The sequence below is a fragment of the Heterodontus francisci genome, chromosome 32, assembly GCF_036365525.1.
Source record: "Heterodontus francisci isolate sHetFra1 chromosome 32, sHetFra1.hap1, whole genome shotgun sequence".
In the NCBI taxonomy this organism is placed as follows: Eukaryota; Metazoa; Chordata; class Chondrichthyes; order Heterodontiformes; family Heterodontidae; genus Heterodontus; species Heterodontus francisci.
This window is the reverse complement of record NC_090402.1, coordinates 27,827,597-27,899,685: the sequence shown is the minus strand read 5'-3', so window position 1 is coordinate 27,899,685 and position 72,089 is coordinate 27,827,597. Positions and strand designations below refer to the sequence as shown.

Below are 72,089 nucleotides of genomic sequence, written 5' to 3'. Positions count from 1 at the left end.
CAATCTGTTTGTAACCTTGACCCCACATTCCCACCTACTCCGATAACCTTTCACCGCCCTACTTAATAAGAATCTATCTACCTCTGCCTTGAAAATATTTAAAGACTCTGCTTCCACTGCCTTTGGAGGAAGAGAGTTCCAAAGACTCAAAGGTTCAAAGACTCACGACCTTCAGAAAAAAAAAAATTCTCCTCATCTCTGTCTTAAATGGGCAACCCCTTATTTTTAAACGGTGACCCCTAGTTCTAGATTCTCCCACAAGGAGAAGCATCCTTTCCACATCCACCCTGTCAAGACCCCTCAGGATCTTATATCTTTCAAATTTGCATTGTATAATTCATTATAACCTAAATATCAGCAAAGGCATTATGTCCACTGTAAATTATTTCAGAAATAATAGAAATTTGATGGAGAACGGCCTTCCTAGATGAATGGCATTTTGTAGTTCTACAGTCAAATTGATGCGGGGTAACAACACATTTTAAGATCTACACTTGTTAATCATTTGAGGTTTACATCAACAGAAATAATCCATGAATCCTCTGCTGGTGGTAAAGGTTGCAGCAGGGACAGTCGATGAAAAGTGAGGTATCACCAGTCACTCCCTATCCCACATTTCCTGAATTCTCATGGTAATGTGCCATTGCTAGTTCAGAGAATGAGGAAGTAAACCCTTGTGTTGACTTTAAAATTAATTAAAATTTCATGGAAAACCCTAATAATGAACCTTTTGATGTAATAAAACACAGAAATAAGTGGGAAAAGCTTTTCTGTTTCTTTAGTATGCAGATTACAATTTAGAAATTTCTAGCAGTCATTTTGAGACTAAAACTGAACACCTAGCAACTACATATGAATCTGTCCATCCGTTTTAGTTTTTCCCTGTGGTTCCTCAGCTTCGGTTTGATAATCCTCTCCATAGACGCATGTTCCAGATTCTAGATTATAATTATAAAGGTTATCAATTTCCATGATAAACTATAATGCAGTGGATTCCTATACTCAGTGGGTCAGGACTCCAGTGTTGTTTGCTGACCTGTTTTACAAAAGAAAGCAAGTGGGAAAAAATAGCTGTTAACCTATTTATTTTAAAATGGCGCTAATAGAAATTTGACAGGAATACATTAACCGGTGCCTTAAAAACAATGCACAAAGAAAATGAAGCTCGGCGGCACAGTGGCGCAGTGGTTAGCACTGCAGCCTCACAGCTCCAGGGACCCGAGTTCAATTCTGGGTATTGCCTGTGCGGAGTTTGCAAGTTCTCCCTGTGACCGCGTGGGTTTTCGCCGGGTGCTCCAGTTTCCTCCCACAGCCAAAGACTTGCAGGTGATAGGTAAATTGGCCATTGTAAATTGCCCCTAGTGTAGGTAGGCAGTAGGGAATATGGGATTACTGTAGGGTTAGTATGAATGGGTGGTTGTTGGTCGGCACAGACTCGGTGGGCCGAAGGGCTGGTTTCAGTGCTGTATCTCTAAATAAATAAATAAATGTTTGGTCAAAAATGGACTTAATGCATCTCTTCAGGGATATTAACAAGCTCACATATCAAATATGTAATGGCTTCCTAACACCTGCTTAACTAGAGAAAGGAAAATTTTATTTTTTTCTATGCTTTGCATTTTATGTCAGTTTATTAAAAGGGACAGACTGATATGTTCAATTTGTTTAAAGCTAATTAAGGTATGTTGAATGAGCTGCAAACAATGGAAAAAATGTCATTATTAAAATGAGAGGCTAAATTAAAATACAAACTTGTCATACAGTAAGCATGCTGGTGTTGGCAGATAAGGCATACATCATTTGTGCATAATTTACATTTACTATATGTGAAATTGTTTCCATTTAACCCCAATACTGCTGGCATATCTTTCATAAGATGTGCTAACAATAGCAATGATATTAAACTAATCTACATCATAATTCACGCATTATTCTTCCTGAAGGCAATAGAAACAGCGGAAGTGGAAAAGATGACCTTTGCAAATTTCATTGTTTCCAGATATTCCCTGTTACTTATAAAGGATAGCCTGATTATTTGGACATCAGGTCCACTTACTTACAACCTCAATTTTTATTTATTTATTGATACAGCACTGAAACAGGCCCTTCAGCCCACTGAGTCTGTGCTGACCATCAACCACCCATTTATACTAATCCTACACTAATCCCATATTCCTACCACATCCCCACCTTCCCTATATTCCCCTGCCATCTACCTACACTAGGGGCAATTTACAATGGCCAATTTACCTATCAACCTGCAAGTCTTTGGCTGTGGGAGGAAACCGGAGCAGCCGGCGAAAACCCGCGCAGTCACAGGGAGAACTTGCAAACTCTGCACAGGCAGTACCCAGAATTGAACCCGGGTCACTGGAGCTGTGAGGCTGCGGTGCTAACCACTGTGCTGCCCTAATTTCTTTGATGAATTCCTCTCCTTTGCCAAACACCACTAGTATATTAGAGAAAATTGCTTTGCATCCCTTATCTTTGATTTTAAGGCAATTCTTACATAAGTGGCTATATTCTTTCTCTTTCTTGTTTGCCCTTGCATCAACAATTTTCCTTTTGGCTGTAATCCACTGTACAACAGAGGAATCTCCTTTACTGTGACTGTATATTAATCAGTTGTTGGTGAAAATCTTATAATGCAATTGGGATGTATTAAGGTACAAAGCTACTGATGAGAAAGTCATGAAAAAGACCAATACCACAAGATGTTTAATAACCTTACGAGGGCAGGTAAGGTAACAAACGCAATGATGGTTTCCCATCTCTCCCAACAGCAATTAATTACATGCCCAACCTTTAATTTAACAATATGATACTCCCACATCTCACTCAGACCACATGGTACACATGCTTAACTGCTAACCTTCCCCTCATTCATCCAATCTTATTGCTGCAATGCCCAGAAGAGTCAGGCGTCCTCACCTTTAAACTCCTCATGCAGAAAAAATCATCTTGCTCATGGGAAGGCACTCAGCTCTTGGTGTGGGAGATGGTGAAGACAGGAGCATATTGCTGGCACCAGATTAGTGACAGAACAAACTATAGTTACAGCACAGATGCTTCCAGACATGCTGAGCATTTCAGAATTTTCTGTTTTTATTTCAGACTTCCAGCAGTATTTTGCTCTTGTAATCATCTGATCCTGTTCTTTTGACACTTCAAAACATGAGAGGGAAATCTTTTTTTTTAAATTGCTTACTATTTAAAATGGCTCTCCAGGGTCAAAGTGGGGATAGCGCTAGTAAAGGATGCTTCCTAAACTCTTGCAAAAAAAAAAGCATTGTTGATGGAATGTAAAGCAGGACATAATGATCTGTATTATCAAAAACTGATGTAACTTTGTGCCTTTTAGTTATTCTGGACACCGACTGGTTATGGTGGAGCCTCACAATCCCACCCCGGCAAGTTGTGAGGATGAATGTCGGCTGGCACTAGAAAATGACCATTTAAACTGCCAGATTAGCGGAAAAACCCAACTGGTTAACTAATGCCTCAAGGAAGGGAGCCTGCCTACTTTACCCAGTCTGGTTTACCTGTGACCCCAGTCTCATACAGCGTGTTTGATTCATAAAAGCCTCAGGATAACTAGGGGTAAGCAATTAATACTGCCATGCCAATCTCAAGAATGAATGTGAAAAACAATTTTTTTTTTCCTGATCAGAGTTGTGTATGGTTGCTGATCACTGAGTAGCTAGCCATACAAGGTAACTCTCATTATCTTGAATAGAGGAACAATAGATCTAAAGGTACAGATACTTCTTCTTTGGCCTCCTTGTCTCGAGAGACAATGGGTAAACGCCTAGAGGTGGTCAGTGGTTTGTGGAGCAGTGCCTGGAGGGCTATAAAGGCCAGTTCTAAAGTGACAGACTCTTACACAGGCGCTGCAGATAAAAATTGGTTGTCAGGGCTGTTACACAGTTAGCTCTCTCCTTACACTTCTGTCTCTTTTCCTGCCGACTGCTAAGTCTCTTTGACTCGCCTCTCTTCAGCCCCGCCTTTATAGCTGTCCACCAACTCTGGCGATTGCTGGCAACTGACTCCCACGACCTGTGGTCAATGTCACAGGACTTCATGTCGCGTTTGCAGACGTCTTTAAAGTGGAGACATGGACGGCTGGTGGGTCTGATACCAGTGACGAGCTCGCTGTACAATGTGTCCTTGGGGATCCTACCATCTTCCATGCGGCTCACAAGGCCAAGCCATCTCAAGCACCGCTGGCTCAGTAGGGATGTATATGCTGGGGATGTTGGCCGCCTCGAGGACTTCTGCATTGGAGATATGGTTCTGCCACCTGATGCCAAGGATTCTGCAGAGACAGCGAAGATGGAAAGCGTTGAGACGTCGCTGTTGGCTGATATACATTGTTCAGGCCTCGCTGCCATAAAGTAAGGTACTGAGGACACAGGCCTGATACACTCGGACTTTTGTGTTCCGTGTCAGTGCGCAATTTTCCCACACTCTCTTGGCCAGTCTGGACATAGCAGTGGAAGCCTTTCCCATGCGCTTGTTGATTTCTGCATCTAGAGACAGGTTACTGATGATAGTTGAGCCTAGGTAGGTGAACTCTTGAACCATTTCCAGAGCGTGGTCACCGATATTGATGGATGGAGCATTTCTGACGTCCTGTCCCATGATGTTCATTTTCTTGAGGCTGATGGTTAGGCCAAATTCATTGCAGGCAGCCGCAATCCTGTCGATGAGTCTCTGCAGACACTGTTCCGTGTGGGATGTTAATGCAGCATCGTCAGCAAAGAGGAGTTCCCTGATGAGTATGGCTCTAAGGGAGGGTGCAAGGCCAGCCTCCAGTAAAAATATTGGTGGTGTGGAGCAAAGTTGCCGACCAGGTCAATGAGTCAGCCAAGGCCCTTATACTTGGATGTAGACGAGGAAGAAGTTTGTTTGGTATCGGGGGAAGGCAAGGGTAAATGTGCTCTTCACCATTAGGCATATTTCTAATGGGGCACAAGCCTAATTGAGAAATTCTGGAAGTAGTTTTAAGCATTGAATGCAAACAATGGCAATTTACACACAAACTTCCATTGTGCCAAAGCTGAACAACACACTTTTCTTGCAGATGGAAGTGATGGCACGGACAACAGATGCTCAGGCTGCCAGTTTTAAACACTGATGTTAGAGGGTTGAGCAGCCATAGAGGGAGAGGTCAGCTCTTAACTCCTTTGAGACATTCCTCCAGTGTTTTTCTTCCTTCAAAAAATGTGGCCATTGTGAACTGCCTCAAAATGAAGGCATAATGGCTGCTTCCTGGTTAATGACCACTGACATGCATATTGATGTTTCTGTGATCAGGTACCACCTGCAGATTAACGCAATGCAAATTCTTTCTTTACATGGAGCCTTGAGGATTAATATGAAGTGCCCTAATGCCCACATGCGTACCATCTTTGAAGACTTGCACTTTTATATTGCCCTTTATAAGAGAATAGCCTTGCCTCTCTTTATACGAAAGTAAACTTTTTACTTCCCTTCACTCTAAATTCTCCTGCAAAACCTGTCTTGTTGCTCTCCTCCTATCTTCAGTAGGTCATCAAAACCATTTTTCAGCTCTTCGTGCTTAGATCCCCAGTTCCTCCATAAAGTGCATTGGGACATTTTTTGATATGCAAGATACTGTAAAAGTGCAAGTTGTTGTTGACTAATATAGTTAACAGGAAAACTTGCATTTGAAAGGATGAACTTTAAGAAAATGTCTATAGCACAGTCTATTGCATTGAACTGTATTCTTTATTAATGCTTCAAGAGAAGATTCATTGTAGCTCTTTATTTGGAGTTAGTGGCATAATTGTGGTTCCATATCAAATATGATCTACTTTGGTTTGTTTGAAAGCAACACTGAAGTATTTTATTGATCTTTTTGTATTGTTACCCCGACCAGATACTAAGGTTTACACTTTCCACTCAATTGATGAATATACCCTTATAGGAGTTGGGAGGTAAAGTAAATTTGAAGCATTTTGATAAATAGTTCAGAGTTTAAATTATTTATCAAAAGCCAAAAGGTGTTAATACCACTGATCAAGCAGTGTATAAATTATCCCATGGTCTGCGGAGATATCATGATGTGATGATATCCAATAAAAACATCAAGGATAAATTGAATTAAAATCAGATGATATTTTCAGCAATTGCACAGTGATTCATCGTAAGTGACATCCCTGGCCTTTGTTGATAACTAATTGATTTAGACTTATTTCAGACTTGATGGCAATCCTGAGAATCAAAGGTATGTATGAGCTTGGAGTTTTAAAAAAATGCTTGCACCTTATGATATCTCAAAGGACTGCTTAAAAACATTTCAATTGCAATTAATTATTTAGACAAGTGCAGCAACCAATCTGTACAAGGCATGAATGCACAAACAGCAGAGATGAACAGTCAGATTATTTATTTATGGGTGAGGCAGTAATAATTGGCTGAGATTCTCATTACTCTTCAAATAGTGCCATAGAATATTTATGTCAATTTGACACACCAGAACAGGCAGGCAGGACTTTGACACCTCGCCCAAAGAGTGGCACATCTAACAGTGCAGCAATTCCTTATAACATTACTGGAATATCAGCCTAGATTATGCACTCAGACCTGGAGTGGATTTGGCAGGCTGAGAGGAGAAGAGTATGGCGAGACCATTAGATAGTAGCCTAGGGTAATACACGTACAGCTATGTCCACAACTAAAATAATGGCAATGGAAATGTGTGCAAAAAGAAAAACCTGAATAGCTGCACAATCTGGTGGAAACCAATTCTTTTTTGGGAGGTTGCAGCAGGTAGTTGGAAAATTTCTTTAAAATGTTTATTTTGCAGAAAAAAGAAGCTTTTCCACACCTATCATAAATTGGGCATTGTAACTGATGCCACATTAAAAATTGTGTTTCTACAATGGCCTACAACATTCTTAAAATATATCATATAGTGAATCTAGTAATTGTTACTAAGTAGACTAACATAGTAACAGTTATGAGCTAATGACATCATGCACACAGCACTAAGATGAATGTTTTAAACTGTCTTTTGGTGGTAAGTGTTGAGAGAGTAATTTTGGTTACAGCACCAGGGAAACGCTCTGTTTTTCTTCAAGTATTGTCCTTAACATCGCGCATGTCCTGGGGTACTGCTCCCTCGTCCCAGCACAGGCATAGCAGTTCATGTAGTGCTGAGAGTATAGCAGGCTTGGCACTCTTGATTATTTCAGGGGTAATGCTGTCCTTCCCAGGGGCTTTTCCGCTGGCTAGAGAATCAATGGCATCACTGAGTTCCGATTTGGTTGGCTGTATGTCCAGCTCATCCATGACTGATAGAGGCTGGGCTGCATTGAGGGCAGTCTCAGTGACAGCATTCTCCCTGGAGTACAGTTCTAGGTAGTGCTCAACCCAGCGGTCCATCTGTTTGCGTTGGTCAGTGATTATGTCCCCCGATTTAGATTTGAGGGGGGCGATCTTCTTGATGGTTGGCCCAAGAGCTCTTTTCATGCCATCATACATTCCTCTGATGTTTCCGGTGTCTGAGGCCAGCTGAATATGACTGCATAGGTGTTGCCAGTAGTCGTTTGCGCAACGCCTAGCTGTTCTTTGTGCAGTACTTCTGGCTGCTTTAAGTGCTGCGGATGTTAAATCGCTGGGGGCTTTCTTGTAGTTCAACAGTGCAATGCGCTTAGCGGCTATGACAGGTTCCAGCTCTTCATTATGAGATTGAAACCAGTCTGCATTTCTCTTCGCACTTTTGCCGTAGGTGGTCAAAGCTGACTCATAGATGGCGTCTCTGATGTGGGCCCACTTGGTCTCAGCATCCCATGTGGGAGTGTTTTGAAGGGCTGTTACAAGTGAATTTAGAAATTTTTGTAACAGCTGTGGGTGAGAAATTCTGCTCGTGTTGATGCGCGGGTGGCCCTTCTGCTTGGAATGATGCAACTTCTTTGGTCTGAGTCTAACCTTGCTGCACACCAGGGAGTGGTCGGTGTCGCAGTCCGCACTGTGGAAGCTGCGTGTGATTTGAACACTGTTTAAGGCGGCTCGCCTTGTGACAATGAGGTCTAGCTGGTGCCAACGACGCGATCTTGGGTGCCTCCATGAAACCTGGTGACAGGGTTTAGTGTGAAAGAACGAGTTGGTGATGCAGAGGTTATGATAGGTACACAACTCAAGCAGTCTCTGCCCGTTCTCATTCATCCTTCCAACGCCATAGCGCCCAAGGCAGGACGGCCATGAGTCATGGTCGGCCCCAACCCTGGCATTAAAGTCCCCCAGCAGGAATCGGTGTTCGGTGTTGGGGATGGTGACTGCAACAACTACCGTGGAATCTCCCTGCTCAGCATAGCGGGGAAAGTCTTTGCTCGAGTCGCTCTGAACAGGCTCCAGAAGCTGGCCGAGCGCGTCTACCCTGAGGCACAGTGTGGCTTTCGTGCAGAGAGATCGACCATTGACATGCTGTTCTCCCTTCGTCAGATACAGGAGAAATGCCGTGAACAACAGATGCCCCTCTACATTGCTTTCATTGATCTCACCAAAGCCTTTGACCTCGTCAGCAGACGTGGTCTCTTCAGACTACTAGAAAAGATCGGATGCCCACCAAAGCTACTAAGTATCATCACCTCATTCCATGACAATATGAAAGGCACAATTCAACATGGTGGCTCCTCATCAGAGCCCTTCCCTATCCTGAGTGGTGTGAAACAGGGCTGTGTTCTCGCACCCACACTTTTTGGGATTTTCTTCTCCCTGCTGCTTTCACATGCGTTCAAATCCTCTGAAGAAGGAGTTTTCCTCCACACAAGATCAGGGGGCAGGTTGTTCAACCTTGCCCGTCTAAGAGTGAAGTCCAAAGTACGGAAAGTCCTCATCAGAGAACTCCTCTTTGCTGACGATGCTGCTTTAACATCTCACACTGAAGAGTGCCTGCAGAGTCTCATCGACAGGTTTGCGGCTGCCTGCAATGAATTTGGCCTAACCATCAGCCTCAAGAAAACGAACATCATGGGGCAGGACGTCAGAAATGCTCCATCCATCAATATTGGCGACCACGCTCTGGAAGTGGTTCAAGAGTTCACCTACCTAGGCTCAACTATCACCAGTAACCTGTCTCTAGATGCAGAAATCAACAAGCGCATGGGTAAGACTTCCACTGCTATGTCCAGACTGGCCAAGAGAGTGTGGGAAAATGGCGCACTGACACGGAACACAAAAGTCCGAGTGTATCAGGCCTGTGTCCTCAGTACCTTGCTCTATGGCAGCGAGGCCTGGACAACGTATGCCAGCCAAGAGCGACGTCTCAGTTCATTCCATCTTCGCTGCCTTCGGAGAATACTTGGCATCAGGTGGCAGGACTATATCTCCAACACAGAAGTCCTTGAAGCGGCCAACACCCCCAGCTTATACACACTACTGAGTCAGCGGCGCTTGAGATGGCTTGGCCATGTGAGCCGCATGGAAGATGGCAGGATCCCCAAAGACACATTGTACAGCGAGCCCGCCACTGGTATCAGACCCACCGGCCGTCCATGTCTCCGCTATAAAGACGTCTGCAAACGCGACATGAAATCGTGTGACATTGATCACAAGTCGTGGGAGTCAGTTGCCAGCATTCGCCAGAGCTGGCGGGCAGCCATAAAGACAGGGCTAAATTGTGGCGAGTCGAAGAGACTTAGTAGTTGGCAGGAAAAAAGACAGAGGCGCAAGGGGAGAGCCAACTATGCAACAGCCCCGACAAACAAATTTCTCTGCAGCACCTGTGGAAGAGCCTGTCACTCCAGAATTGGCCTTTATAGCCACTCCAGGCACTGCTTCACAAACCACTGACCACCTCCAGGCGCGTATCCATTGTCTCTCGAGATAAGGAGGCCCAAAAGAAAGAATTGTCCTTAACAGGATGGTGTTTGGTTTAAGGATGAAACTTCTGACATTGCATGCAGTGTTAGCCTAGGAAGGCACTCTGGGACTTGAATACACAACTTTCTGTTTCTAAGACAAAACTGCTGTTAACTGTTCCAGGATGACGACATTATCCAGATTAGCAGATAACAAACCACAAACTCCTATGTATTTCCCAGTGCGTGACAAACACACTTTTGCATTCATCTGTTTAAAGTCAGATCTGGCAAATAAAGGAGTATCTGGCTACAGTTTCCATAGAATCTGCCAACAAGCTTAAACAAAAACATATAAAACAAATACAGCTTTGAACTATGAAATAAGCACTTTGGTGAATTGATCAATGCAGGCAATTCAAAGGAGGGAAGAACCACACCACACCTGGGACCTTTGAAGCTATTGGTACTGTTTTGCTTTACCACACACGATATTTCCACTGTTATTTCTATGTTCAATCCCCACTTTTGAGACTTGATGACATAATCTAGGGACTTCGGTCGAGTACCGTAGGAGTGCTGCAGTGTGGGAGGTGCACTGTGGGAGGTGCCATCTTTCAAATGATAGGTTAAACCTCTCAGGTGGCTTAAAAAGTTCCACAGAAGAGCAGAGGAGTATTCCCAGTGTCCTGGCCACTGCCCCACTCTTTCCCCATATCCCTGCGATTTTCTTTTGCCTTCAAGTATTTATCCAAATCCTTTTTGAAGGTCACTATTAAATCTGTATCCACCATGCTATCGGGCAATGTATTCCAAATCCTAACCACCCATTGCATCAAATGTTTTCCTTCATGTCTTTATTTACTCTATCTAAACCCTTCTTGATTTTAAACACCTTTATCAAATCTTCTCTAAGGAGAACAACTCGACCTTCTCAAATCTATCCACACGAATGTAATCCCTCATCCCTGGAATCATTCTGGTAAACTTGTCTGTACCCTCTCCAATGCCTTCACTTCAGCAAGAACCAGTGCCACAGGAGGCTGTGATTTTCCAGGCAGATGGTCACAGAGATTTGTGCCCTTGTTGCAGAACACTATGTGCCTTGCAGCACTGTTTGCCATGCTCTGCCGGTAGCCATCGAAGTCATTGTAACCTTGGAATTCTTTGCCAAGGATCAGCTGCAGAGCTTGGTGGCATCTCACAAATGGCTGCACACCATTTTGCAGCTTGGAGGTCACTGATGCCCTATTTGTGAAAGCTGAGTCATACATACAATTTTAGACAGATGGGGCCTCGCAGGCACAAAAGCAGTGGGTTTCATCTCCATCGCTGGATTCCCCCAGATGCAGGGCGTCAACGATTGCACCCATGTAGCATCTAAGCACTGATTGACCACCCAGTGAGATTCATCAGCAAGAAGGGCTTCCACTCCCTTAAAGTTCAGCTGGTCTGCGACCACAAGAGCTTCGTCCATGTGTGCGCTCACTTTCCTTGCAGGTGCCATGACTCCTTCATCCTCTGCTAGTCCAGGTTGTCGCAGCTCTTCATTCCATCCCCAAACTAAATGGATGGATTCTAGGGGACATGAAGAGATGGTTACTCACCCCTCTACGAGGACCTGAGACAAAGGCACAGAGGCACCACAACTGAATCCACTATGGCAACCATTGAGCACACCATCTGGCTTCTGAGGACACGGTTCCAGTGCCTGTACCTGGCGAGTGCAGGGCTGCAGTTCACTCCTGCAAGATCTCTCATGCTGGTAGTCTGCTGTGCTGTCCATGACATGGCCCTCCAGAGAACCTTAAAAGGGGTGAAGCACTGGATGGACACAGCTCATTGGAGGAAGAGGAGGAGGAAGATGCAGAATACAGGGTTACCCCGGCTGCACAGGGAGATGGCCGGACCCAACGTGGGGCTTAAGGGTCTCATCAGGATACTGTCAATGTCAGGGGTCATCACACATGGACTTGTTTCAGCTGAGTTCTCTGACCCAGGAGGAACAACATGGTCTGGAACTCACTTTGTGCTATCTGTGAGAATAACTCCATTGGAGACGCCGCCTGGAACAGATCAACTCTTACCACTAATGAATGATGCCCAGAGGTTTCACTGTCACTGTTCATGGTCATCCCTTGTTTCTTGTCCTGCCATTAATGAAAGGAAGCTCACATGGCTGGCTTCATGTGTCAATATTTATATGGGCTCACAAAGATGAAAAGTGCAGTTACCGCTGAAGCAAACCCCAGTGGCCCACTCAGTGCTCTGCCCACACAGTGGCCTCCACTCTCGGCCACTTCTACACGGTGCTCGCCTTGTGGCCTCTGATGAGGTGGAGGCAGCCTACTAACTTGTCTTTGCCTGCAGATGCGATACATGTGCCAGTCATCCTTGTTGTGGAGGAGCCAGTGAGCGCACCTCCAGAGGCTGCTGCACCTGTGTCATTGCCTTTCTAGTATCTCCTCCTTATCTATTTTAATCTCATCCAGTATCCTGGCAATCTCTTTATTTACCATAGCTTCGGCAAAGCCCTATTCCTTAGTATTCACCAATGCAAAGAAATTACTGAGAGGTGCAAAAACTATAGACTCTTTAACTACCCCAATATTGAATGGCACGATTTAGTACCCCAGCTATGCCTTCTGTCTGCACCAATTGATCTCCACTTTGGTCTCAAATTGGCCGCACCACTCCTCTGCAAACCCTTTTACTGCTAATTTGCCTGGAGAGGACCTTTGGATTCCATTTTACATTCGCTATGAATCTATTCTCGTACTGTTTCTTTGCCCCTTAGTCCCTTTTCCACTTATCTTCTGTACTTTTTATATTCAGCCTGATTCTCCCTTGTGTTATCAAACTGACATCTGTCATACACCCACTTTTTCTGTTTCATCCTACTCTCTAACTCCTTTATCATCCAGAGCCCTGGCTTTGGTAGCCCTCCATTTCCCTCTTGTGGGAATGTACCAGACTGCACCCAAACCGTCTCATCGTTGAAGGCCAACCATAGTTCTATAACATTTCTGCCTGCCAGTCTTTGACTCCAATTTAGCTGGGCTAGATCTCTTCTCAATTTGCTGAAATTAGCTCTCCTCCAGTTAAGCATTTCTATTCTAGATTGTTCCTTTTCCTTCCCCATAACTAATCTAAACCTTAAAATATTCTAATCACTATTCCCAAGATGCTCCCCAACTGTGGCATTCTCCACTTGATTCATTTCATTCTTCAGGAGTAGATTCAGTAATGCCTCCTTCCTCATTGGGCAGGAAACATACAGAGCAAGAAAATTCTCAACAAACTACAGAAATTCTTCCCCTTCTCTGCCCTTAACAGAATCGTGCCATTCAATATTGGGGTAGTTAAAGAGTCCCATTATCACTACTCTATAGTTTTTGCACCTCTCAGTAATTTCTTTGCAAATTGCTCCTCTCACTCCTTATTTGGTGGCCTATAAAATACACCAAGTAGTGTAATAGCTCCTTTATTGTTTCTTAACTCTAACCAAATAGATTCTGTCTTTAATTCCTAAAGTTCATTTTCTCTTTGCAGCACTGTAATATTTTCCTTAATCATAACTGTTACTTCTCTATTTATCGTTCTCTATCTTTCCTGAATACCTTATACCTAGGAATATTAAGCTTCTAATCCTCCTCTTTTTTGAGCCAGGTCTCAGTTATCACCACTGCACCATATTCCCATGTGGCTATTTGGTCCTGCAGCTTACTATCCTTACTAACCACACTTCATGCATACATGAAATAAATGCCTTCAATTTCATTAATGTTTAGCTGGTATCTGAAAAATGATTGTACAAGTCAATTCCCAATATGCTGCAAGCATCCATGATGTGTTGATTACATAATTGAGTTACACAGACAAGTCCACTCCAGTCTGTGCTGAGTTTGTTGCTTTAACTCAGGGTGGTAGAGATTCTATAATTGGTCTTAACATCCTTTGGTTGCGTGAGGAAATTCAACCAGGGTTTCCACTCCCCATCGCTCTCCAACAATCCCTGCTAAAATTACCCATGGGTGCATTTTGGGTGAGGACAAAATCAGCTTTGATTGTAATGCCCCTGAGTCATGTGGCCTGTCAATACTCATTAGCAAGCCTCACACATGAATGATGCCATCTTACCCCAGCCTGCAGGCAATACCGTCAGGAGGAAGGGAAGGAAATTTAGCAGAAAAAATAGCAAGGAAAAATTGTAGTAATATGATAAAGCAAGTATGCCAAATATTTACTGTAAATCTTGTTTTCAATGTTCTCATAGTTTTCAATGTTCTCATAGTTTTTTATAACTCTGCAGTCTGCTTGCCTGAGATTATTTACACCACAATTTCAAAGGTTCAATTTCAATTTTACAATCACACCCATTTGATGACATGCTCAATTTTGTTTTATTACATATATTTCTTTGATCCCATAAGCGCTGACAAAGGTTTAAAATTTATATATCTGGCTGCAGGTTGACAGATCCTTCAGGTTAAACACAGCCTTTATATCTTCATGCTGCACTTATGACCTACTTATTCCTTTCAACATCAATATTTCTTTGGCCAGAATTAAGTTACTTTGGTCCAGGTTTGATAGTATTCACTTGTACATGAGATGCCTCAGGACTGTACTCAAAAAGACAAAGATACATTGTTTACTCAGTTACCTAAAATTAATTGAAATCTCGTTAATAAAGAGTGTATCAATTTCACAAAGTTAAACTGCAAAAAGATGATCTCATTGATCACAACCATCCAAATTATGGTCCAATTTTGTTTTACAACATTTGTTTTTGTGTTTCATACCCTTTCAGTTACACACTGCAGGTATATAGTATTGTCTGGCCCTAGCCTTTCTACAAGGTTCACAATAACACTATACTACTTTCATATGTTAACTAACCCTCTTTCAAAGGAAGCATTTATCTTGCTTAAAAGATTTTCACAGTCTGTTGAAGTGTATTTTGGTCTTAAATTACAAACATACGAATTAGGAGCAGAAGTAGGCTATTCGGCCCCTCTAGCCTGCTCTGCCATTCAATAAGATCATGGCTGATCTGTTGTGTCTCGAATTCCATACTCCCATCTATCCCCGATGACCTTTGATTCCCTTGCCTAACAAGAATCTATCTACCCCCACTTTAAAATTATTCAATGACCCCACCTCCACCACCTTCTGAGGGAGAGAGTTCCAAAATCTCACAACCCTCAGAGAAAAAATTTCTCCTCATCTCTTTCCTAAAAGGGCGACCCCTAATTTTAAAAGTGTCCCCTAGTTCTGAACTCCCCCACAAGAGGAAACATCCTTTCCACATCCACCTTATCAAGACCGTTCAGGATCTTATACATTTCAATCAGGTCTCCCCTCACTCTTCTAAACTCCAGTGAAAACAAGCCCAGTCTGTCCAATCTTTCCTCGTAACACAACCCGCTCATTCCAGGTATCAATCTTGTAAACCTCCTCTGAACCGCCTCCAACACATTCAGATCCTTCCTTAAATAAGGGGAACAAAACTGCATACAGTATTCGAGATGTGGTCTCACCAATGCCCTGTATAACTGAAACATAACATCCTTACTTTTACTTTGAATTCCTCTCGTAATAAAGGATTGCATTCCATGAGCCTTCTTTATTACTTGCTGTACCTGCATACTAACATTTTGTGACTCATGCACTAGAAAACCTAGATCCTTCTGCACCTCAGAATTCTGCAGTCATTCTCCGTTTAAGTAATACTCTGCTTTTTTATTCTTTCTGCCAAAGTGAACAACTTCACATTTTCCCACATTATACTCCATCTGTCAGTCATTCAACCTATCTATATCGGTCTGCAAGCTCCTTATGTCCTCTTCACAACATACTTTCCTACCTATCTTTGTGTCATCTGCAAATTTAGCTACCATACCATTTCTCCCCTCATCTAAGTCATTGATATAAATTGTAAAAAGTTGAGGACCCAGCACAGACCCCTACAGTACTCCACTCGTCACATCCTGCCAATCTGAAAAGGACCCATTTATGCATATTCTCTGTTTTCTGTCCGCCAGCCAATCTTCTATCCATGCTAATATGTTACCCACTACACCATGAGCTCCTACTTTGCGCAATAACCTTTGATGTGGCACCTTGTCAGATGTCTTCTGGAAATTCAAGTGGAGTACGTCAACGGGCTCCCCTTTATCCACGGCACATGTTACTTCTTCAAAGAACTCCAATAAATTGGTTACACATCTCCCTTTCACAAAGCCATGCTGGCTATTCCCGATTACCTTGAGCTTTTCTAGGTGCCCAGCTATAGCCTCCTTAATGATCGATTCTAATATCTTCCCCGCGACAGACGTCAAGTTAACTGGCCTATAGTTACCTGTTTTCTTCCTCTCCCCTTTCTTGAATAAAGGGGCTATATTTGCTACTTTCCAGTCTGATGGAACCTTTCCAGAATCTAGGATGAAGTCCATCAGGGACTCGTCAGCCTGCAGCTCCATCGGTTTGGTCAGCACTGCTTCCCTGGTGATTGTAATTTCACCAAGTTCCTCTCTTCCTTCCACCTCCTGATTTATAGCTATTGCCGGAATGTTTTTTGTATCCTCTATTGTGAAGACAGAAGCAAAATATTTGTTCATTTCATCCGCCATTTCCTTATTATCTACTATTAACTCCCCATTCTCACTCTCTAGAGGTTCAACACTCACTTTACTTATTATTTTCCATTTTAAATACCTGTATAATTTAGCCCTCTTAAAATAGCATTAGTGTTTGAGATAAAATTCAGGAAAGAAGATATCACACATATTTATGGTTTCAGAGTCAAGCTGGTGTGATGTCCTCAAAGATATAGTCCCAAATCATTTGTTCACTGTCAATCTCTTATTAACCTATCAATCTTCTTGTCCCACCACTGGGAAATGGTAGCCACCCCACAACGGACCCATGCTGCAATGCCACTGTGATTCTGCAGTGGGCAGCCAATTAACATACTGACGGCGGCCGCCCACCCCCCAATCATGTGGCTGGGCGGCATCGATGGTGAACGGTGTCACCTGATGCGGGAGCAGGTGCTGGTGCCATTTTTTAAAAGGCTGCCAGCCCTGCAAACGAAATGTAGATTTGACCCCTCCTCCCCACCCCCCCGGTGCCCTTCATCCTTACACAGAATGCAGAGTTGACCCCTTTCACTCCTCGGTGGCGGCAGCTTCTCATGAACGGGAAAGTGAAGGCGCGTGAGTGCCGCACGTTGAGCTCAAGATCGGGAACAGATGAGAAGATCATGGCGGATGATATTGAAATTTATGCAGAGAGGTATTTTAATAATTAAACTAGGGTCCCTTCGCAGAGCGGCGGAGGTGCCACCATGCCGCCGGGAAGATTGGGCCTGGCAATCCCAGCGTTGGGTTCTGTGGCAGCCGCTGCTCTTCCGATTCTCTGCACCCGGCCACCCCACCCACCGCAAAACCCAACATCGGGCTGAGAACAAAATCCAGCCCCTAGGAGTACACAGTGTTCAGGAAAAGAGGTTATGGATGTAATGAAAGGTTAAAAAAGGTGATCTATTGGAAAGTGTACAATGAATTACCTTGGCCTGATATCCTTGATATGAAAAGGGCAAGGTTAATGCTAGTGGCTTGCTACAGACCACAAAATCAGAATAAGGACACAATTTTCTCCATGAAATGATAAGTGTATGTGGGAAAATAAAAGATTATTTCAATGGGAGGCTTCAACCAACCAAGTTAAAGCTGGTAATATTCAAGTTGTTCAGATTCCCAGTAGATAGATTTTGAGCATGACTGCTTCAAGACTGGAGAAATTTGGGATTTTCATACTTGAAAAGTAAATAGCAAGAATAGGACAAAAAGATAGAGGGCTAAATTTTGTCAGTGTGCTGCGCGCCATGGTGGCGGCCTTCAGACATGGAAGTGCCGCTGCACAGCCCCCGCAATATTACGCATGGGGCCTGATTTAAATGGAGGGGGCAGCTTCAGTGGCAGATTTCCTTTCCTGAACCAGATGGGTTTTTACAGAAATCAACAATGGTTTCATGGCCACCATTAGGCTAGCTTTTCATTCCAGGATTCACGAATTGAATTCAAATTTCACCATCTGCCGTGGTGGGATTTGAACCCATGTCCCCAGAGCATTAGCCTGGGCTGTGGATTACTAGTCCAGTGATATTACCACTATGCCACCACCTCCCCCAAGGTATACATGATCGTAAACTGTATCAAAAATGTAAACCTGGAAGAGTACTTCAAACTAAGCTAAGACAGCTGAACAAGGAAACCGGTTCAAGTTAACATAAGTCAAATTTAAGATTGATGTCAGGAAACTGTACTGTATTATTATAAAGAATGATAAGCAGATAAAGTGAGCTGAAATTTATAGCTCTACTGCCATTATCGGTGGCAGATGTAAACAATTGGCAGAGCCACTGCGATATTTTGCACAGGCGCTGTTATCATTTTTAAAGGACTTCAAGCTCTACATTTCAATTTAAATATTTAAAGCTAGATTGATTTTAAAAAACTAAATAAATTGATATTAACCCTCTTCCACCCCTCCCCCCCAATAATCATAGAATTAATTCCCTACCCTCTTTCCCCCCCCAAAAAAATACTTACCTTGTGCACCTGACCTCCCCCACCCCTCCCAAAAGTTCATAAACTATGCACTACAACCCTCGCCACCATCCTCTCTATTAATGAGATGAGTTTGACCCCGCTTCTCTTTTTCCCCCCCCCCCCCCCCGCCACTGAAAAACCTACCTCCTGCCCCCTCCTCACCAGTGTTCCGCTTCAGATCCCCAGATGGGGAATGCGACAGTAATTAATTCATTTATTTACATTAATTTACATATTTAAATTGCTCTCCCGTTCCATGCGGTGAGGGGACCGCCACGAGGCCTCGCCACCGCTGCCAGCAAAATGGGACCGGACCTTCCCGGCATTGAGGTTTGTGGCGGGCTTCTCCCAGAGGCATTTTCTGGTCTCCCCGACCACGACCCCCGACATCGGGCGGTCTGTAAAATTCAGCCCAATGGGTTTTAAGAAGGGAATTGGAGGCAAAGCTGTTACAATCATTCAAGAAAATATTTTTTTGGGAGGGAAGTGCATATTTTTCTCAATTGATGAGCTAAGATCTATAATTGCCTTTTTTTTACGTTTGATGGCAACCTTGTCGGAAAAATAATTGTATAAGTCAATGCCCAATATCCTGCAAGCACCCATAATGTGTTGATTATGTGATTGAGTAATCGAGTTATACAGACAAGGAAAATCTCTGGTTTAATCTCCAGTCTGTCAGGGTGGAAGGGCTGCTACTATTGGCCTTAACATCTTTTGGTTACAAGAGGAAATTCAACCAGCATTCCCACTCCCCACTCCCCTTCGCTCTCCAGCAACTCCTGCTAAAATTACACATGGTGGATTTAGGATGAATTTAGGATTTTTGTTTGTTTAGCTACATGAGTATAACTGGAATTTGATCAAAGATCTTTTACACCAGATTTCAATCAATTTATTGCTGCAGCAAGCGAGGTGTAGGAATGCTGAGCATGGTGAAGCCAGATCTGGCATTCAGTCACAAGACCAATTGTGTACCATATGTATTCAGGTTTGCGGTCTTTGCACATAGGAAACCAAAGATTAAGAATGTATTCTGGAATTTCCTCCCTAAACCCCATTGCCTTTCTACCTCTCTCTCCTCCTTTAAGATGCTCCTTCAAACCTACGTTTTGACCAAGCTTTTGGCAATTTGTCCCAATGTTTCTTAATGTGGCTTGGTGTCAAATTTTTTGATAACGCTCTTGTGAAGCACCTTGGGATGTTTTACTGCTACTCACTAGTCCAGGATCATCCTGGAATGCAGAGATAACCCCTGGCTTCTTTTCTCTATTGCAAACTGTTTTCTTAAACCCCTGTCCCCTGTCTCCTGTCTCCTCCACCCTCATCTCCAACAGTAAGTGTGAGGAACTCATAGACTTATTACTAAGATTGAGACCATCTGATCAGCTGCCTCTGTCTCATCCCTCCCTTCCACTAGCTCACCTGTCCAAACATCCTCGAGCTTCCCCCTGCCTCTGCCCTGAACTCGCATCTGTAATTTCTCTCCTATCATCCCTCATGCTCTCTCTGAGATAATCTTGTCCATGAGACCCACTTCCTGCTCCCTCAACCCTATTCTCCTTAAACAGCTGACCAACCAAAAAGCTGCAAATTTCTGACTGAAATTTACAGATTGTTAGTGAAACAAAATAGTTGAAAAAATTGCCTTCAGCATTGTGGGTTCATAAAAACTATTAGAATGTTTTAAAATTTGTTTCCACGATATGGTGATGCTAATAATTGTGTCTTTATTGCCCATCATTGATTGTCATGAGTAGGTACTGGACGATCTTTTGTAGCAATTGTTTTTAGAACTGAGTGGCTTGTTAGGCCATGAGCCATTAAGAGTCCAACATGTAGTATGGAACTGTCAGATATAGGCCAGACCTGGTAGGGGCGGCAGGTTCCCTTCCCTAAAGGATATTAGTGAATCAATTGGGTTTTTACAATAATCCACCAGCTTTCATGGACTTTTTTTCTGGTGGCAGCCCACAAACTACCAGATCCAATTTCACAGCTTGCTATAGTAGGACTTTTGAAGTGCTTTTGAGGAGAAAAGGTATTAATGGAATTGGTGAGAAGGTCACTAGGTGGATTTGATCTACCAGAAAGGAACATGCTTGTTGAAATCAATAACCTTTTCCTGTCATAAAATATTTTTGTTCTAATCATCAGGCAACAAATTTTGAAATGATGCATTTAGCAATACAAATGTATTTAACCAAGGCAGGCACATACAGGTATCTGTATCGCTATTATAATGACTGTTTGGTGTTTCATTTTTTAAATTAACACGGCTGTATCTAATCTCATACATAACTGTTCTGCATGACTTTTTAATGAGTACAGCATTACCATGCAATGGTAGTAAAATCACTGTAGCACATAATTATGTTAATTTGTTGTAATTGTAGATCAAATCAGAGATAATTACCCATTGTATAATGGAAGGCAGAGATAAACTATAGCTGTATATGTCATAGGAACATAGGAACATAAGAGCAGAAGTAGGCCATTCAGCCCATCGAGCATGCCCTGCCATTCAATATGATCAGCCACTTCAATGCCTTTATCCCACACTATCCTCATATCCCCTTAGGTCATTTGTATTTAAAAATCTGTCGATCTCTGTTTTAAGCATACTCAATGACTGAGCTTCCACAGCCCTCTGGCGTAGAGAATTCCAAAGAGTCACAACCCTCTGAGTAAAGAAATTTCTCCTCATCTCTGTCCTTAGTGGCTTCCCCCTTATTTTGAAATTGTGTCCCCTGGTTCCGGACTCCCCAACCAGGGGAAACACCTTAGCTGCATTTACCCTGGCTATCCCTTTAAGTATTTTGTAGGTTTCAATGAGATCACATTTTGTTCTTCCAAACTCTAGAGAATACAGACCCAGTTTCCCCAATCTCTCTTCATAGGACAGTCCTGCCATCCTGGGAACAGGTCTGGTGAATCTTCGTTGCACTCCCTCTATGGCAATAATATCCTTCCTAAGGTAAGGGCACCAAAACTGCACACAGTACTCCAAGTGCGGTCTAACCAAGGTTCTATACAATTGAAGCAAGACTTCACTACTCCTGTACTCAAGTCCTCTTGCGATAAAGGCTAACATACCATTAGCCTTCCTAATTGCTTGCTGCATCTGTATGTTAGCTTTCAGTGACTTATTGACAAGGACACCCAGGTCCCTTTGTACATCTACACTTTTTAATAATTTACCATTTAAGAAATACTCTGCACATCTATTCCTCCTTCCAAAGTGGATAACCTCACATTTTTCCACATTATATTCCATTTGCCACGTTCTTGCCCACTCACTCTGTCTGTCCAAATCCCCTTGAAGCCGCTTTACATCTTTCTCACAACGCACATTCCAACCTAGTTTTGTGTCATCACGTTGATTTTTGGGCCAGTATATACCAAACTTGAAATACACATGGGCTACTTACACACTTGTTATTTATACCTTACCATCTATTAATATACAATTTGGTTAGATACAATAAACAGTTGTACAGAAGCTTGAATTTTCCTTGCCTCTGTTCAAGAAAAATGAATGTTTTAGCACTAGAACAAGCAGCATGCACAGATGGAAAAAGAAAGAGTTGCATTTTTAAAGCATATTTCACAACCACAGGATGTCTCAAAGCACTTTACAGCCAATAAAGTACCTTTCAAAGTGGATTCACTGTTGTAGGAAATACGGCAGTCAATTTGTGCACAGCAAGCTCCCACAAATAGCAATGTGATAACGACCAGATATTCTGTCGCTTAGGTTTTGGCTGAGGGATAAATATTGGCCAAGACAGCGGGCTAACTGCCCTGCTATTATTCCAAATAGTGCCATGAGATATTTTACATCCACCTGAGGAGGCAGACAGGACCTGAGTTTAACATCTCATCAGAAAGATGGCACCTTCGACAGTGCAGCACTCCCTCAGTACTGCAATGGAGTCTCAACCTTGATTTTTGTGCTCAAATCCTGGAGTGGGACTTGAACCCATAACCTACTGACTCAGACAAGAGTGCTACCAACTGAGTCATGGCTGACACAGCTAGAATTGCAACATCTCATTGGCATTTGATCTCAACAATGAAATGGTTACATGGAAGTAACCTGCATGCTCCGTGTGTGATTTTTAATGTGAATTACCTATGGAATAAGGAATGGCCAGCTGGACGCTACAGAATTGTATGGCTGCTTTTGGACTGGTAGATGGGCAACTTTAAAACTATGAATTAGACCCAAGATACAAACCAACAAGGTACTCATAAATAATTATAATTCACCGGTTGAGCATTGTTATTTCAGTAGTAGAAATTATGTATTTTTCCTCTTGGTTTCACTGTGAAACTGCCCAGCATTGTATCAGAATGAGGTGAATGAAAAAACAAGGTGATAAAGATATGACACTAACTAATTGTGGACACCAATGGTTGCGTGACACTGAAAGTGCTGATTTACAGGGAAACCATCTGCGTCCTCTCAATCCTAACACATAGAGATAAAATATCTCGCTTAAATGTTAAGGCTATATAATATCACAGGACCCTGACTTTCATATAAAAATATATTAAGCATATTTAGATAGATGAAAGGACTTGTGTATATTGTAATGGGAACATCATTTATGATATTGAAAGCAGTAATACTGGAAGTTCAAAGATGCTACATAGACTAAGATGTGACTCTTGTGCATGAAAAGTGGCAGCAATATACTGACAGAAAGTTTTATGTAGCAGTGCCAGCAAGTACTTCTACCATATGACCTGACAACATTTACTTTCAGTACCTAATGCAGCCAGGAGGGATGTGGAGTGTTGGTGGTGTATACATTTTGCAGTAAGCATGAATATGCAGTAATTTGTTGGCACTCATCAGACAACAGTGATACCATGGTGCTTTGCTTGTATAATATAATTAATCTAATTACTTTGCTTGGGTGATGTAATTAATCCAATTTGCATGTATAAAGTAGAGCTAAATAGAAAAATATGTTTTTCCCAGTTGCAGAATAAAAACAAATAGCCAACTTTCATAAAGATACAATTCACAAATTTGAGTCTCGTTTTTAATTAACATAATTTTATATGCAGATTTAATGTAATTAATTGGATTTATCTGATACCTACCTTCCTAATTTGTACAGTGCCAAATATGACTTGAAGGTTTTCAGTTAAAAAGTGAAATCTATATATAAATAATATCTACATGTACAATGCCACAAGGTCATATGAATGTCATCTGTCTTGATTAAACAACATGCAGAGCTTCCTTTTTCTTGACTTGACTGACAAACGTGCGGCCACCAGAAACTGGCAGAACACATAGAAATACGTTCAAAAATAATTTATTTTCATAGATCTTAACTTTGTCTCTTGGAATATATCCCACCTCCCAAGTCACAGAGCATAAAATAAATCGAATAAAAACTATGACCGATATGACTGTAAATAGTCTATTGGGCAACAGTAAGTGACTTAAATTTTAATCATGAACAGTCTCTTCCTGTATATCTATATATAATTAAAAGTTTTATGTCTAACAAATGTCCTAAGGGTGGAAGTGTCCATGGATCATTGGAAAGTGTAAGATATGAAGCCTGCTGATTAGCTGAATGCATCAATCTCACCCCCTCTCACCACCCTGTATCCACCCCCCCAAAAAAAAATCAAATGTTACTAAATCACATTATAACATTTTTCACTGGAAGTAATTAACAAATTAATAAACCGTCAGCAATTATCACAAGCGCAGCCAATCAAATCAAAAAAATTGAAATATTTCGGAAGGTCATGTTGATCTTCTACCGAATCCATGATGTACTCTACCCGATAGATGCATTAAAAAATCAACAGTTGTCAAAAAAACCCACCAAAGTTATGAATAAACTCGCCCACCCCACCTTTAAATACTTAAAGTACTTTTTGCCTTGGCTTTGAGCTTGCTTTCTGCTCCATTCCTGAAGCTTTCAAATTTATGTCGGGCCTTCCCTACCAATATTTTTGCCTTTTTATGACCTTCCGTCTCAATTGTTTTGTTTCTCCATGAATCTGCCAACTCAATATCATCCTCCAAGTGGTTTAGGAGATATTTTACAACTTCACAGCTTGGGTGCTAACCTGTTGGAGCACCCATCTGATATAGAGCCCACCCGATTTCAGGTTGTGGCCCAGTCAATGAAGTTGAAAATTACCATCTTGCTGACCACATTTTAATCTTGTTTTAAGAACCAACAAAACTCAGATCATGAATAGCCTGAAAGACAAGCAGTTACAAGTTCCAGTCATTGCACTCTGGCTTTATTCCAGGTCACTGCTACCCTGCTTTCAATCCTTGAACTCCACTGAGTACCAAGATCTCACTGCTCCCATTCCCCCATCACTTGAGTGTTCCCAGCTAAGCTACATTCAACCAGCCCTCTTATTCCAACTAGCCATTATTGCAATACTTGGACTCCAGCAAATGCAGGTGTTCCCAAGGCTAAGAATCCCTTAAAATAGTCTTAGTCTACAATCCCCTCAATTGCACCAAGATCCAAATGTTCCCAAAGACTCTTTTCCCAATTGTTCTGGGGTCCGTCCTCCACTTTCTCCCAGGCTGCATCATTCTCTAGTCACCCCCTCTTATGTATGAATTGCAACCCCAATTTCCTCCTGACCACAGCCATCTTAGTGCTTCTTAACCATAATCCAACTCAATCACTTCCAGCCTGACCCCACCTGAGCCATGCTCCTCATAATCCAATGCCTTTCTCCAACATGTTGCCTTCCATCTTACTGCATGCTTAGGATTTTGAAAAAGTACAAGATAGAAATTGAGACATCATAAAGGAATGAGTTTGAGAGACATTTAGTGATTATTGAGATACATACAAAAGGGAGATTGAGAAAAGTGAAAACTTACAAAAAGATATGGGGAGAATGGAGGGTGTGCTCGTTTTCCACCCACAGCCTACTGAAACTATGCGAGTGAAACCCACCCCTCAAAATGGACAGGCCATCCCAAAGGTACTATCAGCTGCCCCAGTGGGTACCGGCCACCCGAAGATCACCTGCAGTCAAAACCTGTCCTGCAGCGTAAGTCCATAGCTTTTATGGTTATTAAGCTTCCCATTTTGTTTTTATTAATGTCTATTTACAGCCATTAGATTTTGTGTGTTTAGCTTGTATGTTTTATAAATGCTGCAGTATTCCCATATTCCTGTTGGTGGATCCAGAGGGCTATTTAAACCATGCTGGCTCCCTGGTATCAGTTTTTTGATTTAAAAACTGTCATATTCTTGAGCACATGTGCTTTGCATATGCCTATAGTTTTACCAACAATGTTATATTTATGCACATTTATGCATTAAAATGTTGAAAGAATTTGATAAGGTAAATATAAAGCCACTATTTCCCCTGGCGGGGAAATCAAGAACAAGGGGGGCAATTCTTAAAATTAGAGTAGGGCATTCAGGATCTAATTCAGGCAGTACTTTTTCATACAAAGGGTAATAGTAATTTGGAACTGTCTTCCCCAAAGGGCTGTGGATGTTGGGACAATTGGAGCTTTCAGTACTGAGATTGATAGAACTTGTTAGGTAAGGGTATCAAGAGATATGGAGCAAAGGTGGTAAAATGCAGTTCAGGGGCAGATCAGCCATGATCTAATTGAATGGTGGAAATTGCAGGAAGTGTAAACACTGTTATACTGCTAGGAAACACAGCCAGTTTGCACACAAGGTCCCACAAACAGCAATGAGCTAAATTATCAGATAATCTATTTTGATGAAATTGATTGAGGGATAAATATTGGTCAGAACACAAGGGGAAATCCCATGCTGCACTTCGAAATAGTGCCCATGGAATCTTTCACGTCCATCTGAGAGGGCAGGTGAGGCCTCGGTTTAACATCTCATTTAAGGGACAGCACCTTTGACAGTGCAGCACTCACTCAGGAGTGCACTGGAGTATCAGCATGGATTTTGTGCTCAAGTCTCTGAAGTGGGACTTGAACTTCTGACTCAGGTGGTTTTAGAGGCTGTGGTCTCCATATTGTGAGCACTTGAAATAGGCTAAATTCCTGGAAAAGCTGTACTTAATGTTTTGTGAGAACTTTAGTGGGTGGACCACCTGAACAAATCTGCATTGCCACTGCTACTATAGCTATTGCAGTGCCAACTTCTGCAGAGTACCAGTCTTCTCATTGCATATATCACCATTTAGAAACATGGTTAAGTTTCTTGCAAGATAGTTCAATGGTCAACGATGCCAATTCCACTCTTATAGTGAATGCATTCTGGCACTCAGTCTAAACATAATGAACCTGTTTTAATAGAGCAGAAAGCCTTTAAAGAATTGCACAAAAATATGTAGCAGGTTCCTAGGTACACAAATGGGGAGCACCAGCATGCTGCATTACAATGTGACAGGATGTAAGTTTGGTCCCCATTCTTTGATTCTCAATAGTGCTGCATTGTGAGGTAGAAAGTGAACGGCAGGCATCTCCTCTTGGAGGATAAAAAGTTAGACGCCCCTGCGCTTGGAGCAGCATCGACAGTAGTCTGGGATCAGACTACCCGCCACTTAGCTTCCAGAGGTCCAAAATCTGAAGAAACCTATGAGGGAGGACAAAGGGAACAGAATAAGATACTTTCTTACAATGATGCCTCCTAAATCTTTGCAAGAGACTTAAAGTACTCTATTTAGAACCCTTAGCAAACTGGCCTGTCTGATTTCATAAGGCTTACAAAGTAGTCAGGGTGCATCAGCGTCAATCATGATTTTACATGCCAGTCCCTATACAAATGCAAAATGTAGTGTGTACAGTGGATCTGTATTAGATCTGCAATAAAAAAAAATCAATCCATTTTGTGATGCAATGGATATAAATTACTCAGGAATGATAACACGGATGAAGTGCAAATAGTTTAAACCACACTGTTCCTTTTTAAATATCTGATTAATGGTTTTATTATGTTGCTCTCTTTCCAGACTGCTTTCCAGCTATAGGACGGAGCAACAATGACAGTCGAGAAGCTGAAAATTCTGAATTGAAATGAAGCAACAGTGACATCTGCTGGTTAGGAATGCAGTTATATTGTTCAGAAAGAAAGAGAAAAAGATTTGCATTTATATAGTGCAAATAAAATATTAAGATTTATAGGTCAACAAAGCTTTGTTTGCTTTTCTACACATCTCTTTTTTACTTAAAGTACTTAAAGCAGAAAAATAATTTGTGAGGTCATTAGGAATTATTTAGCAAGGTCAATTTTTTAGCTTTGAAAAGAAACCTCCTACAACAATTCCAAAGAAGGCAAACTGACTTTCCCTTTGTGTCCAAAAATGCCACAAACTCTCATTTCTGACAGCAACATCGTTTTTGAAATATGCACAAAGGAAAATGAAAGTTGATCTTTCATATCCTCAATAGTGACAATGTCCTTTAAAAGTTATTTGTTGTGTGTCACGCACAGAATCTGTTCCACAGTTGACAAACATCACCATAAATCAGATTATCATTGATGAGTTAACATGTTCAATAAAAGTAAAGAATGCCACTGGTAGATCAACTCCAGTTGGATTTTGCATTAAATATAATTTTGACAGTATCAGTGAAGAACCTTCATAACACCCACACACATGATTTTTTTTGACCAGATGCATTTGTCATCATCTTAACAATTATCATAATTTGCAACTAAGTTCAGATGCAGTAGCAAAATTGGTGAATAGACTTTGTGGCAAAGCCATGTTGTCAGTTCACTTTGTTTTGTTCTATCCACAAAGAGTGCAGCTCTCTTCGAAATACCCAATATGGCCAACTGTTCCTGATTCCTTTGACTTTTCCTTATCAACTTGCTGGCGTGAACAATAGAAAGCAGATATACCTATAAATCTCTATATCATCTCCAAACCTAAAGAACATCCACCAGGTTTCAGTTGGTCACTTCATAGTTGTGCACTTCTTAGCTGCTTTCAAATTGGACATGGACAGCTTGGCTCAGAACATCAGCTATGGGGGCCCTTATGATAATAAATGTCCTTGCAAACAAATACAAACCATGTTCCACATTGTTGAATCACTCCCTGTAATTGAACTAGCTGGTGGCCTATGCACTTTTCATGCTTGTTTTGAGTCTGAGTATAAAAAAATCCCGCAGTTACTATTTCCAACTTTCAACTAAGACACCAGATAACACTAGACCCTGAAGACCCAAATTATTAAATTTCAACTAACTTGGAGTCTTCTGATAAGCAGGTAATTTTTTCTGTAATCAACTCTAATTAGATAAAACTCATTTCCTTTAAGGGGGTAGAGATCTGCTCATTTCCTTGCACTGAACTTGGATGCCCATTAGTTTCCAGAATTGCAGCAGATATTCCATGTAAGCATGTAACAGTCAGAGTACTTCACTGTAAAACTACGACATGCTAATTTATGTTTGAAGTCACTATTTTCAAATAGCATACAGTAACTTATTCGCCTGCAGAATTGTGCATCATTGTATTTGGTAATAATATGCCCGTTTTTACCTAGTGTGTGTATCAAGAGAAAGAGGAGGAATGAGTTCCTATAAAAAAAAGTGAGTTAGAGATTGCATTTACACTTATATGTCAGACTTGCTGTATACTGTTATCCTACAAGGATAATCCATAGTGTTGTTTCCTCAACCCATAACCCCTACAGCTTCCTGATAACCAGACTATCTACAATATTTCTTTAACTGACTTTCTAGCTTCATTTGAACTGAAGGGCTTGGGCTTAGTCTGTGAAATGCAATTAATGACTTTCCACTTCTCATTCCATGCCAGTTTTGCATATGTCACCAGGGTAATCCTCACCACTTCCAGAGATTATACTTGAGGTTTCAACAATTTTTAAATATCTTTTATTTCTTGCATTTTTAACATTCATTTCGTAGTATATTACATTTCACTTTTTCTTTTATTGCTGACATTTTCAACCTTTCCTGGCTTTTACTATATAATGCACATGTAGAATTTTACACACAGTTATGCCTGAAGGAATGCACTAATACAGTTTTGAAACCAGCCACAGAGACATAGCTAGGAGCCTGCCTAACAACTTGCCCTTTTATATTACCTCCTAGTTTGTGAGGGGATGCTTTGCCTCCGCTGTGTTCTATTCCCCCTCTCAATAGATTATCTGGAATCAGAGACTCACCAATGAGAACCTGGACTCTGACACATGTTGGTACGTACATCCAGGCAGTGTCACATCTGTGCTTTAATCTTTTGTTTAGAATCTATGTTTTTTCCATTTTTCTTCCATTGGTTTCTCCTCCGTGGCATGTTTTCTTTTTGTGATAAAAGGGAAGCAGATTTCTGAGATATATTTTTGGTGTATTTAATTTGATTTTTATACATAATTTATGAAATCTCCATGAAACCAATGAGCATTTCATGCTCAAAGATACAGTAAACGAAACTTTGTGCAGTGTTTGTTTCCCTGTCTATTTTCATTTATGAAGTATGTAAAATGATTTACATGTTAAAGGTGCTACATAAATGTAAGATGTTATATCTTATACTATCTTCTAAAATGTCACATCTCATACTGAAAGGGAAAGCAGAAAGGCAGGTCAAATTTGAACACAATGGAACCAAGCTTAGTAACAGGACAAAGCATGTATGAACCAGCAGAAAAAGAAGCCTAGCACATGAAAGGGGCAGACAGTACCAGGAATGGGTGGCACTGTGAAAAGGAACCAGTCAGTGAAGGCCATCCAGAAAAAGGAGAGACAAATCTCTTAAATAGCAATATCAAGTCACAAATAACAGCAATCTAGCCAAGAAATGGGAAATTCTAACAGCCATCAGTAATCTAGGAAAGGAAAACAAGGCAGGACACAGAAACAGTGAGCACCATTTGCAACTCCTCAGATACTGAAGCAGCCCATGTCCATATGCAACAATACCTGGCAACATTCAGGCTTTTGCTCATAAGTGGCAAGTTATGCCATACAAGTGTGAGGCTGTCTCCAACAAGAGAGCATCTGACCATCTCCCCTTGACATCCAATGGCATAGCATTGCTGAATCCCCCACTATTAACATCCTGGGGGTTATCATTGACCAGAAACTAAACTGGACCAGCCATACAAGTACAGTGGACACAAGAGCAGGTCCGAGACTGGGAATTCTGCAGCAAGTAACTTGCCTCCTGAGTCCCCAAAGCCTGTCCACCATCTAAAAGGGAAAAGTCAGGAGTGTGATGGAATACCCTCCATTTGCCTGGATGAATGCAGCTCCAACAACACTCAAAATGCTCGACACCATCTAGGGCAAAGCAGCCCACTTGATTGGCACCCCATCCACCACCTTCAACTTTCACTCCCTCCACCACTGATGCACAGTAGCAGCAGTGTGTACCATCTACAAGATGCACTGGAGCAACTCACCAAGGCTCCTTAGACAGCTCCTTGCAAACCCACGACATCGACCACCTAGAAGGACAAGGGCAGCAGATGCATGGGAACACCACCAACTGCAAGTTCCCCTCCAAGTCACGCACTATCCTGACTTGGAATTATATCGCCAAAATCCTGGAACTCCCTTCCTAACAGCACTGTGGGTGTACTGACACCATATAGACTGCAGCGGTTCAAGAAGGCAGCTTACCACCACCTTCTCAGGGGCATTTTGGGATGGGCAATAAATGCTAGCCTAGCCAACAATGCCCACATCCTGTGAAAGAATAAAAAAGACAGGGAGCCTGAGGAGAAAAAAAAAGACAAAGATGGCAAAGGGAGAGACAGAACACTACATGAAAGAGAAAATCGTCCATTAAATAAAGGAAAGGTCTGTGGCTAGAAAACTAAGAGAAATTGAGGAGCAAAAATTGCGACAGGTTAAGTCAAGGAAAAAGGTAGAACACTAAGGAAAACTTAGCAAAGAAAGGGTGACAGTCTCAGCCAAGAGAAGGAAATGGACTGAACTTGAGGGGACATTGTTAAAATGATATCATGGTACAATGGATAAATATCCTTTTTATCATCAAAGACCTGGGTGCAAATCCAGGCCAAACTGATGGTTGGAAAGTTTATCATCTATCAGCTATAATGATCCAATGAGAGCAAAAAGCAAAATACTGCAAATGCTGGGAATTCTGAAAACCTGGAGACACAGGTTCTGAGGAAGGACATCAAATGATTTGTGTGTTTCATAGCAGATGTTACTTGGCTTACTGAGTATCTCCAACAATTTCTTTGTTTGCTTTGTCGTCCTTATGAAATGAGTTTGGGCAGTTTCAATCTAGTTCCTAATGGGCATATGCCTACAGTATAAGACACAGTAAACACTGGTTCAACCTCAACTGAAATATTGTGTCCAATTCTGGATACCGCACTTTAGTAAGGATGTGAAGGGTTTAGGGAGGGTGCAGAAAGGCTTTCCGAGAATAATTCCAGAAATGAGGGACCTCTGTTACATGGATAGATTGGAGAGGCTGGGGGAGAAGTTTGAGACGAGATTTGATAGAGGTTTTCAGAATTATAAGGGGTCTAAACAGAGTAGATAGAGAAACTGTTCCCATTGGCAGAAGGGTCGAGAGCCATAGGACACTGATTTAAGGTGATTGGCAAAAGAACCATTGGTGACATGAGGAAAACTTTTTTGCACAGCGAGTGGTTAGGATCTGGGATGCAATACCATGAAAACCTTCAAACAACTATTAACACCTCTTGTTCAGTATAGAAATTACTTGGGTAATATATGCCAAGAAAGTTCTTTGTGGGCCTGATTTTAACCCAGTCAAAACCCCCATTCACTTACACAGAGTTAAAATCGGGCCCTTCCTGAGTGATTCTGTGTTACCTCCCATTTTCCTTGACTTACTGCCAATGACATTAAGGCACATTCAACAACAAAAGTCAAGCAGTCAATTTCCGACTGTTAGGCTACTGAACTGCATAATTCTATTGAGCTTTTGATTGGAAGACTTATCATTGGTTATAAATTAACCCATGTAAAGTACCACTTTTATGACTGTGGAGTAGCTATGTGTTGTTTGTGCATAGTTATCATCAACGGACCTTACAGAAAACAATTCAGGCTGCAAACCTTTATCTGATGATAAAAGCAAAATACTGCAGATGCTGGAAATCTGAAATAAAAACAAAAAGTGCTGCAGGGTCTGATGAAAGATCACAGACCTGAAACGTTAACTTTGCTTCTCTCTCCACAGATGCAACCTTTATCTGATGCTTGTTTCAGTGAATACTGATTCATACATTTCATTTAATCTGACTTTCCTTTGACAATTTTCTTTAATTGAATTTTTCTCTCTCATTTTCGACTGTTATCTTTTATCTTCTCAGATTTTGCACAGTTAATTCATTATTTTTCTTTTTTTCTATATAATCGTCCATCAATCTCTACAATGCAATACTGCATTGCTTCTCTGGACTGATGGCATTTTCCACTCTGAGATTCTAGCTGGCCTCATTGGATTTAAGGTTGTTGTCTTAAAATTTTATGTTGTTTAACAAATTATTTGTCAATGGAGGGAGGTCAAATTTACAGGAATTGGCTGAATATTAACCTCTGATTTTGATAACTTTTTAACATACATAAAGGATAAGGGAACACAACATACAAGCACACACGGTTGTAATCAAGGACAAAAGTAAGGGTAAGAGCAAACTACTGTAAATGCTGGAACTCTGACATGAGAATAGAAAGTGCTGGAAATACTCAACAGGCCTGGCAGCACCTATGTAGAGAGAAACAGAGTTAACGTTTCAGGTCTGTGAACTTTCATCAGAACTGGCAAAAGTTAGAAATGTAACTGTTTTTGAGCAAGTGAAAGGGGAAAGAACAAAAGGGAAGGTCTGTGATAGGACAGTGGGCAGGAGAGATTAAATGACAGAGATGTCATGGAACTGACTACAAATGGAGTACGAAATAGTTGTAGCAAAAGACAAAGCATGAGTGCAGAGAGAGTGCTAATGGCAGAATAATGAGCAGCTCTGTACGAAAACAAAAACATGAAAAAAAATTTAAGACTAGCACGTGGTTAAAAAAAATTTAGAAATGAAAACGTATAAAAATAATAAATAAGTAATGGGGCTCATGATCTGAAATTATTGAACTCAATGTTGAGTCCAGAAGGCTGTCGATTGCCGAATCAGAAGATGAGGTGCTGTTCCCTGAGCTTGCGTTGAGTTTCAGTGGGATGCTGCAGCAGGGCAAGGACAGAAATATTGGCATGAGAGCAGAGTGGTGAATTAAAATGGCAAGCAACCGAAAGCTCGGGTGGAGGTGTCCTGCAAAATGGTCACCCAATCTGCATTTGGTCTCCCCAATGTAGAGGAGACTGCATTGTGAGCAGCGAATACAATATACTAAATTAAAAGAAGTACAAGTATCTCGCTGCTTCACCTAAAAGAAATGTTTGGGGCCTTGGATGGTGAGGAGAGAAGAGGTAAAAGGGCAGGTATTACACCTCCTGCGATTGCATGGGAAGGTGCCGTGGGAAGGAGACAAGGTGTCGGGGTGATAGAGGAGTGGACCAGGGTGTTGCGGAAGGAACGATCCATTCGCAATGCTGACATGGGAAGGGAAGATGTGTTTGGTGGTGGCATCACACTAGTGGTGGCATAAATGGCGGAGGATGATCCTTTGGATGTGGAGGCCCGTGGGGTGGAAAGTGAGGACAAGGGGGACCCTGTTGCAGTTCTGGGAGGAAGGGGAAGGGGTAAGAGCAAAATGGTGTGGACACGGTTGAGAGCCCTGTCAACCACAGTGTGGGGGAATCCTTGGTTGAGCAAAACGGAAGCTACGGAAGGTAGCTGTGGGAGTCGGTGGGCTTATAATAAATATTAGTGGATAGCCTATCCCCAGAGATGGAGACAGAGAAGTTAGGGAAGGGAAGTGTCAGAGATTGACCATGTGAAGGTGAGAGAAGGGTGGAAATTGGAAGCAAAGTTGATAAAGTTTTCCATTTTGGGGCGGGAGCAGGAAACGTCACCAATACAGTCATCAATGTACCGGAAAAAGAGTTTGGGAAGGGGGCCTGTGTAGGACTGGAACAAGGAATGTTCAACATACCCCACAAAAAGACAGGCATAACTAGGACACATGCAGGTACCCATAGCAAATCCTTTTATTTGGAGGAAGTGAATAGAGTTGAAGGAGAAGTTGTTCAATGTGAGAACAAGTTCAGCCAAGCGGAGGAAGGTGGTGGAGGATGGGGACTGGTTGGGCCTCTGTTCAAGAAAGAAGCAGAGAGCCCTCAGACTGTCCTGGTGAGGGATGGAGGTGTAGAGAGATTGGACATCCATAGTGAAGAGGAGGTGGTTCGGGCCAGGAAACTGAGGCGCAGTGGTTAGCACCGCAGCCTCACAGCTCCAGCGACCCGGGTTCAATTCTGGGTACTGCCTGTGTGGAGTTTGCAAGTTCTCCCTGTGTCTGAGTGGGTTTACTCCGGGTGCTCCGGTTTCCTCCCACAGCCAAAAGACTTGCAGGTTGATAGGTAAATTGGCCATTATAAATTGCCCCTAGTATAGATAGGTGGTAGGGGAATATAGGGACAGGTGAGGATGTGGTAGGAATATGGGATTAGTGTAGGATTAGTATAAATGGGTAGTTAATGGTCGGCACTGACTCGGTGGGCCGAAGGGCCTGTTTCAGTGCTGTATCTCTAAATCAAATCAAATCAAATCAAACTGTCAAAATGACATTAGGTGTCAGAAGAGTCACGGATATAGGTGGAAAGAGATTGGTCAAGGGGGGAAAAAATAGAATCAAGTTAGGAAGAAACAAGTTCAGTGGGGCAGGAACAGACTGAAATGATAGGTCTACCAGTACAGTCCTGTTTGTGGATTTTCAGAAGGAGATAGAAGTGGGCTGTTTGGGATTGTGGGACTATGAGGTTGGAAACTGTAGAGGGAAGATATCCAGAGGAGATGAGGTCACTGACAGACCTGGAGACAGTGGCTTGATGTTCGGTGGTGGGGTCATGGTCCAGGGGAAGTAAGAAGAAGTATCTGAGAGTTGGCGCTCAGCCTTTGCAGGGTAGAGGTCAGTATTTCAGACAAAAGCAGCAGTCATGTCATCAGGTTTGATCACAATGTTAAGGTTAGACCTGAGAGAACAGATTGCAGCAAGTTCGGAGGAAGACAGGTTAAGTTTAAAAAAATACCCCGACACCTTGTCCCCTTCCACGGCACCTTCTCATGCAATCGCAAGAGGTGTAATACCAGCCCTTTTACCTCGTCTCTCCTCACCACCCAAGGCCCCAAATATTCCTTCCAGGTGAAGCAGCAATTTACTTGTACTTCTTTCAATTTAGTATATTGTATTTGCTGCTCACAATGCAGTCTCCTCTATATCGGGGAGACCAAATGCAGATTGGGTGACTGCTTTGCGGAACACCTCCGTTCGATCTGTAAGCATGACCCCGAGCATTTGGTTGCTTGCTATTTTAATTCACCACTTTGCTCTCATGCCCATATTTCTGTCCTCGGCCTGCTGCAGTGCTCCAGTGAAGCTCAACACAAGCTCAAGGAACAGCATCTCATCTTTCGATTAGGAAATCTACAGCCTTCTGGACTGAATATGGAGTTCAATAATTTCAGATCATGAGCCCCATTATTTTTTGTTTTTTATTTTTATATATTTTCATTTTTTAATTTTGTTTATTGTTTAACCATTTGCTAGCCATAAACTTGTTTTTCATGTTTTTGCTTTCGGACAGAGCTGTTCATTATGCTGCCATTAGCACTCTATGGACTCATGCTTTGTCTTTTCCTACAACTATTTAGTACTCTATTTGCATTCAGTTCCATGACGTCTCTGTCATTTAATCTCTCCTGCCCGCTGTCCTATCACAGACCTTCCCTTTTTTCCTTCTTCCCCCTTCCCCCACTTTCACTTGCTCAAAGACTGTTACATTTCTAACTTTTGCCAGTTCTGATGAAAGTTCACAGACCTGAAATGTTAACTCTGTTTCTCTCTACACAGGTGCTGCCAAGCCTGTTGAGTTTTTCCGGCACTTTCTGTTCTCCCATAAGTAAGAGTATTGGGCGCTGTTGTATATCAGGAAATAACACCAGTTTACAGAGGCAGTATAGTAGTCATTATCACCACAATATAATTTGTTCAGGCTGAAAAAGATAGAAGATAGAATTATGCAACTGGGTAGACACCTGGTAGATCAAACACTGGTCTGGCCAAAAACCCAGGCATCTTCAGCTGACCGTGGGATAACCACAAGAGTCAAAAAGAATTTCTTGGAGGGAAAAGACAAAAGGGAATGAGGAAAATGATGAAGAAATAAGGTAGCTCCCCAAAATTATTGGCCATGGCAATTTGAAGGATCACAATACATTCATAATATGAAATAATAAATGGGTGTCAGTTGTGGTAGCACTTTCACATATGAGTCGGAAGGTTGTGGATTCAAGTCCCACTCCAGAGACTTGAGCACAAAAATCTAGACTGGCATTTCAGTGCAGTACTGAAGAAATGTGATGTCTTGTGGATGAGATGTTAAACTGAGATCCCATCTGTGCTCTCAGGTGGATGTAAAAGATCCCATGGCACTATTTCAAAGAGAAGCATTGGAGTTATACCTGGTGTCCTGACCAATATTTATCCCTCAATCAACCTCACTAAAAAACAGATTTTTGGAGCTTGTTGTGCGTGAATTGGCTGCCATGTTTGCTATGCTACAGCAGTGACTACATTCAAAAATACTTCATTGGCTGTAAAGTGCTTTAGGACATCCTGAGATCAAATGCAAGGTGCTATATGGATGTAAGTCTTCTTTCTAATATTTCCTATGAAATAAAGTCTGAAATAATACCTTGAAATACATAATACCCTTCATGGTAAATAATCAGATAAGAGCCAGGCATCGCCCCACATGTAAGAATGGAAGATCAGAGAGCAACAGTAACCATTTACAATTTATATTAATGAGTTGGACGAAGGGACTGAAGGTATGGTTGCTAAATTTGCTGATCATGCAAAGGAAAGTAAGTTGTGAAGAGGACATAAGGAGTCTTAAAAGGGATATAGACAGGTTAAGTGAGTGGGCAAAAATTTGGCAAATGGAGTATAATGTGGGAAAATGTGAACTTATCCACTTTGACAGGAAGCACAGTCAAGCAGCATATTATTTAAATGGAGAGTGATTGCAGAACTCTGAGGTACAGAGGGATCTGAGTGTACTGGTACATGAATCAGAAAAGGTTGGTATGCAGATATGGTATAGTGATTAGGAAGGCAAATGGAATGTTGTTTATTGCAAGAGGAATGGAATATAACAGTAGGAATGTTTTACTACAGCTATATAGGGAAAGGACATAAATGCATTAGGCAGTTCAGAGACGGTTCACTTGACTGATACCTGGGATTGGGGGTGGGGGGTGTTATCTTATGGAGAAAGGTTGGACAGGTTGGGTCTGTATCCATTGAAGTTTAGAAGAGTGAGAGGTGATCTTACTATACATATAAGATCCTGAGGGGACTTGACAGGGTGGATGCTGAGATGATGTTTTCCCTTATGGGAGAGACTATAACTAGGGGACACTGTTTAAAAATAAGGGATCACCATTTAAGATGGAGATGAGGAGAATTTTTTTTCCCTCATAGGGTTGTGAGTCTTTGGAACTCTCTTCCCCAGAGAGCAGTGGAGGCAGGGTCATTGAATATTTTTAAGGCAGAGGTAGATAAATTCTTGACTAACAGGGGAGTCAAAGGGTATCGGGGATAGGCGGGAAAATGGAGTCGAGGCCACAATCAAATCAGTCATGATCTTATCAAATGGCGGAGCAGGCATGAAGGGGCCGAATGGCTTACGCCTGCTCCTATTTCGTATGTTTGTATGTAAAATTATATGCTAGAAAAATAATGCCGAGTTCATAACATGCTGTTTTAATGTGTAAGTTAGCCAACAAGTTCAGGGGAAGAAGAGATAAGCCAGGAGTTGCGAATTGCAATAACTTGCTGGTCCAATTACACCGTTATGCCTTTTACCCCAGACAAATGGCAGTTCATCCTCTACCTCTCTTATGTTTTTTAAGAACTTGCTGGTGTCAGGAAACCGCTATATGCCAAATGGGACATATTAATTTCATCGGTTGGAAACTTACATTAGACTTTTAATAGAAAAATCCTACAAGCTAACTTTTTAAAAACCTAACAGCCAAGATGGCCACTGCAATTTATATTTGAAACACCAGGGGGTTGGACTGGAGACAAAGAGTCTAACAGAAGCTCAGACAGGACAATTGCTTGCCCTAAGTGATTAAATTACCTAGAATGGCTTTATCAGCATGGCCGACAAGGCCATTCCACCCATTGACTTTGAAAGAGCCAACCCTCCCCCCACAAGTGTGCATGGACATCCTGCGGCATCTAGCACCTTGAATTTCATTAGAAGATTCCAGAAAAAAACCTCATTGGAAACAAAGGGTATTGATAGAACCATGTGACTGCCAGCTCATCTCTGAGGAAACTAAAATTTTGTGACACAGACAGCAGACAGGCAGTAACCGAGGGTACAGCAGCTGCTCCGCCATGTCTGTCTGTCTGTCCCTCCCCAGAAATTATCAAGAAAAGAACCAGCTGCGACTGGGAAATTTCCCCTCCAAGCCAACAGACTGTTACAGCCAGCAACCAGAGGAAGGGGGTCAACAACCAATTCTGCCTTCAGGAGCCCTGAGCAAAGTAAGCCAACCACAGTGCACTTGGACCAGTGAGGACTACTGCTGGATTTACAGACTGTATTTAAGTTCCATTTATTCTGGACTTTAATCCAACCACCAAATCTATTTCCCTCTGTATTCTATTTGTGTGTGTGTGACTCTTGTGTGAATGTGTGCATGAATGGGTAGAGTATTTTTTAGTACTTTTAAATCAGGTTAGAGTGTTTAGTGTAATAAACTTACCTCTTTCTTGTTTAAACTCAAGAAAACCTGTCCAATTGGGTCTTTGCAATCACATTAGAGGAGTGAGGTAAAACACTCGCTGAGGTGGAAAGCATAACCACTGTTTTTTTTAAAATAAAGGAATAAGCCCTGTCATGGTCAAACAAGAGAAGGGCAAGAGCGGAGCCTGAGGCCTCCCCCCTCCCCCCACCCCCCACTCCCCCACTCCCCCCTCCCCCCACCCCCCACTCCCCCCTCCCCCCACCCCCCACTCCCCCACTCCCCCACTCCCCCACTCCCCCCTCCCCCCACCCCCCACTCCCCACTCCCCCCACCCCCCACTCCCCACTCCCCCACTCCCCCTCCGCCTTCCTCACCTGGCAGTAACACTGGATTTTCACATTAATCTCAAATTAAACTTGCCGTATAAAATTAAAGCTGGTACTTAACAGTGTAAGTGCCGTTTTAATAATATGGTATTTGTTAATGCAATGCCAATCAACCTGTCCAGCCCAGATAGGGAACTATTTAAACTGTTGAGTCTCATTCCTACATATACTAAATTATTCTTTAAGATTTAATTCTTTACTTTGCTCTCTGTCTTTTTTACTCTCTCTCTCTTACTCCAATCTTTCTTTTTATTTATTTTTATTTCTTTTTCTGCACTTGATTTGACTTTAAATACCATCCCTCTCCATTTGTCCTCTGTTGCTTTCTCAATCCTTAGATCTCCTTGGTTAAGGAGATGGACAGTTGGTTCCGTCATTCATTTTTGTTTCATAGTTAGCCACAGGTGAGGTACCGGAAGACTGGAGGATAGCTAATGTAGTGCCTTTATTTAAGAAGGGCAGCAGGGATAAGCCAGGGAACTACACGCCGGTGAGCCTTATACATCAGTGGTGGGAAACTTATTGGAAGGGATTCTGAGAGACAGGATTTATGTGCATCTGGAAAGGCATGGTCTGATTAGGAATAGTTAGCATGGCTTTGTGCGTGGGAAATCATGTCTCACAAATTTGATTGAGTTTTTCGAGGAGGTGACCAAGAGGATTAACAAGGGCAGGGCAATGGACATTGTCTACATGGACTTTAGCAAGGCCTTTGACAAGGTCCTGCATGGTAGGCTGGTCCAGAAGATTCGAACACATGGTATCCAGGGTGAGCTAGCAAACTGGATACAAAATTGGCTTGGTGATAGGAGGCAGAGGGGGGTAGTGAAGGGTTGTTTTTCAGATTGGAGGCCGGTGACCAGTGGTGTGTCGCAGGGATCGGTGCTTCTCCCTCTGTTGTTTGTCATATATATTAATGACTCGGATGTGAATGTAAGGGGCATGATTAGTAAGTTTGTAGATGACACTAAAATTGGTGGTATAGTAGACAGTGAAGAAGGTTGTCTAAGGTTACAACAGGATATAGATCAACTGGGAAAGTGGGCAAGGGAGTGGCAAATGGAATTTAATGCAGACAAGTGTGAAGTGATGCATTTTGGGAAGTTCAACCAGGGTAGGACATATACAGTGAATGGCCCGGCCCTGGGGAGTGTTGTTGAACTGAGAGAACTTGGGGGTGCAAGTACATAGTTCCCTGAAAGTGACAACACAGGTAGACAGGGTGGTGAAGAAGGCGTATGGCATGCTTGCCTTCATCGGCCGAGGCATTGAGCACAAGAGTTGGGACGTCATGTTACAGTTGTACATAACGTTGTTAGGCCGCATTTGGAGTACTGTGTGCAGTTCTGGTCGCCGAACTACAGGAAAGATGTGATTAAGCTAGAGAGGGTGCAAAAAAGATTCATAAGGATGTTGCCTAGTTTGGAGGGCTTGAGTTATAAAGAGAGATTGGATAGGCTGGGTCTGTTTTCCCTGGACAGAAGGAGGCTGAGAGGGGACATGATAGAGGTATATAAAATTATGAGAGGGGTAGATAGCCAGAGTCTGTTTCCCATGGTAGGGGTGACTAAAACTAGAGGGCATAGATTTAAGGTGAGAGGGAGGAGGTTTAAAGGGGATCAAAGGGGTAAATTTTTCACACAAAGAATAGTGGGTATCTGGAATGAGCTGCCAGAGGAGGTGGTGGAGGCAGGAACAGTAGCAACATTTAAGAGGCAGCTGGACAGGTATTTGAATGAGCAAGACATAGAGGGATATGGAATTAATGCAGGCAGGTGGGATTAGTATAGATAGGCATTATGGTCAGCATGGACGTGGTGGGCCGAAGGGCCTGTTTCTATGCTGTACGACTCTATGATTCTATGATTCACAAAGGCCTCATGACCAATTGCCCATCATCAGCGTGTGCTTCCAGCAACATGCAGAACAAAATTTTCGAGTTGTAGGGTGCAAGAAAAGAGATGAACCAATGCCACATGCTGTCCCATGGTTTGGGCCACTCTTGCAGATGTAATCTCCAGAATTACACTTGTCATTATTGTGTCCCTCATTTTCCCAACTATCTTGAGACTGAAATTGTTGTTGTATATTTGTGTCCTTATAGGTTTCACCTCTGGGATGTTAACTCCATGGCAGCACTCTTGCCTTTGAATTAGAAAGTTCCGCTCTGGAGACTTGAGTATATAATCTAGATTGAGGGAATGATGTGTTGGCAGGGGTGCCACCTTTTGGATGATATGCTAAACCAAAGCTCTTTTGCCCTCTCAGGTGGGCATAAGATATTGCATGGCATGATTTCAAACTGAGTAGGATGGTTTGTTCCCCTGGTGTCTGGGCAAATATTAATCCCTCGAACATATCACTAAAAAAAAACAGATTATCTGATCTGTAACCTCATTTTTTGTGTTCCTTTCGATTGATATAAATTACATTTTCCTTTCATTGCAAAAGTAACTACAGATGGAGAGCACTTCATGGCATGTGAAGTGCTTTGGGACATCCTGAGGGAGTGAGAGATGATTCATAAATGCAAGTTTAAAAAAAAAACCTCAGCATCATTTAAATTTAATTTGTGAATGCACAGTGGGGATTTTTTTTTGGTGGGGTGGGAGTTTAATAATACAAATGAGAGTAATGAAATCAGAAGTTGGAGGTGCAGGGTCAGGGTGGCCCCTTTAAGTGGGATGATTGACGGGGTTCTTGCAGTGTTTGTCTAGATTAATCCAGTCCGCCCTCGCTCCCGTGTTCGAGCAGAGACGCGAGTCCTGGAGCTTCCAGAATCCGGAGGAGGGGGAAAGGTACAGTGTTGGTGTTTATATCAAATCTCGATCCCTTCACTTTCTTTTTAATTCCCACCTCATTTCCCTGAGCAGACAGGAAGCTGGTGTTTTTTTTTTGTTGTGTGGACTTGGGTTTTCTCCTTTATTTCTGTTTGGGGCGCTCGCTCTCCCCGCTATCACAATACTAGATCGGCGGGTTTTTCCCTTTACTAGAACCGTCTCTAGCGCTCCGCCTAGACACACACACACAAACACACACACGCAGAGGCCGGGAACCATTACAAAAGGAGGTGGTGTTGAGGAGGGGGGGATAGAAATATTGAAATGAAAATGTTGAGGTGGAAGTTGCTGCTGGCGTGTGCTTTCTGGAGCAGCAGTGTTGCTGCTCTGTTTTTGTGTGTTACTCCGTGTTCAGGGCAAACCTAGAGCAGGCTTGGCTTTGTTCCATTACAGCACTAGGCCCAAGAAGGCTGCAGTCTGGCTCCATTTACCAACATATTACAAGTGCTGACTCCCACAAAATATTTTACAGGTTTGTTCTTGCTTTGAAAATTGTGTGCAGTAACTTAGAAGGAATTTCTTTACGTTTTCTACTTGCAGAACTATTGAGATTAGGAATTGATATCCTAAATTGAACTCTCCTCCTCCTCCCCCGCCATGTTCTGATGTTTTACAACAGATGTAGGATAAGTTATTTAAAGTACCACTGCACTGATTTGTACACGTTATTTTTAGTTGGCCTGTCCTGCTGCAAGTACTTACTTGATAAATTTTAAAATAGTTCTGCATGCTGTGAATTAATGTCCTTTTATTTCATTCTAGTTGTAGTACTGCTGTGTATTGTTTGGCATCAGAACACTTTGTGTATGTGCTGTTCATTTTATCCTGTGCACATATAGTCTCAAAATCATTTCTTTTCTTAACTCGTCCATTTTCACTTTGGTCATTGTTTTTTGTTTTTAGACACTACACAAGTGCTTTATCACCAGACTTCACATGGTATGCTTCATCTAGTTAGTCCTATGCAGCACAATGAACAGGAAAAATAATAAAATTGGGTATTTCAGCACAAGTAGATAAGTGGTTTAAGTACAAAAATAATTAAGAAACATAGATGCTTTATAAATAACAATTGTTGTGTCATAGTTCCAAGAAATTTCTGTTGGTTTGATGTTGAGGTCAAATTGTTTATTCACACCTATTTCGATCTCAATCAGTAGTGTAATAAAGTTACTATTTTGTTGGATGGGTGTGAACCATTTGAGTTTTGGATAACCAGTTGCCCTCAATAAACCTAATCACTTATCTTTGAACTGAAAGAGGTTGTTGTACTTGCAATAAAGAGTCCCAATAACAGTGAATTAAATGCAGTTCTTAAACAGTACAAATTGTAACAGTAGTGCCTCATTAATGCTTTTTAAACAAAACTTGTATTTATTTCCAATATCTAGCCCACACTGTTGAAAAAAACATGCCTTCTGTTTTTTCCTGTATGAAATTGCATGTAAACAGGTTCTTCCATCAAGGTGAATGCATTGTTGTGGTCTTTTGATGACACAAACATTTCACACTACTTTAATCAGAAAAGGTAAATGAAAGTAGGGAGAAACCCTTAGTACCTAGAGAACTGAAGCAAGGAAGGACAGTTTATCTTCGAGAGGGGGAAAGATGAGAAAGAATGGGAGTAGATATTTTACTTCCCACAGAAAAATTCTGTCCTGGTCCTGTCAGAATGAAAGACGTTAGTTGCATCAGAACACTGTTTATCATTCCTTCTCTTATGCCTTTCATGCAAAAAGTTGACTTTTTGAATGAGGGATGCTGTGGGAAATGTTTACAGTATTTCACATCACTAAATTTTGGTAAATGTTTTTTTGTAATTCTTAAAATGCTTTGCAGTCTAGAAAAGAATAAATCATTATTGAGCTGAAATGAGTTCAGAGAGCGTGTTCTACTAATCTCAATAGAAGTGCCAAAAGATTTGTGGGTCGGTACAGTTTTGATTCCGCTGAATACGCTGTGTTCTTTGAACCTGCCTCACTTTAAAGCTGTAGCAGTCTGACAGATGTAAATAGTCTGAATTAAATCCCCACTTGCCTCCGATTCTTCAACTTTTTTTTTTCAAATCACCTTCATTTTCACGGTCCCCATCAGTGATAACTTGCAGGAGTGAAAATGGAATTATATAGAATATACAGCACAAACAGTTTATTTAGTCCTATAGCGCCATGTTGGTGTTTATACTACACACGAGTCTCCACCCATCCTATGAATCTCGTCTCAGCCTTTCATGTGAAAATGTCAAAAGTCTGTTACGTAGGGCTAAGTATTTCTGTATACGCTGATGTCATGGGAACAATGACATCTAAAACCTTATCACTGTTGGTTTGAAACCACAAAAACTTAATTTTTCCCCAACACATTTATTTGCAACTGCTTTAAGAAAGTTCAAGATATTAGATTTACTATTTTTGAATTCAAACCCCCACCTGTACCAATACTTGCTGCAGCATTCAAAATGGCCATCTGGCCTTTCTGCACAAAGAAACAAATCCCAGGGAGTCTGCAAATCCGCCACATGTAGTCTGAGTAGATGCTAGATTGCTCTTTGGCCCCATCTGTCAAATAGCCTGATCTGCCACAATGAAAAATCAAAGTCGGGAGGGAGTAAGTAGATAATGGGTCATTTTTGATGCCTTCTGAAGTGCATGGTGAAGGTTTGCACGGTTATGTGCACTGTTATGCTGTACAATTCTATTTATTTTAACAATGATATTTCCATTGGCTATAAAAGATTTTTTTTTGTTCTAGAGGGTCAAAGGTTAACAGTTATTTGTGTGAAAAAGGTACGTTTTGTGAATGGAGAATAACAATGAGTGCATTCTGTAAATAATTCCATGGCTAGAAATTTGTGTCCCTATCTGAAGCTAAAAATATCGGGTTTCTCTTAAATCAGGGTCACATCTTTGCTCTGGTTTACCTCCCACCTGATCAATCTCCAAAGATGGTAGGCCCTGCTGCAACATCATTTCGACACATTATAATCATCAATTGCTGTTAGCTGTCACTCAGTCCTCCACTCTTCCTCGTGAGAAAGGTGCTAGCGGAGCCTTCAAAATTACAAGTCTTGGATGGAATTGAGACTTTATAAAAGAGATTTAAAAGTTGCTGAAGGGAAAATAAATGTCTGCTGCAAAAGAAAAACAGTCTCCTGGAGGCAGCTTTAGAAAATAAGATGCCAGATGGTTACATTTGAGGTCAGAACCGATAGTGAAGCCAAGATTGCTGATTTTTAAAATCTGAGATAACATAGCACAAATGTAGGGCAAAGAGGACCTGGGACTGGTCGAGAGAGAGAGAGAGTCATCATCTAAATATCATAGCACTGCCAGAATGCAGCATCTGTTAGAAATGTAATGGTTGAATTAAGAAGAACGGAAAGAAAAATTCCTTGTGGGTACTAGCTGACAGAATATGCTAATTATAGTGAATAGAAGCTTTGTGATAGTAACCCATGTCTTGTACAAAGTGAAATTTTGTGGGCTTGTCTCTTATGCGGGTCGCCTTATGTGAGTAAATATAGTACAAAACGTCTCTTCTATGACATTTTAGTAAGCCGTTCCTTTTGAAAGGCTATAAAGATCCCTCCAATATTGCCCTTTACTGTTTCACGCGTATTGCTTAGTAACAAGGAGTGTTTTAAAAATTAAGTAATAGGGTGAAAGGCCCCTTATTCAGGACACCAGAAAGGTTTTTTAAAAAAAGGTGAGGTAATCAAAAATTAGTGATCAGGTGGCACCAAGCTTGGGTTCTAAAAGCCTGAAAATTGGTAGCAGAAAGAAAAGGCTGATGTTTGAGGCCCTGGAAAGAAATGAGTTCGAGTAGAAGGCTGTGCAATGAGCCTTGTTTTCTGTAAGGAAGAACCTGATTGATATGTTCTATGAAGTTCAGAGGAGCATTGGCCATGTTATTGCTATTGGTAAAACTGAAAAAGATTGTGATGGTGAGAGTTTGGAGGTTAGAAGTGAGAAAGATACCGCTTAAAAGATAACAAGCTTTTCCTTGTATCCTGCCCTGGAGTATGAGTTGTGTGAGGAGATTGTCCTCTGATAGCCTCTGCAGTGTTCAATTTTTGGACAGACTTTTCTTTATAGAAATGGATTGTTGGGGGGGAGGGGGGGAAATTTGGCACAAAGAGAAACTGATTCCTGGAGGCAACTTCAGAAATAGAGGAGGTGGGGGCAGTTCCATTTTGTGATCAGAGAAAATGCTGAAGCCAAGAATGCCAATTATATGAAGGGCTAAAGCTGGAACCTTCAAAGCTCAAAAAAATTTTAATGTTTCTCACAAATTATTGTCTCTGAAGAATTGAAAAAAACTATATTTTTATTTCCCCTTTGAAAGACATGGAAGGTGTAATTCATTGTTGAAGAACTGGAGGTTGTGAGCGGTGAGGCTGTAAACCTGACATTCTTCAGTGGTCTGGCTGTTAATGATTTCCAATGATCTAATAGTTGTTGGATAAGCAGAAGCTTCCACCTCAAAATATCTTTCACTGTTTAGTTGATTTTAAAGAGCAGCGTAATCATCTAGATACAGAGCATTCATACTATTGGAGTCAAAACAGCAGCAAGTTCTCCTTTTACTACCACAAATGTTATTATTTCCCATTAGGTTCTTATTGAAATTAGCTGGCTGGTATGACCCAATTCTGAAGGAAAGGATTAATGGTACTATTCCTTTGCACTGTAATTCAATTGATCTTTCCTTTATAATATTGGACCAAGTCCAAAATACTGGAGAAATAGAAACAATTATTTATCCTTTCCAGCTTAAATCTGGAATGCATAACAAACCTGCGGGGGAACAAGCTAAAAGTATGTCAGACTCCCTTACCACATTGCTTTTCCGAAGATTGTACTGGAGACTGGTATCAAGGCAACTTTCAGGGCTCTTGTGGTTTGAAAAGGCAACCGTGGAGCCTGATTTAATAAATTATTTAGTCATAGTTATTACGGCACAGAAGGAGACTATTCAGCCCATGGAGTCCATGCAGGCTCTCTAGAGCAATCCAGTCAGTCCCATTCCCCCACTGTACTGCAGTTACATGGGGCTAAATTTTCACCCATTTCCAAGTTCAGCAAAAAATAATGAATAGCAGAAAATATACCCTATGAAAATTTCAGAATTTGGTATTGAATCCGGGTTTGTGTCCATGGCCGGCCTATGATCTTACACCCTCCATTAATTTGAGTTCATTCAAAACTCCATTCCTGCATTCTAAAGCACATTAAATCTTGCTCATCAATCATCCCTGTGCTCCCAGATCTACATTCACTTCCCAATCCACCAACATCTCCGACATCCTTCTGTGCTGTAATGACTTTCAGCCAATTGAGTCCATGCCGCTGTCTGTAGAGCAATCCAATCAATCATATTCCCCTGCTCTATCCCCATAGCCCTGCAAGTTTATTTCCCTCAAGTGCCCATGCAATTTCCTCTTGAAATCATTCATTGTCTCTGCTTCCACCACCTTTGTAGGCAGCGAGTTCCAGGTCATTACCACTCACTGTGTAAAAAGTTTCTCCTCACATCACCCCTGCATTTCTTGCCCAAAATCTTAAATGTGTCCCCAGTCCTAGTATGGTCAGATAATGGGAAGAGCTTTTCTTTGTCTGCCTTATCTAAACCTGCCATAATCTTGTACATCTCTATCAGATCTCCCCTCAATCTCTTTTTGCTCCAAGGAGAATAACCCCAGCTTCTCTAACCGAATGTTGTAGGTAAAATCCCTCATCCCTGGAACCATGCTGGTAAATGTCCTCTGCACCCTCTCAAGGACCCTTGCATCCTTCCTAAAGTATAGTGACCAGAACCAGATGCAGTACCCTAGTTGGGGACTGACCAGTGCTTTATAAAGGTTCAGCATAACTTTCCTGCTCTTGGGCTTCATAGAGGCATCGAGTACAAGATCCCATATGCTTTGCTAACTACTGTCTTAGTTTGTATTGCCACCTTCAAGGATCTGTGCACATGAACCTCCAGGTTCCTCTGTTCCTGTACACTCTTTAGAATTGTGCCATTTAGTCTACATTGTCTCTCCCTATCCCTTCTGCCAAAATGCATCACCTTCTCCTTCTCGGAACAGACATTCTGCTAGCCATCTATAATAGATAGCTGCCATTGCAGCCAATATGTTAAAGAGGGACCTGTTTTAGGCCACTGTCCTGAAATTGAGACAGCACACTTCCAAGTTTGGTATCATTGACAAATTTTGAAATTTTACTCTGTATTCCAAAACATAAAATCAAAAAAAAAGCAGTGATCCTAGTACTGAATCTTGGGAAACACCACTGTCTACCATCCTCCAGTCTGAAAAACACCCATTTATTACATCTTTCTGTTTCTGACCTTAAGCCAATTTTTTTATCCAAGCTGATGCTGACCCTCCTATTCCATAAGCCTAAATTTTGTTAACCAGCCTTTTTTATGTGGTATTTAAAATCCATATGGACCATATCCATTGCTTTTCCATCATCAACCTTCTCTGCTACTTCATCAAAAAATTCAGTTAAATTAGTCAGGTGCGATCTGCCTCTTTACAAATCTGTGCTGGCTATCCTTAATTAACTCAAACCTCTCCAAGTGTCTGTTGATTTTTTCCCCCGTTTCTAAAACCTTACCACCAATGATGTTACCAGCAATGTCCTTACGCCCTTTCTTGGAAAAGGGTGTCACATTTGCCACTCCAATCCTCTGGCACCTCCCCCGTATCCTAGGAAGATGATGGAAGGCCCTTCCACTATCTCCACCCCCACTTCCTTTAAAAACCTGGGATGAAAGCCATCGGACCAAGTAACTTATCCACTCTTAAGCATAATCAACCCTCCCAGTACATCCCACCTGTCAATTTTTGCCCCATCCATTACCTCTACCATCTCTGCTTCTAACAATGTTTTGTCAGCATCCTTTTCCTTAGTAAACACTGATACAAAGTACTCATTAAGTATTCTAGCCTTGTCCTGTGGCTCTAGGCATATATCACCCTCTTTGTTCCTGATGGGACCAACTCTGCCTCTTACTACCCACTTCCTATTTACATGCCGGTAGAAGATTTTGGGGTTCTCTTTTATGTTAACTGCCATTCTATTCTCAATCTTTTTGCCAGTCTTATGTTCCTCTTCACTTCCCTTCTCAACTTGTTGTATTTGGCCTGGTTCTTTCTTGAAGAATTCACCTGACATGCATCATACACTTTTTTTTTGTTTCTTCATGTGTTCTATCTCCCTCATCATCCAAGAGCCCTGGCTTTGGTTCCCCAACCTTTTACCCTTGTTGGCATGTACCTAGCCTGTATCAGAAACATCTCTTCATTAAAGAACACCCATTGTTCAATTACAGATTTTCCTGTTAGTCTTTGGTTCCATTTTACCTTTGCTAGATTCCCCCCCTCGTCCCATTGAAGTTGACCCTTTTCCAATTTAAAAGTTCTATTTTAGATTGTAGCTGCTCTTCTCAATTACTAATCTAAACCTTATATGATTCACTCTTACCCAAGTAAAGAGTAATAATGATCTGATGGGGGCATAGTTAATATGGATTTATGAATGGGAAATCATGTTTGACGAACCTGTTGGAGCTTTTTTGAGGATGTTACTAAAAGAATTGATAAAGGGGAGTTGGTGGACATGGTATACTTGGACTTTCAAAAGGCTTTTGATAAAGTCCTTCCCCCCCCGGCCAGGAGATTAGTTAGCAAAATTAAAGCACATGGGATAGGAGGTAATATACTGGCATGGATTAAGGATTGGTTAACAGGCAGAAAGCAGAGAGTGGGAATAAACGGGTCATTCTCGCATTGGCAGGCTGTGACTAGGGGGATCCTGCAGGGATCAGTGCTTGGGCCCCAGCTGTTCACAATATATATCAATGATTTGGATGGGGGGGACCAAATGTAGTATTTCCAAGTCCGTGGATGACACAAAACAAGGTGGGAATGTGTGTTGTGAGGAAGATGCAAAGTGGCTTCAAGGGGATATTTGGACAGACTTAGTGAGTGGGCAAGAACGTGGCAAATGGAATATAATGTGGAAAAATGTGAGGTTATTCACTTTGGTAGGAGGAATAGATGTGCAGAGTATTTCTTAAATGGTAAGTTATTAAAAAGTGTAGATGTACAAAGGGACCTGGTTGTCCTTGTCAATAAGTCACTGAAAGCTAACATACAGATGCAGCAAGCAATTAGGAAGGCTAATGGTATGTTAGCCTTTATCGCAAGAGGACTTGAGTACAGGAGTAGTGAAGTCTTGCTTCAATTGTATAGAACCTTGGTTAGACCGCACTTGGAGTACTGTGTGCAGTTTTGGTGCCCTTACCTTAGGAAGGATATTATTGCCATAGAGGGAATGCAACGAAGATTCACCAGACTAGTTCCCAGGATGGCAGGACTGTCCTATGAAGAGATTGGGGAAGCTGAGCCTGTATTCTCTAGAGTTTGGAAGAACGAAATGTGATCTCATTGAAACCTACAAAATACTTAAAGGGATAGCCAGGGTAGATGCAGTAAGATGTTTCCCCTGGTTGGGGAGTCCAGAACCAGGGGACACAATTTCAAAATAAGGGGGAAGCCACTAAGGACAGAGATGAGGAGAAATTTCTTTACTCAGAGGGTTGTGACTCTGCAATTCTGTGTCCCAGAGGGCTGTGGAAGCTCAGTCATTGAGTACGTTTAAAGCAGAGATTGACAAATTTCTAAATACAAATGCCATAAGGGAATATGGGGATAGTGTGGGGAAAAAGGCATTGAAGTGAATGGCGGGGCAGGCTTGATGGGCTGGATGGCCTACTCCTGTTCCTAAGTATTTCCCTCATAGACACTTAGTCCACTTGGCCCACCTTATTCCCCACCACAAGATCCAGCAATGCCTCCTTCCTAGTTGGACTGGGAACGTATTGGTCAAGGAAGTTCTCCTGAACACATTTCAGAAATTCCTCGCACTCCTTACCCTTTACTTGATGATCCCAAATCAATATTTCCATAATTGAAGTCCCCGAATATCACCGTTCTATAGTTCTTGCACATCTGTGATTTCCCTGCAGATTTGCTGCTCTATCTCTCACTATATGGCGACCTTTGAATATCCCCAGTAGCATGATCATACTCTTTCTGCTTCTCAACTTTAACCAAATGGATTCTGTCTTTGCCCCCTCAAGGATATCCTTCCATTTCAACACTACAGTATCTTTCCTACTCAGTATTGCCACCCTTTTTTTACTTCCCTATCTTTTCTGAATGCTTTGTATCCCTGAATATTAAGCACCCAGTCTTCTATTTTTAAGCCACATTTCCATTATCGCCACTACATCATATTCCCACACTGCCATTTGTACTTGTCGCTCACTATACATTTTAAACCTGTCTTTGTATTCCTCGTTATTCTTAGTTTGCTCCTGTCTAACACTCCTTTTCTATTACTATCCAACACAGACTTTCTATGCACCTTATTCCTCTTTTCTACTTCTTTATGCTGTTGCCCATTCCCCTATCAATTTAGTTTAAACCCTCGCCAACCACAATAATGAAATTCCTGTGAGGACATTGGTCCCAGTCCTATTGAGGTGCAACCCGTCCCTTTTGAATAGGTGCCGCCTACCCCAGAACTGGTCCCAGTGCCCCAAGAATCTGAAGGCCTCCCTTCTGCACCATGCCTCAAGCTGTGTATTGATCCTTCCTATTTTATTTCTGCTCATGCTAGCGCGCGTCACTGGGAGTTATCCAGAGATTACTACCTTCAAGGTCCTGCTTTTTAACTTCCTCCCTATCTCCTGAAAATCTGACTGAGACCTCAATACCTTGCCTTTCTGTCATTGTTACTGACATGTATCACAACTTCTGGTTCATTTCCTTCCCCCTGCAGAATATTCTGCACCCTCTCCATGTTCATGTCTGTGGCATTTGCTACAAGGATTGTTTTGCTGCTGCATTGGTAGACAAATACTGTACACCTACCTTATGAGATGTTATTTTTCTTCAGTTTGATGAAATTTGTTTTGTTTTCAATACAAGACTCAATGCACAGTTTTCAAGCCTAACTCGTTCCTTCTCAATGATATCTTCCTCCCACAATGTTTGTATTTTTAAAACCCCAGCTTGGAGTCAACTTAATATCGACTCCCAGCACCACCCCCCCCCCCCCCCACCCCCACCCCGCCCTAGCCTCACCCCTTAATTGGGTGTCCTCTGGTTCTGGGTCCTGCCGCCAATGGGAACAGTTCTCTCTATCTGCTCTGTGCAGACCCCTCATGATTTCGGTTACTTTAGTTATGTAGATAGATCGGATAAGCTGGAGCTCTTTTTTTTAAGGAGGGGAAGAAGAGCTATTTAAAAATCTTCTGGCTCTAGATTCTACGAACATCTTAAGCCACACGTACTGCAATTCTGCCAAGAAACTTAAGTAACATCTTGAGCTCCATCCTGAGATTCTGAAAAGCATGTTAAGCAATAAAGCTATCTGTGAGGTTGGATAGTTATAAAAGCCGAGAGATTTGGTGGGAGTGATTAGTTTGCTCAAAACTGGCTGAGGATTAATTCACTGAGACAGAGTATTAGCTAGCCCAGTGCTTGAGGCTGAAACTGAGATAGCCATGTAGACTGAGTGCTAATCCTTGAGCCCTGAAATGGCTGGTTACTTTGTGGGAGGAGTATTTATGAAAAAGTACTTCATGAGGAGCTAAGAATAGAAATTGACACAGATAATTTGTCTTGGAAATGAACAAGCAGATGATTTGCAGAACTGACCGAATAACAGATTATTTGTCGAAGAAACTAGCAGCAAGTTATATTTCATCTAAGAAATTGGCTACCCAGGATTGCAGATTTGAGAGATTTGATTTGTTTACCTTTTTATACCTATTTGTGTGTTAAATTATTAAAATCAAACCAATTTCAACTCCATTGAAATTCTGCTTGGAAAGAAAAACATCCAGAGTTTTGTGACAAAAACTGGAGGCATTTTAAAAGAACCTGTGAAAAGTCTGAGAAGCCTAATCTGATCAGTTAGAGACTGTGTTCAACAGAAGGACGCTTGAACACAACAGTATTTAATATAAATATTTGATAACTTGCCCCTTGGTTTTCCACCAGAGTATTTATGACAAAGGTCTGACCCTTGATCAGATTAAATGTTTCACATTTGGCATCGAGTACACTTCATTTAGAGGTAGGCATTATATTCAAAGGTTATAGTTAAAGCTATTAGTTGTTTAGCTGACAATTGTATAGTTAGTAACCTCTGTTAAAGTGCCCTGCATACTTTCTAATGCTGATACTAAGACGGTTAATTGTGTTAGCAAAAATGTTAGTACATGATTCCATTGTCATGGAGTCATTATAGAGTCATAGAGAGATACAGCACTGAAACAGGCTCTTCAGCCTACCGAGTCTGTGCCGCCAACAACCACCCATTTATACTAATCCTACATTAATCCCATATTCCCTACCACATCCCCACCATTCTCATACCACCTACCTACACTAGGGGCAATTTATAATGGTCAATTTACCTATCAACCCGCAAGTCTTTGGCTGTGGGAGGAAACCGGAGCACCTGGCGAAAACCCACGCGGTCACAGGGAGAACTTGCAAACTCCGCACAAGCAGTACCCAGAACTGAACCTGGGTCACTGGAGCTGTGAGGCTGCACAGTGGCGCAGTGGTTAGCACCGCAGCCTCACAGCTCCAGCGACCCGGGTTCAATTCTGGGGACTGCCTGTGTGGAGTTTGCAAGTTCTCCCTGTGTCTGTGTGGGTTTTCTCCGGGTGCTCCGGTTTCCTCCCACAAAGACTTGCTGGTTGATAGGTTAATTGGCCTTTATAAATTGCCCCTAGTATAGGTAGGTGGTAGGGAAATATAGAGACAGGTGGGAATGTGGTAGTAATGTGGAATTAGTGTAGGATTGGTATAAAAAATGGGTGGTTGATGGTCGGCACAGACTCAGGCCGAAGGGCCTGTTTCAGTGCTGTATCTCTAAAACTAAAAAAAAAGTGTGCTGCCCCAGAAGGATGGTACAGAAGGATGCCAATTGGCACATTGTATGGCTTCACTTATTGCTAAATCAAAAAAAGAGGTGGTCCATTCACTCTGTAATGTACCAGGTATTCTAAAATTTGGTTGTTTGTATAACAGTTGGTATAATCTGGACTGGTTGATGTAAAATAGTTCAGGCAAACCAGACATCTGATAATCCCTAGGCATGGGAGTTAAACCTTTTTAGATGATTCTTTAAAGAGACGTTAAGATAAAGGGGTTGAAGAATCACCTGGTGTCTTATAATTAAGGTTCCTTTTCTTATTGGGGCAGTTTACTCATCTGGGATGGTGAAAGGAACTATCTAATTTGTTGTCTTTTAGAAGCTCACCTAACTTGCAGTGTGTAAAATACACTTTGGAAAAACATACAGACATGATTTTGATAGTTAGGAATTGTTCTTGGGGTGTGAGTGACACTGCCATGGCTGTAATTATTGCCCATCCCTAGGTGCTGTGAGACAGTGCTAATGTGCCTTCCTGAATTACTGCAGTACATGTGATGATGATTCTCCTACAGTATTTTAAGATTGGCAATGAAGGAACAGAAGATACAAGTCCATGTCAGGGTGGCGTTTGACTTGATGGGTAGCTTGCAGGTGATGGGGTTCACGTGATTGTGCTGCTCTTGTTCTTGCTGAGATTGCAGTCTGGAAGATGCTGTCAAATTAAGTTAGGAGAAAGTTCCTGCACTGCATCCGATATACAGTGCAGATTGCAGCCGCAGAGTGCCAGCATGGATATTTTCGGTGGTGGGGCATGAATCTAGGACCGTTTGGTCTTTTACTGTTTGTGACTTTTATGGCTGATCCATCCAGACGAGCAGTGAATATTCTATCTCACTCCTGACTTGAACTTGTCAATGCCTCGCCATCATTTAATGAGTCAGGGGAGGAGTCTCTGCCCTGCTGTTGATGTGGCTGATCCTGTTAATTTCTAGTCATCACTGACACCCAAGAGGGATGTTGATGGTGGGGTTTTGGTGACAGTGGTGACATTGAAGATCATGAGAGGTGGTTGAGCCTAATCTTGTTGCCAGTTATGTGACATAAAGGTTATCCACCACTTATCAGCTCAAGTCTGGATATTGTCTAGATCCTGCTGTAAGCTGGTATGAGCTGCTAAATTATCGCAGAGGAGTTGTGAATGGAACTGAATGTTGTAAAATCATCAACAAACAGCCTCACTCCTGGCATTGAGGTAAGGTACTTGAAGCAGTTGAAATAGTTGGGCCAAGGTCACTGTCCTGAAGGACTTTGTCCTCTGGTTGTAATGAATGTCTTCTAATAATGACAACTATCACTTTGTATGCCAGGTATGACTCCAGCTACTGAAGGGTATTCCATTGACCTCAGTTTTCCTAGGGTTTCTTGGTGCGATACTCTTCATCAGATGCTGTCTTGATGTCAAGCACAGTCTGATTTTTGCCATTCCTGCAGTGTCCTACTGTTGCTTGCATCTCTGAATCAAGGCTATGATGAAGTAAGAGTTGAGTGATTTTGATGGGGCCTGAAATGAGCATCAGCAAACAGGTTATTGGTGTTAATTGAAGGCGTTATTTCTACTTTTTCTCACCTTTATTGATAATTGGGAGGTGGTTGGGGTGGCAGTTGGCTGGATTTTTTTATGGATAAGACATATGAAGATTTTCCACGTTGTCAGGTAGATGCCAGGGGCTTGACCAAGGAGGGCAGCTGGTTCTGGTGCACAGCTCTTCTGCACTACTGGGATCACATCGGGGATCGTAGCCTTTGTTGTGTCCAGTATACACGGGTGTATCTTAATGCCATATTGACGCAAATTGGCTGGACATTGGCACCTATTATGAAGGGGACCTTGATAAGAGACAGAGTAGGATCGTCACTTGGTTCTTTTGCTTGAAAAGATACTTTCAAACACTTAGTTGTCTGTTTGACTTGCTTGGTAGCACTCTTGCCTCTGACTCAAAGCTGTGGTTTTAAATCCCACTCTGGTTCCTGAGCACATGAAACTAGGCTAATAAATGCAGTACTGAACAGTTGCTATGCATATTTTAAACCAAGGTTCTGTCTGTCTGTACAGGTGAACACAAAAGATTCCATGGCATTTTTTAACTGAATAAGCAGCATTTGTCTCATGAGTGATGGAGTCTACCTATATCCCATTGAGAAATGTCAGACACTTCTATCTATTCTTTGGATGAAAGCTAGTGCATAAGTGGATAACGAAACCAAGTCAGTTTGCTCGGACTAGTATCTCTGATGTTTGGTTTCACAGGCCCAAGTATCCAGAAGGAAGCTGTGCCCAAGTGACCATTCTTCATGCATAAAACTAGATATTGGTAGGGGAAAGAAGTAGAGAATGCTTGATATGGACTTTCCAAGTTTGGTATTCATACCATAAACACAAATGAATAAAATGTGCTTTAATTATCTCAATCCTTTGTGTGTAAAATAAACATCAAATATTTCAATCCTCTGTCTATATAATCTAAATGTAATATTGCTGGGTGGGTTGAGAAGATTGGTCTTAGTCCTGGATTAGGCACAGTATCTGAAATTTTCTGCACATCTGGTTCCTGATCTCTCTCTGCCTTTGTGGGCGAATGGAAAGGGACTCACTCAGGCTAATGTTAAATATCGATGAGAAGCCAATTTCTAAGTAGGATTGACATAGACTGGCAGGTGCCATATTAATATGTAGTGCAGAGAGCTCCAGAAGGAAAATGGGTTCATATCTTTTAAAAGTGGAACTTTGCACTAAATAAAAAATGAATTTGCATGAGTATGGTGCCCTTCATCCCCTATGGCTGTTCCCAAAGAGTTTCACAGTCAATTAAGTACTTAAAGTGTAGTCACTGTAGCGAAAGGTCCAAAGAAAACAATAAGTTAAGTGACCAGATAATCTGTTGTGATATTGATTGAGAGATGAAAGGTGACTGAGACATGAGGAGAACTTTTTGGCTGTTCCACTCGTGCCGTAGGATCTTTTACATCCACCTGAGGGGACAGACTAGGCCTCCGTTTAACCTCATCTGAAAGACTGTACATCTGACAGTGCAGCATTCTCTTTCTATCCACTGGAATGCTAGCCTATATTATGTGTTTTAAGTCTCTGAATGGAACTTGAACCCATGAGCTTTTGACTCAGACAAGGGTGCAACCTCTGGCCCAAGGTTGGCATTTGTAAAGAAATCTTTTGAGATTTTTTCAAAAGCTACAAATTGTGAGTTTTGAGTTTTAGTTGATGAGGTGGAAGCTTTTGTTTCTTGTAAAGTATTTTATATTTATATTTTATAAACTATTTTACAAACTAAGCTTAGTTAGTGTGAGGTGATGTATTTGGGGAGGTCAAACAAGACAAAAGAATATACAATTAATGGGAGAATGCTGAAGTGTAGAGGAAGTGAGGGACCTTGGAGTGAATGTCCACAGATCCCTGAAGGTAGCTGTACAGGTCGATAAGGTGGTTAAGAAGGCATATGGAATCCTTTCTTTTATCAGCCAAGGTATGGAATATAAGAGCAGGGAAGTTATGTTGGAACTGTATAAATTGTTTGTTAGGCCACAACTTGAGTACTGTGTGCAGTTCTGGTCACCTCATTACAGAAAGGATGTAATTGCACTAGAGAGGGTACAGAGGAAATTTACGAGGTTGTTGCCAGGACTGGAAAAATGGACCAGGACTGAGGAAAGATTGGATAGGCTGGGGTTGTTCTTCTTGGAACAGAGAAGGCTGCAGGGAGATTTGATTGAAATGTACAAAATTGTGAGGAGCCTGGATAGAGTGGATGGGAAGGGCCTATTTACCTTAGCAGAGAGGTCAGTGACTAGGGGGCATAGATTTAACGTGATTGGTAGAAAGATTAGAGGGAAGATGAGGAAAAGATTTTTCACCCAGAGGGTGGTACAGGTCCTAAACTTGCTACCTGAGAGGGTAGTCGAGGCAGAAACCCTCAACTCATTTAAAAGGTGTCTGGATGTGCACTTCAAATGCCATAACCTTCAGGGCTATGGACCAAATGCTGGAAGGTGGGATTAAGCTGGATGGCTGGTTTTTTGACAGGCAGAGGAGACATGAGATAAGTAGCCTGGTTCTGTGCGATAAATTTTCTATGATTTCTAACAAGCTATAAACTTTTTGTCATACACCACTTTGTTATATTGAATTTTGAATCTTGATTGTACACAACAAGCAAAACTTAAATTTTTTTGCACTTTAGTATATTATTTGTTACTGTTTACTCATAAAACATTTCCTGCAATAGTAGCACTGCTTGTCCTTTGAGTCACTCTGGATTCTTTGGAAAGTTGGCACAGGAATTTGATGCAAGTGTGCAAATTCTTCCAGGGAGCCTCACACACAGTTGCAAATAACTTGTGAATACTGCCCACATCTGCAGTTGTAAAACCAGGACACTGCGGTACATATGTTCCTTGCAATTTAATGGGATACCCCATTGTGCAATAGTTAAGGAGTTACCTTTTCAAGCAGTGTTGAAATGACCATAGCACTTGACAGCAGCTGTCTGCCTGTCCAATGATAGTAAAGAAGCTCTTAGTGATTCACCGAACAGGTGAATCAACCTAGACAGCTAGTCATCTTAGGTTGGTAATTAGGATAACTTAGCACAGTGGTCCATTACTTTTGGAAATTTTCCAAATAAAGACTTGACGGACTTAGATTTTTATTATACATTGAGATATTTCTGAGACACAAAGTACTGCACATGCAATGATTTACTTTGAATTTCTTTAGCTCTTGCAAAGGCAAGGCCTACATGTGACTTCAGACCCACAGCAATTTGGTTTACTCGTAACTACCCTCTGGAATGGCCTAGCACGCCACTCAATTGTCAAGGGCAATTAGGGATAGGCAACAAATGCTGGCCTTGCCAGCGACTCCCAAATCCCACGAAAGGAATAAAAAGTGTGGTTGCCAAAGAACAGTTCATCTGTTTTTGGTGGTGTTTTGAGGGGAGAAATATTAGCCAAGCTACTGGGAGATTTCCCTGCTTTTCCTCAAATGCCAAAGGATCTTTAATGTCTACCTGAACCATCAAAACCAGCTGAGTAGGCCTTAGTTCAACATCTCACCTGAGAAACGGTAATTATATACCTGACAATAGTCTCACACTATGGCCGGTGGGTCGTGGGTCAGATGCATTGTCCAAGTGCTGGCAATCCAGCCCTCAAAGTCCAGATAATCTATTTGTACTTATTATTTCTCATCCGTTGGCTGAGCCTGGAAGTTTGGCTGTTATTACTGTTGCCTCATTGATACTTGACATTCAGATTTAGCTTTAAATAGATGTAAATTAATGAGAGCATTTATTTAAACTTTGTGTAAGCCTCAAAGTTCCATGGTATGCATCTGTGTGGCCACAAAGACAAACAGCTTTGCCTTGATTGTGCTTTGTTCATAAAGTGAGGCTTGAACTGATATTCTTTGGGCCTGATTTTAACTATGTTTAAGTGGTTGGGCTTTGAATGAGTTAGTCTCACCCTTTCAGTCAGAGTTGAGGGTTTTACTGAGAAGGTAATTCAGAAATTACTGCTATAACATCTTATAATTCGGGTAGGCAACTTCAAGTATCGGGCAATTTTGGAACTGAACTTGGTGTGTCAAATGAGTACTCATGGCATGTTACTGAGCAATAGGCCATAAATGTGACTTAAAATACCAAGAGATATTTATTTTATAATGAATTGCTCATGTTCTTTTTGTTTCTTTCTAGATTTGGAAACATGGCTCCAAATTCTGATGTGCTTCGTTTTAAGTTTTCAAGCTATGGTGATTCCATGTTGCAGAAAATGAATTTGTTGAGGCAGCAAAAGCGATTCTGTGATGTCACAATCCGAATCAACAATGTGGCATTTTTAGGGCATAAAATAATTTTTGCAGCATGCTCTCCCTTTTTGAGGGACCAGTTTTTGTTGAACGATTCAAAGGATGTCAGAATTTCACTTCTCCAGAGTTCAGAGGTTGGAGAACAGATACTTTTGTCCTGCTACACTGGTATCCTGGAGTTTCCTGTAAAGGAATTGGTAAACTATTTAACTGCTGCAAGCTACCTTCAAATGGGCCACATTGTGGAAAGGTGCACACAGGCCCTTTCTAAATATATTGAGCCAAAGTTGTTGTCTGAAGACCCAACGCACAACATAGGTGAAAGCAGCAGTTCAACTGCATTTCCTGAAACTTCAGAAAGGCCTCAAGAAAGTCCTCCACCTGATTCTGGAAAGAACAAAATGGAAGATCTTACGCAAACTAGGGATGTCTCTGAATGTGAAACCGACTCAGAGGATAGCAACATTCGTATTGTTAAAGTGGAATCTCTGACTAGTGATATTCAAGAGAGTGAGAATGGAGACAGTTTGAGCCATCTTTCGAATAATTTCAGCAATAGTGTGGAAAGAGCTGTTGCAAATTCTCCTGAGTCGCAGCATTCCCTCGTTAATTCAACTGTTGATTCTAGAAGCAACAAAGTGGTAGATAGCTGTTTACAGAATTTTGTAGCTGATCCACCCAGATTGTCAGAAGTTGTCAATGGTACAAATTTTATGCTTGCAGCCAATGAGTTTGAGTTGCAAGGTTTGAGTAGTTTTCCAAATGAGGAAATGGCTGCTGCAGGTGGGTTTTTGTTCAAGCGTAACAGGGGCACAAAACTGTTTGCAAACAAAACTATGTACACCAATCATTTTAAAATGCAAGACAAATGGCTTCAGAAGCCCCACCATTGCAGTAAATGTGGTAAAATCTTTCAGCACCTCGAAAACTTCATTAGTCACTTGAAAACACACAAACTTTTCCTGTGCCTGCGCTGTGGCAAGATTTTCACACAAAAAAGTAATCTGACCCGGCACATTCGAGTGCACACAGGAATCAAACCCTATCAGTGCACAATTTGTGGGAAGACGTTCACTCAGAAATGTTCTCTGCAGGATCACCTGAATCTCCATAGTGGTGACAGACCACACAAATGTAACTACTGTGATGTGGGCTTTGCTCATAAGCCCGCACTCAGGCGGCATCTCAAAGAACAGCATGGGAAAAAATGCGTAGATAATGTCACTGAAGGAAGCATACAAGAAATTACTCTGGAAGTAGATACTATTGAATGACTGCAGTAGTGCTGTTCTTGATCTGATATCTTGTTCAAAGGCCAGCTGAACTTCTTTGGCCAAGCAGTAAATTTAAACACTTTGGGAAGGGTGATAGAAATTTTGCACCAAATCAAAATAATAATGGTATCTCATCAGTGTGTTAGTAATTATGCACAGCACTGCACTGGGAAGAAATGTTTCTCTTCTATCTGATGAAATAGAAATTATAAACTAACAGTTTTAATAGGTGTTTGATAGAATGTCTGTAATTTGAAAGGTGCAGTTCAGTACTTAAAAGAACTGACTGCATTCTAATAGGCCACTTAGCATTTATCAATGAACAGATGGCATAATCTTTCATATGTCTTGTCCTCTTTCATTTAGGACTATGTTCACAATAAGGCAGAATAACTCTCTTTGCATGTAGGCAATAGAGTGCACCTGGTTAGTTAACTATTTTTCCAGGACTAATACCTAAATTGTGAAGCTTTGCCTTATGACTTTGTGGAACATAGGAACAAGAGCAGGCTTTTCAGCCCCTCGAGCCTGTTCCACGATTCAGTCAGATCTTGGCTGATTTGTACCTCAACTCTATTTCACCCGTATCCCTGATGCCCTTACCCAACAAAAATCTATTGATCTCAGACTTGAAAATTTTAATTGATCCAGCCTTTTGGGGGAAGAGTGTTCCAGATTTTCACTATGCTTTTGTAGAGGGGGGGAAAAAGTGCTTCCTGACTTCAGTCCTAAATGGCTTCACTCTAATGTTAAGGTTCTGTCCCTTGCACTGAATTCCCTCACCAAAGGAAATAGTTTGTTTGAATCTACCCTGTCAAATCCCTTTATTTTAAACACCTCAATTAGATTATCGCTGTTTTTCCAATTTCCTTTCTGAAATTATGGCTTTTTTTTTTTGCATCATTTTAAAATCTTATTTTCTAATGGTTAGAGCACTGTTCCTTCAGTCCATCTGTCCCTGTCTTCCCCTCTTGTCTCCACATTTGTACTTGTAGAATATGCTATTTGGGGAAACTAGGACTGACTATTGATAGGCAAGAATATGTAGCTGCTGTGTCTTCAGCATAAATCTAAAATAGCAGACCTCCAATTTAAGATTTTTTCAAGAGTAGTGATTCCATACTTAGTACATGGTAAGTTGATGTGACTAGAATTGCTATACTAGTAACTCTGCTCCCAGCAATGATGCTGCTCTACCTAGGTGTCTGAAAATTAAGTGACAGGATTATGTGCTGCATGATAGCTGTTATCATGGATGTTGATTTTTATGATGGAACACATTACTCTAGTTTTGTGTTTAATAGTCATGTATTTGCTTTCCGACCATAGAGCTTATTTTGTTATGCCATTCCTTAAAATTTCTAACACTTGTGAATAATGGTCTATTCCTTGAAGGCATTGCAGAATTTCATGAAACATATCTGGGGAGAGACATGTGTGAGGAATTGTTGCATGGTTTGTGTCTCAATTAGAAGTTTGGATTCACTGTATATAATCCAAATTAGTAATATTGGATGATTTTTCAATCTGTCCCAATTACTCTCTCTCCTTCCCCTGCCCCCCCCCCCCTCAAAAACCTGGCACTCCAAAGAAAACATCAGCTACATGATCATTATTAACCGGGTAGTTTGGTGAACAGTCTTAATTGAGCAGATATATTCCAGTTGACTGTTTAAGCTATGTACACATACAGCTATTGTGCCACATCAAGAATGATCTTTTAAATTATTTGTAGTGTGGGAGCATAAACATCATTTGCAAAGAGGGCAGTTTCACCACAACAGATATTTTATCATTGTATTCTATTTTTGGCATTTGTAATGATGCCGCCCTTTTCATTATGCCACTTTTAACGTAACAGAGAAAATGTGCATTGCAGAAAAACAGGGTTCAATTTTAACTCCCAGGCAGGAATGCAGCATAGAAAGTGGCTTGCCCATCCTGGTGCAGTAGCAAGTAGGGTCAATTGAGTTTAATGGGCAGGCCTCCTGCAGTGCTCCTTGAGGACTTAACTGACCAAAGTAGCAGGGAGGTCAACGGGTGTGCAGCAGCCTCCTGCTGGATAATGATACCCCGCAAAAGATAAATACTGCAGCAGGTGAATCCCAGTCAGCCGGGGGGCGGGGGGGAGGAAACCTAGGACAGGGGAGCTCCAACATTTCATCCTAGGTATTTTCCTAGGCCCACAAGGAAACTTTAAAAAAAAAAAGTTTTTTAACCTTACTGACTGCTGTTGCTGGCAGGTTTTGCCTGATGATGAAGTCAACACTGACTGTTGCCCAACAGGACTCGGGTTAAAATAGCAGATACGGTCCTGATCACATCATCAGAATGCGATCATATTTAAAGAGGACCTCAGTGGCCTGGGGCAGTTTGCCAGAGCTGGCAGGGAAAGCAGTGGGTAAATGTTCTGCTCTATTTTAACTGCCCCAACCTGGTTTCTACCAATGGGGACAGTTTAAAATCAAGCCCGTGGTCTTGTCACTGGGACAGAGATAGTATTGTCATCTTCACACTGAATCTGGAAGAGTGGCTTCTCATCAATTTTCTCCCCTCCTGTCTGAAAGGGGTACAGATGGCAGGCACCCCCTGGTATTTAGTTATTCATGTGTGCCTTGACAGTGAACGTATTGCTTAACCAGAAGGGAATCTAGGGTTATCGACAGTAGATGGGAGTGTAGAATTCGAAACAAACAGATGCTGTGATCTTATTGAATGGCAGAGCAGACTTGAGGGGCCGAATGGCCTATTTCTGTTTCTAATTCATATGTTCGAAATTCACAAGGGCCATTATCAGTGGCTCCAATCCTGTCTTCACTTAATGTTCACACAACAAGGATTGCTAGATAGTGATCAGAAGTGGAAACTGTGGCTGTTTTTTCTTTTTGCCCCATTGCCAACCCCACATAGCTATGTGAGAATTCTGACTTTGAACTACCAAGCTAATGCAGGTGGAAAGGTAACTTCATGAGACACATGGTTCAGAACATTGGCAAATTCATCAACCTGCATAGGTGTTAAATTCAGCCCTCACTGAATTTGATATGTCACAATGGGAGTCTGCAAGCCTCCATTACATCCAGTTTTCATAGCACTTTGTAATTCAGAGTAAAGATAAGTTACAATAGCTCATGCCAGTAGTAATATCTCATTGCATGCTATTGTCATTCTCGAGACAATAGAATGTTAGGGGTTTTGATCTTATGTCCTATTATTTTTTTCAGGGGTGCTGAGCAAGTAAGGTACTCTGTCAGAAATAAATAGAAAATCTCAAAGCCAAAAAAGATCGTTAATCTATTTAATCCATCTTCCTGCTATTATTTGACCAATGCTGTGTTGATTTCAATGTAGGTTTTGAATGTGTGAATATATGACTTTACATTGCAGTTATGTGGAGATACTAGAGAAGCTAGGATTTTTCTCCTTTTGAGTAGAGAATGTTATGGAGAGATTTATTTAATAGAGGTGTTCAAAATTATGAGTACTTTGATGGAAGTAAATAAGGAGAAACTGTTTCCACTGGTAGGAGGATCGATAGCCAGAGGACCCAGATTTAAGGTAATTGGCGACAGAACCAGGGATGGAGAGGGGCAGGAGGAAGAAATGAGAATTTTTTTATGCAGTGAGTTGTTACAATCTGGAATGCACTGGCTGAAAGTGGTGGAAGCAGATTCAAAAGTAACTTTCAAAAGGGAATTAAATATATACTTGAAAAGGAAAAATTTGCATGGATGTGGGGGAAGAGCAGGGGAGTGGGACTAATTGGATAGCTTTTTTCAAAAAGCCAGAACAGTTCTCTTCTATGTAATAAAAGTTTTACTAATTCTACATCAATGCAAAGTATGAAAGGCTTTGTTAGAGTAGACAGAGTGTTTCCACTTAGCAAGAGCAAAACTAGAGGCCATCAATACAAGATAGTCACCAAGAAACCAAATGGGGAACCCTTTACCCAGAGAGTGGTGAGAATGTGGAACTCGCTACCACAGTGAGTAGTTGAGGCGAATGGTTTAGATTATTTAAAGGGAAGCAATAGAGAAGCGACTAGTGGATTATGCTGATGGAGTTAAATGAGGAAGGATGGAAGGAGGCTTCAGTGGAGCATAAACCTAGCATGGACTGGTTGGGTTGAATGGCCTGTATCTGTACTGTAGCTTTTGATTAACTCCACCCAGTGAGGGTGCTCAATTTACTCGAGATATTCAGCTATCCAACAGCCAACTCTGTAGTGATGCTAATTTCATGATGTCTCAATCTGGCTATCTTGGAAGATTCATTTTGTGGTTCATATACTATCATTTCCCCTTGAAAATGAGGAACAAAAACAAATCAGCTATGTCGATTTCTTTGACAGCTTTCAGAAATCAGTAGTCTTTACTCATGTCGTTTGCCATTTCCAAGCAGTCCCAAAAAAAGGGGCCTGGAGTTTCCAGTAGGTTGCACTGTTTTTTCAGTGCAATTTACCCGAAATCGGCCAAACCAGTGCAAAAGACCAGGGAATTTCAAGCACAAATTATGTCGTGCAGATTGACTTTCTGCGATCTTTTGCGCTAGTTTAAACCATATCCAGCTGGAAGCTGACTCCACCCACAAAACTGGCCGTGCCCCCAGATCGAAATAATCACCACTGAGGGTTTCTGCTAATTGCCTCTATTTGCAGGCCCTTGATGAGGCTCGAGATTAGCTTTTCTTTAAGGCACAACAACACTAATAGCCATGTTTTAAAAGCTTTTGAATATAATTTATTTAATTTACTTCAACCGACTACACCAGTATAACTAGGAAATGGTTCTATACAGATGTTTTAGTCATTTTCACTTATTTAAAATCGGGGTACTCAAGTGGTGGACAAGATTAAAAATGCTTATTTGTGATAAATCCATTTTCAGCGGTATTAATCAAACACACCAGGTAACCACTCTTCATGGAATATTTTTAATAGCAAAACTATTTTTTAACTGTTCTCAAATGCTGCCTGATTGCACTGGTTCGTAGCAAATTGTGTGTTTGCAATATGCAAATGCATATGAGAAACTTGAGAGAAGAAACACTTCTCAAAACTAGTGCAATTTGTGCCTGAGTCGCTGGTTACACCCAAAGCAGAAACTCCTGGCCCAGGTGAATAATTGTTGGATTGTTTCTTTTAAACAAGCTCTCCCTTCTGTAATTATACCTTTTTCGGTTATGTCTATATTGTCCTAGAGAGTGGGGCAAGTGTCCACCAATACAACTTCCTAGTTCACTCTGTGGCTTTCTGTATAAGCCAGTAGAGATGTTTAGCAGGGCGGGATGGGACTCCATGTAGCCATTTTTCTTCTTGTTCCTGCTTATCCGACTCCATAGTGATTGAACACTTTATCACATAGGGCACTCCATCCAGACCCTAGGATGAACAATACATTTTTTTGGAGGCTTTATTAGCTGCTGAATCTGTTGTTCAAATCCAAGTCTCCAAAAGGAGTTGACAGAGATCTAGAGTCACTTAATTACTAAAATCATGTGCTTAAAGAATTAGCATGTTCTTTCTGCTCTTCCTATGCAATTACTTTTGGGCATTGAATATAAATCTGCTGAAAGGATTATGGATAAATACCTGCAAAGCCAATATCTGTGAACTAGAGAGCTTATTTACTCATCTTTGCCCTCCAGAAGTTAATCAATAAATGGGATGATTCATTTGTATGCTTGAGAATTTTTAGCTCAGTGGTCCTCCTTATTGCCTCACCAATATGCGCTGATGCACTCTTCAGTAAGGTGCAGGATATGGATTTTCTCCTCGGGGGTTTCTCCGAATGCAGAATTTCTGATCTCGGTCAGTGTCATTTTGTGAGGTACCACTTGTAATGATGGGGGAGGGAGAACTGTGTATTACTTAGCATTACTGTTGTCTTCTGTGAAATCAGATTAGAAGAGCTACAAAGGCCTGCAAAGATTGATTTGACCACCCTCTTGGTTATGCAATGGAGATTTGTAGAACTGAGGGACAACGTTAAGTGCAGTGCTCAGGAGGAAATAGAATGGTCTGACTAATCTCCAAATAGAAAATTATAATTCCAATGATATTGGATAATTCCCAATTTTATTAAAGTTCCAAATGTTAATGCAGTACTAGTTTAAATTCTTGGTGTTATCATATTTGAGGGAGTTACTTAAAAAAAAAATCAGTATCACAGATGTACATCAGCTTCCTGCAGGTCTGATTTATTTAGTACTCACCTAGAGGTTGATATATGTAGCATAATCTCCAGCCATAGCAATTGGGAGGAGGGCTGTGGATAGTAGAAATTGGTAGATGATCAAGACAGGAATGAAGAAAAATAGCATAGAAATAAAACGAACTGAATAGAAATTCTTTCTTGAGCATGAGGTTATAAAGGAGGAGATTGGTGTCAGCAGACTGTGTGCTATGAGGACTTCTAGTTCATCAAAATTGCCAGCTATGATTAATATTTAGTAGGCTCATAAATTGCAGATTCAATTCACACAACAAAGGTGGTTTATCAATTTGACTTAAATTGCAAACATTATGTAAAGAATTACCATTTTGGGTCTTTTCTAAAGTGTTGCTTCCAGTCTACACAAGACTTTATTCAGAAGTTTTCAAACTGATAAAGGTGTGTTCTATTTTTTACCAGCAGTTAAATAGAACTGTTTTTGATAGTTTGTCCACATTTTTCTAGGACTATATGCAAGTCACCATAAGAACTGACTACTGTTATTTCAGTATCCTTTGACACTATTGGTCCTGAAATTGGATTTTTGGGTTACCTAGCACATTAGCATATACCTCATCTAGGACAGTATTTATGACATGTATACTTTTACTTATGTAACTTTAGAATGTTGCTTCATTTTTCTCAGCTGTGGAATCCTTAAGTTCTCATCAAGTATGAATGTGCGTGACTACAGCTGTAACAGTGGAATGAACTAGTTTTGTTAATAAGTATATTACAGTCTTAACTATGGCCACATAAAGTTCATATTCAAACATTGAGTTTATATTTAAAAATTTGCAATGTGGATATAATGTTCCAAGGAAAAATTTCATGTCAAAGGAAAAGTAATCTGTGGAGTATCCCCTATTTCTGGAGATCTCAAGATAGTCTTAATAAACATCAAGATGCATCTTTTAAAAAAAAACTGCTATACCACAGAATGATTGGATGGGTCTTCAGATCTGTGATTTTCCCCATGCAATAAGGTGACATTCCACGGCTAAGGCACCAGGAAGGAGGGAAATATTGGGAAAGGAGTCATCACCTGCTCCTCCCTATCCTATAGCTCAGACAAATGGCATTGTCAAAGATGAGTACATGGTACAAGCATACTTCCTTGATTGCAGGAACAGAAAATAAATAGCTTAAAAACGAGGATAAAAATTTTAAGATTGCAGCAAAGTCTGTTATCTATTTTAGCTAAATCAGTGCTAAATACTAAATTTTATAAAGCTTTTTTTATATAACCAAACTTTCGGAATGGGATTAAACTGATAGTTGAGAATGTGACCATTTCCATTCTGGTATATATTGATCCAATATTTTATTTCCAACTGAAAAAAATTAAATTGGTTTGGTTAAAATGTTTTGTTCTGATACAATTTGTACCTAATCACAAATCTTTGGACAATATTTTGGATGTTGCCAGGGAACAGATGAACTTCTGCATATACAATTAATGCATTGTCAAATGTATTTCAACTTGCTTGGATGTCCCTTTGTTGCACTCTGTATTTTGATTGGTATAGCATCTAGTTGGATATCTTATTATTTGGCTTACTTGATACAAAGCTGTCTTAAGCTAATTTTGGTACACCTGGTGATTGTATTTATCACTTGGCCTAATTGAGTAGAAGTTAGTGAGAAATCTTCTAAGCTGTGATTTTAGTATGTGTCCCATATCCTGCAGTCATCTCGCAGATCAGACTATTTTAATATTTTTTAAATACTACCTTCCAGATTTGCAGAATTATAAATTTAAGAATGCGGCATAATCTAGAGGTGTGTGACTTTCATGGCCCTTAGTACAACCATTAATTCCAAGGTACTTGAAGTTATTAACTGTCTTTATCATTCTTGAGTAGATTAGTAGTACATTTACTTTAAAAATGTCTAGGTGTCCTCTTGCCGAATTGTATTGATTTTTGTTTTCAGCTATATTATTGAGCTCAAACAGTTGTATCCTCAACCACAATACAATTTCTAAATTTTAGCTGCAAGTCTGCTGGGGTACAGTGTGCATTGATAGCTGAACTCTAATTTGCTCCAACACCTGGCTGAGAACAACAAAAAAACAAGTTCCTCAAGGACAAAAGTTACTTGCAACCTTTATTTTTCAAATCATAAAAAACAAAAATGCTTTATCAAAAATACATCTGATGAAATCTGAGGCACATTTAGTACTTAAAGGTGAAAAAGTAGTTTCCTTATGGTACAGTGTATACACAAATGTTAAAAGATTTTATTTTTTTATTTTTTGCATATGTTATGTGAATAAATCAATTATAACTTTTTCTATTTGTTTTATCCTAGCAGTTAACTCTAACAGATGCACTGACGAAAATAAAAGTCCTGTTTTCTGTAATACCTAGTTTACACATTCCTGGTGGTGTAATATTACTGCAATGGCAGGAGTTTTTTTTACAACAGCAGTATTCAGATTTGTTCACTGGAAAACAAGTTCACTTAAAAATAAACTGCTTTGTAAATGAAGTTATTGAGCCTTGTATTTACTATGTGCAACAAAGCATCCTACCTACATGCAATAGACATGAGCTAATGAGCAATCACTCTGCATGCTGGACAGTAATTGCTGCCCAAAAAATATCAGATTTGGTGACAATACCACTGCAGGTTCCAAAAGAAAACTGTGTGCAGTGGTGGGCGGTTGGGCTGAAGTGGTGGTATAACAATGGATGAATATATGCCACAATCCCTGTTGGTCACAGGCTTGTATCTCAGACATCGCTTTCGTGCATTTGGGTTCCATGATTCCTAAATATGCATTCTATTATTTACCATGCAAATTACTTTTAAATTATGGAAAGGATCATTGATAAACTGTACATGTTTGTGTATAAATATACAATGTTATATCTATCCCCCTGTACAGCTGAACAGAGTCTGTGTCCCATAGGTTTTAGTGTATCATTCATCAGTCCGAGCTGAAGTCTCTTCTAATGACTTATCTGTGATGGTGCAATTTACATTGAACTGATCAAAATAATTACTGATTTCAATGGGAAAAAATAGACATTGGGTGTCTGAAGGTGAAATAAATAGCTTCAAGGGGGTTGGCTCATGTTGAAGTCTGCAAAGTACTGGAGGGTTTGTTCTGGAGGTAGTGCTTCATGCGCAGGTAACTTCAGGAGAGGAGCCACAAAGAATCCCACAGCAGTCTATCCTTCACATATAACCTATTTCTAACTGCTGCACCTTGCAAACCATCTCACTGTGCATTCTCATCTGTTAGGGAGGAATATATATAGCCCTTACATTTTTTCACAATAGAAAAGATGCAGAATTTAATCCACAAAATACTGGTTAAAAATTCCAGGAGACTAATAAAAACAGTTTGACATTATGGTACTGTAAATCCGAAGTCCTGATGAACATCCCTATTTAAAAAAAAAAATCCAACTTGCCATGAGCTGTGTTACAGAAGCTATGCTAGAATGTAAGTTTTGAGATGCACCTTATCACACGCATATTTCTTCCACTTTTGTAAAATACGAACTTCCTGCTAGTTTCAGAGAAATTTCCACTGCAACAGAAGATAACTACTAATTTGACCTCAAGATCTACCTTAACAGGTAGGCTTCAGTTGATCTGCAAGATTTCTTTTCACATCAATAATTCCTGTGAGAATAAAGGGACCGGTCCCTATAACAGTAAAACAATACATTTTATATAACATGATATAATGTTCCTAGCTTCATAAAGCAATATGTCCTCACATAAAAACAAGAAATGCTGGAACCACTCAGCAGGTCTGGCAGCATCTGTGGAAAGAGAAGCAGAGTTAATGTTTCGGGTCAGTGACCCTTCTTCGGAACTGAAAAATATTTAAAATGTCACAGGTCCTCTGACATGCTGTGAACAATGTACAACATACTGGCATACCTCATAGATTTGAATGTGTTTGCACCAGGCACATTGATTAAACCATAAAATTATATGATGGTATCGGAGTCCCTCAATTCTCTCAATACTTCCTGTGCATCATCCTATATATCTTGTATTTAACGACTCATCAGTTTTGAATTAAAAGGTATAGAATACTCACCTCCAAACAGTTTTTTTCCTTTTTATTTTCCTGTGGTCTATGGTCATTTGTAACCTGTTGCTGTGGTAGTATGATAGACACTTCTTGTAGATGTTACAAACTACCTTGAGTCACTCCAGCTCAGTCATTTGAGCTGGTCTCCGGCTA

General features: G+C 41.1%; 1 protein-coding gene across 4 annotated transcripts; it reads left to right on the top strand.

Annotated features, from left to right (window-relative positions):
* The first annotated feature begins 42,449 nt into the window (after positions 1-42,449).
* On the top strand, positions 42,450-70,335 carry LOC137347716 (zinc finger and BTB domain-containing protein 26-like). 4 transcript variants are annotated; one of them, XR_010969005.1, is made up of 3 exons: positions 42,450-42,495; positions 60,278-70,066; positions 70,193-70,335. XR_010969005.1 is itself a non-coding variant. In XM_068012553.1 (2 exons), exon 2 carries the CDS (start codon positions 60,288-60,290, stop codon positions 61,662-61,664), a length of 1,377 nt encoding a protein of 458 aa, XP_067868654.1. In that variant the 5' UTR covers positions 42,450-42,495; positions 60,278-60,287; the 3' UTR covers positions 61,665-70,335. The 4 variants fall into 4 exon arrangements, 2 of the variants coding, with proteins under 2 accessions (XP_067868654.1, XP_067868655.1); XR_010969004.1 differs by having other exon boundaries at positions 70,190-70,335; XM_068012553.1 differs by having other exon boundaries at positions 60,278-70,335.
* Positions 70,336-72,089: the final 1,754 nt, after the last annotated feature.

Coding starts and splice junctions, on each gene's coding strand:
- LOC137347716 (XM_068012553.1), top strand. CDS start 60,288: ATGGCTCCAAATTCTGATGTGCTTCGTTTTAAGTTTTCAAGCTATGGT.